This window comes from Pinus tabuliformis, chromosome 4_2, assembly GCF_031772625.1.
Source record: "Pinus tabuliformis cultivar Carrire ecotype Pingquan chromosome 4_2, CPIR1, whole genome shotgun sequence".
In the NCBI taxonomy this organism is placed as follows: Eukaryota; Viridiplantae; Streptophyta; class Pinopsida; order Pinales; family Pinaceae; genus Pinus; species Pinus tabuliformis.
The window spans coordinates 198,619,670-198,691,758 of record NC_142304.1 but is presented as its reverse complement, the minus strand read 5'-3'; positions in this window follow the sequence as shown (position 1 = coordinate 198,691,758).

Here is a 72,089-nt window from a genome sequence, read left to right as displayed (position 1 = left end):
CCGGTTTCACTGGTAATGCTTCCTCCTGGATAAAAAAAACTCGTGCCAAGTCCTTCGTTGGTTGAAAATACAGCTGGCCCGCTCAAGTGGTCAGCTGAAGCGTCAGTCATTGAAAATGAACCTACTGAATCCAGACCAGACGAAAGTCTAAAGGTCGATACGGCAGTTGACCCGGTTCTTCCTTCAGAGGTTTCATCCTCGAATGACACCGTCACTGAAGATTCATCTTCAAGTGACACCCTCACTGAAGAGAATAAGGATGACACCATCCAGATTCTTTTCATCAACACAGACTCTGATGAGCATCAGGGCAATGCGCCCATTCCTTTATCGCAGGAAGGAACATCGTCAGGATCGTATCCGGCCGTGTATTCGGTCCCACCACCAAGCAACCTGGTTGTGTCCTTTGATTGGAACCAACTAGGCAGACCCCGGTTACCAGCCAGTATACCATTCAGAATCATAGTCCAAATCTACAGAATGGTAATGGCTGGAACTATCATTGATGAAGGGGCATCTGTGAGTATCCTTTCCTCTATTGCTTGGAAAGCATTGGGTTCCCCGACGCTTTTTCCTGAGATGAGAAATCTCTCGGGTTTTGATAAAGGAACCAGTCGACCGTTAGGGATCCTCCCCAATGTGCCTGTTACATTGAAAGGGAAGATTGTTCAAATGAACGTGATGGTCGTTCAAGGACCCTTGGATTATAACCTACTCCTTGGACGAGACTATATATATTGCATGGGAGCTATAGTCTCCTCACTCTTTAGAGTAATGTGTTTTCCACACGAAGGAAGAATGGTCAAGCTCGTAGACCAACTTTCATTTCCGGGATCACGCATCGCAAATAGTCAAATACCAACCCTCAATGGTCTATTCACCCAAGAAATGTCTCCCCCCCCAGTCCTCCTTCCCGATGAGTGCGAGTGATTCGGAAAGATGGGACTGGAACCTAGGGGGCATGCATCCTGGTCTGCTTCGGGCAGAGGAAACCTTGGGTATAAAGTAGAATTTCCGCGAAGGAATATGACTAGTCCGTACCCCGTCCGTGGAAGGAAGAGGGGTTGTTCTAGAACAGGATTCTTTTGATAAGGTTACTTGTTTGACAAAGGTCATTCACCATTGTCTACTTCGGTAGACAGTTCCGAGGAAGTGTTTTCGTTTGATGGTGTTAACAAAACAATCTTTGGGTAACCAGGAAGAGGCAAGCCTCACCCTTTAAAACAAATGTTTTATCGGATAAGTAGGGGCAGCCTTGAAATTCTACTTTATACCTGGGGGCATGCAAACCTTTTGGAGTGCAAGCTAGGAGTGGTTATTTATCTGTTTTTGGGATTAGCTGTTTCCGAACTTGCATAAAGAAAGGATGAGAGGGAGCATAGCTTATGTGAGGTGCAAGCTCTATAAAAATTGGAATCTTGCAGGAGACATTTCTTATCTTATGACTGGTATATCAAGCAGTTTTAGCATAAAGTTCATGCTCGTTAAAAAATAAACGCAAGATCCGAGCAGTTTTAGTACATAGTTCATGCTCGTTAAAAAATAAACATAAGATCGAGCAGTTTTACCATGGAATTTATGCTCGTTAAAAAATAGAAAAGCGTGAGCAAGAGTTTCCTCCAAAGTTTAAGCTCATTAAAAAATGAACCTATTCCGGTAAATAACCATTGTGATCGTAAATTTATTAGCCGTAAAAAGCCTTGGTCGTGTTTGCACCTGCCACCTCCATTCCATTTGGCCAATCGTTCACCTCCATATGATTTTTTACCTATTTTGAGGAACAGCTGCGAAGAGTGATTTCACTTAGCCATTCTTGTGACACTGCCGTGATTGGAAAATTCCAACCTGTACCTGGAATCTGCTGCTATCCCTATTTATCACTCGTTCCTCAAAAGACGAGTCTTCTTTGAGCTCTTTTCTCCTGACTCGTAAAATATGAAAAGTTTGCCGAGTTTTGGCCTTCCAACTCGTTAAAAGGACCGGAAGAGCTATCCCTCCTCTAGATTTTAATCTTTTTGGACCTGAGGGATTATTACACAAAAAGGTCGAGCGCTTGTTTTATTCGGCTCGTTAAAGTAATCGAAAACTCATCCCTTCTGTATTGTTTTATACTTTTTCGGACTTAAGGGATTAGATGACGAAAAAGGAATTTTGGAGTTAACTTTCTGTACCTTTTTAGACTCTCTAAAAATGAAAAGGACCGAGTTTTCCTTGTCGTTAGACTCGTTAAAATGATTAAATAGCGACAAACTTGTCTTTAGACGAGAACGAGTTTCCCTATCGCTAGGCTCGCTAAAACATAGCGATGGGCTTGCCCGAAGGGCAGGTTATAGAACAAGCATATGTTATCCTCCTCAATCTTGACAAAAATAAAGAAGTACTGGTCAGAAATGACTGGGGAAAAATTGGGAGAACCTCAAAGCTTTAATGGTAGCAAGTCGCTCTTGAACACGACACTTTGTCCTCCGTATCACATCGGGTTGGGTTGTTTCATTCACCGGTCTCATCACCATGGTCCTCGCCAAACCATCCACATTTGGGGTAATGCTACCAATTCATCACATCAGTGTCGTTATATGTTCAAGAGATGTTGTTCAGAGAGAGTCAACCGTGTCCCATCCACTGCCATACATTATCCTTCATTCACCCATGATCGCCACCCTGAATCATATTTCACAGATTGTTTTCACCTCCACTAAAATCATTAGCTCTGTTCCGTGTCACTGATGTGGGATTCATTATGGCCCTCCTTTGACGGATCGCTTCTTGTCGACTTCAGCTCATTATCCAAGAAGTTGATCTAGGAACAACCCCTTGAGTACTTTGAAGCTTGCATGCCTCAATGGCAAGTTTCTCACTTCCGGCGACAGGTATACATCAATGACCTTCGACCAGAAGATTTTGCGTGGTGTTCGATGCCAAGTCCTTTATTCACACCACGTGAATTGTACTGCAGTACCTTGAGGGTCATTGTCATTATTGGTGATTCCTCTCGCGCTTGTTAACGGTTTACATTATTGACCGGTAATCAAGCGATGTCTTTCCATGTTCGACTTCAGCGTAATTCTCACATGGATCGACTTGTACTTAGAGTGAAGATCGAACGAGTTTTGAAGACCCCGGATCTAGTTTCATCCATCCGGGCTGCGATATATATTCAGGAAATATAAAGACATTTGATATGTACATCATTGCAGCAGATGATCATACTACTCAAAGGATGATAATTTCAGCAGAGAATTATCAGTCTACCATCAGACGATCGTCTGTTCTATGTACCAAAATGAATTTATAAAGCTGAGCATGGGAATGCCCGCCTCAGCTAGATCATGAAAGCAGAATGAAAAATAATGTATTGTATTGTATTTTATTTCAGGGCGCCTCTCAGCGATTGAATGAACTTCGGATCCTCCTGATAAAGCATTTCACCCGATAAACGACCTCATACTTTAGGGGGCAACTGTTATAGACATTTTTGTGCCTAACAACATGAAGCATGAAATGTCAATAATCTGAGGGATCCAAAGTCCCTAAACATGTTGTTCCTACTCCTAGAGGAACAAGGTCAGCAAACCACAGCACTAAATATCAGTTCTCCACCTGAAAACACTCAAAAACAAGCTAATTCTGGATCATGTCAACTGCTCCACTGAGCATCTGCGCTGAATGTCAACTGCTCCACTCTGTACCTGCGCTGAATGTCAAATCTAATGAAGGCTACCTGCGCTGGGCGAGATTGGCCAAGTGGCACAGTCATTCTGCAAGGTGTCAAATGCCCAGGAAGCTTCCAAAATGACACTTGGATCAGGGAATTCGCCTTGTGATGAGTAAGAGGATCTAGATCTCCAAGTGGAAGCAAGAAACTCCAAGTGGACTCAAGAACTGAAGAATAACTGAAGTGGGAGAGGACACTAGTCAGCTTCGTGCCAGCCTCAAGCTGACTCATCCTTTCTCCAAAACTCCTATATATAGAGCTCTCTCATGAGGTCTAAGGAGGCTGGAATCTTGTGAACGTAAGGAAGTGTTGTTGGCTTGTGCATAGAACTATTGGGTCATTTGCTTGAAGGAGGTGAAGAGGAGATTTCTTTCTGCTGGGAGGTGTTGCTGGATTGGGCCTCTTATGGTTGTAACGCTATCAGAACTTTACTTCTTCCATTAATAAAGCATTTGAGGTTCTTCTATATGCATGTGTCTTTGTGGCGTATTGATGCTTGTATATTTGATTTATTCTAATCCTTGAATCAATTATGGATGTATGCTTCTTGTAGTTTCCTTTTCTTGTGCTTTTGCAGGATCTTTGTGTAGCTGGGCCAGTGAAAGAGCAAGGAGCTGGGAGCAAGCAGCAAAGAAGGAAGATTGGATCAATCATTAGCGGAAGATAACGATTAGTGGATCTCTTCCTCCTCTCTCTTACATCTCATAAAGAAGTAATCTTGAATAGCTTTGCATTCGGTTGTTGCTGAGGTACTATCACCCTTAGAGTGGGATAGGGTCATTCCGTATTGGATACTTTTCCCAACAACAGAGGGGTCTTCAGTATTGGATCGATAGCAGTTTCTTGGTACAGCAGGAAGCAAAGATCCGTGGCACTCAGTTCAGTGGAGGCCTAGTATATGGCAGCAAGTTTGGCTGCATGCGAGGCTATATGGATGAGGAAGATCCTGGTTGGTTTGTTCGGTTCTCATTTGGATCCTACTGTGATTTACTGTGATAACCATAGTTGCATTAAACTCTCAGCTAATCCTATATTTCATGATATATTTAAGCATATTGACATCAGGTACCATCATATCAGAGATTGTGTGCAGCGGAGGATCATGTTGCTTTCATACATTCCAACGGAGGATCAGGATGCTGATATTCTGACGAAGGCTCTCACGAGGAGCAAATTCGAATACCACCGAGGTAAGATAAGGGTTGCTGATAATCCATATCTTGTCGAGAGGGAGTGTTGAGATTGCAACAAGATGATGGAGCTTAGTGAAAAGAGTCGCCTTCACTAAGTGGGCCCGTAGGCAAATTATGGCGCAAGTTCTATTTTTGGATCCCAGCAGGGATGATCACAGCAGGAGTGACCACAATAAGGATGTTCACAGTAGGAGTGACCACAGCAGGAGTGATCACGGTAGGAGTGACCACAGCAAGAGTGATCACAGCAGGAGTGATCAAAGTCTATTTTTAGACTGGCTGTCCAAAATAGAAAAGTCATATATTATTGTCTCATAATAATATTTGGACTATAAACTTGATCTTATTCTCTTGGAGCACTTCAATTTGAGCTATAGATGTGGCCCATGCAGCTGTTAGAAGGAAGTACACTTTTCTTATGAGTCAGTTGAGTTGTTGCATGCATGACTTCAGTTAGAACTCAATCAGTTGAGTTTGGTGGAGTTGATTGTGGAGTTGATGGAGTTGTGTTTAGTTTGACTTGGTTAAACTATTTATAGTTAGTCTAATTGCAAATAGACTAATGATGAGTTGTTTAACTAAGTTTTAACTCATAATAAAACTATAGAATACATCAATTAACTCAGTTGCATGTCAGTGCATGTTCAGTTCAGCAGGGACAGGTGTTAGAGAATCAAATTGCTATCAATTGTGACTATAGTTGTGCATCAGATCTTGCACAATCAAGGGATTGAGTATGCCAATGAGTTTGCTCATGTATTTTCCCAGTATTATAGCCTCTGCTCATGTCTAACACAGTGTGAGTGATTCTTTGGAGGTGAAATACGAGTTTGGTAAACCATTCTCATTCATTCTTGAGCAGGTATTGAGCAGTGGAGACAGGCAAGCAGTGGAAAAGATTTGGAGATCAGATCTTAGTTGTATTGTGTGTAACAGGTGGAGCTGGTACTGGATTGCTTGTGATAAGCATTGTACTTTGTAATGTTACATGGTCTCAATCATTAATATACAGATAGTTGGGGTTTTTAGCGAGATGCTTTCCCCGGGTTACATATTGTGTTAATGTGTGAATGCTCTTGATGTTTTATTGTTATTGATGCTACTATATTGATGATCAACGTAGAGGAGCTTATGTATTGTGTATGTATTCCGTAATAGTACATGATCAGGCTAATCTCTGTTGAATATGTGTTAAATTATTCAAAATTTCTACACACTTATTAGTTTCCTTCAAATTAAGAGGACACTCTTTAGGAGGATGCCTATCTCTACATTTAGGACAGAAAATACATAATGAATCTTGTTCTTTTATAAGTTTTTTCTAAAACTTCAAAGAGTCTAACTGTTTTCTAACAGTATTCATAATATAAATTTTCATATTTTCCATTTTATTTTCTAGTCCAATAATCAAAGCATCAGTAGATTCAGTTTTTCTGTTTCTACTTTGAATTCCTCTACCAGATCTATACTGATTCCTTGAAAATTTCCTTTACAAATCAAAAATCTGATCAAAAGTTTTCTAAGAATATCACCTTGTCCTAATAGGTTCAAATTATTTCTAGCATCATCAGTAAGTCCACACAAGAAAAAAGGTCTAATAGTACTAGAATCAAACTTAAGCTTCGACCTTTGTAAAATATATAGAAATATTTCTAAGTAATCCTCAAGAGTTTCATCATCATTCTACACAATTGTAAAGATTTCATCTTGCATTTCCCGAGTTTTGAAATATTCTTGATATTTTGACAAAAACACTCTCTTCATCTGATCCCAAGAAGTTATGGTGTTCCCTCCTAACCCCATAAACTAGCACAAAGCTGAGTCTTTGAGAGTAGCAAGAAACAATCTCAACTTCTGAGTTTCAATTAAATAATCATAACTTCTACACAAAAGATCAAACTCGAAAAAAAAAAAAGAGCCAGGATCTTCATGAACTTTACCATGGAAATGAGGGAGAGCTGATGGTGGAATATTCTTCATCTGTGCAATAGTATCGGGATCCACAATTGGAAACTCAAAAGTGGATTGTTCCTCATTTACCTGGTTTTCACCAGTTCCTTCTGCATGATCTTCACGATCTGCCATTGTTTCCCCTTCACGTGAACCGCTCTCAATAGGCTGAGAAGATTGACTACTACTAGTCTCCTCCTTCCCCTCTTTGGGCTGAACCACACCTAAGCTGTTGTCACCAGAGTCCAGGTGGATTGTTCCTATGTGATGGGTTTGAATTCTGGACTTCCTGCCTGCAGGAGAAGACCCAATATGAAAATTGTTTTCAGATTTATCAGTATTTCCTTGGCCCTTCATGGGCTTAGGACCCCTACCTCTTCTAGGCATCCATATCAAAACAAGAATAACAAAGCAACTTCTAATAAAATGCTGCAAAGAATACTCAATACCAGTAAAATTCGTTTAAAAAACTTTCCCAAATAATAGAAGCACACTGCAGAAAAATATAAAAGCAAACTTAACCTTATTGCATCAAACAGAAAATTCTTACCAAATCTAATCGCCTCCCTGGAAATGGTGCCAAAATGTTGGGTGTAGGAATTGCACTTAAGAAAACTCCTCAACACTTAATTGTTAGCCCAGGGGATCCATAAAATTAGAGATGAATCATAGGCAATACCAGAGATGGTATGAACCTTTTTGATGTAAATTCCTACTTTCTTGAATGGGAACTTGAAAAATTGAATTGGAAAGAGTAAAATACAATTGAATCATCAAAGTAATCTAGTGTTGGAACAAGAAAGAATGCATTTTCAAAGGAATCAAAATAAAAAGAAAATCACTCCAACTAATCAATATTTAATCACTGAGTATATGCTTATATTCCTCTTTAGTAGAAACACTTTAGCAGTCTCGTAAAGTGGTCCCTTAAACCTGCTTTCTTAAAGGTTTCCTTCTTGCACTAGTCAGTCCTGCACTTATCGCAATCTTCTTGCACTAGTGCAGGCACAAAGATTTATGGAAGTGGTATAAGTTGTGTCTTACCAAAGATTCTTGACTTCATGCAAGGGCTCGAACCTCAAGGGTTCTAACCACTTGGATCCTATGACAAGAAACTAGTTCTTGCACTTGAGCAGAGTTCCTTGCACTTAGTTATCGATTCTAGAAATAAGCATTAACTATTGCAAATGAAACTTAATTGCATAAATAACTTGCACATGTAAAAATAAATGTTTCCAATCTTAACTACATGTAAAATGAAATTAAATAACCATAACTAGAAACAACCACTAAATAATTAACCTTCCATCTGCATATATATTACTTAGAAGAACGGAAAAGAAACATTGCATGAAAGAGACTAGAAATACTTGCTGCAACACACCAACATGCACTGGTGCAGGTTCATTTCTCCTGCTTTGACCAGGCGAGGAAAACCAATCAAAAGGAATTGCATGAAAATAAATTGTGGGAAAGGGAAAAGGATTAATCACACCAACGTGCACTGGTGCAAGTTCATTTCTCCTGCTTGGACCAGGCGGGGAAAACCAACTGAAATAAATTACATGAAAGGAAATTGCAGGAAAGTAAATCTAACTAATTCACACAACGGATCCGCTCACACTTTGACAGGAATATATGTGCATGGAAATAGAATTCAATTAAATCACACTTTAACAATAAGAACACATAAATAAATATGAAATCGAAAATAGGGTAAATAAGCAACGTTGGCTAGGCCCTAGCCAGCCAACTCGTTTCCCTTCTAAGAAACGACGCTACTCAGTAATTCAGATCAGACTCATTGGCTTAAAAGAACAGATAAGATTTGAAAGGCATGAGGCGGAGCTCCTTCTTTCTATTAATTTGCAAAGGCAAAGTACATCGTGGAATACAGAGTCCAGCCGAGATTTGGGCGATAACAAAATATACAATACGTTTGGAACACAGTGTTGTTATCTCCTCTATCTGTCATCTCCTTAATTCTATCTACATTTTGTGATTTATAGACCATCGGCCCAAGGCTGTAACTACTAAACTTAGTACAGGCCATTTGGTCAACCGTTTACATAACAAAATGTAGATTTTAGCCTCTTGGCTTTTAAATATAGACAATTGAACTTGCTGGCAGTGGGCCAAATATTCAGCTTCTATTCAAGAAATCTGCAACTTTAGTCTTGTCTTTGGCTGCCTTTGGCTGTTCTGGTCTTCGTGGCCAATGATGCACATAACGTGGTGGTGGTTAGGAAAGTCTGGATCTTTTGTGCAGATTCGTTGCGCTGGCAATAGTGCAAGATCCGATCCTGCACTTAAATCAACAGTCATGTTAAGTGGATTTATTTTCCAAGTATTTATTGGAGATAAGGATAAGTTACAAAAGTGCATTGAAAGTAAGAAATCTAAATTAAATAATTAAATAAATGCTGAATTTAAATAAAATATGAAAAATAAAGTACATGTGAAATATATCACCATGTTTGTACTAGTGTAGGATGAGGGTATGCGAAAAGGGTAAAACATAAGTAAATATCTATGGCTTATAAAGGAAAAAAAGGACAAGAATGTGGACAATTTAGGGGACTAACATTCTCCACCTTGGCCTTGGACAACTGGTGCTTGATTTTCATCTTCATGGGCTCTACCTAGTTGAATATCGTGGGAGCTGTGCAGTCAATAGCATAAATGAACTTCGACTTGTTAGTCTCATGTTCTACATGGGACCTCGCCACTCTGTTGATAGTCAACAGAAGCACCCTCAGTGTCAAATCTCGCACACTAGAAATCTCTATCTTCCCACTCTTGGATTTCAAGGCCTCAGGACAAAGTTCAGCACACAGAGAAGATATGCTTGCCCCGACCGGACGTGACCCATACAAGTTCACTGGCTCACCTCTGCAAGACAGTCCAGTGATGTCTGAAGTTGTCAACTCCAGCTCCTAGTCCCCAATGAAAAAAATCTCGTGATTTATGTCCCAAAGGCTTATCAAGTATCGAAGCAGCTCAGGCTGGGCCCGCATCCCTAGTGTAAGGAAAATTTTGAGGAGCCCGCAAGCCCTCAAATCCTCCAGGAAATTTGGATCGTTCAATGCTTAGCTGTCAACATCTTCGTGTTCTCTTTCCTTCCAATCCACCATTTTCGACAATTTCTCTCTTGCAAAATCCATTTATTTAAGTCAGTGATCAATTTTGACACATAAAATTCAAGTTTTAACGGTAAGTTTTTGAGGAAAAATGATTTTTCCCTATCCATGGCACCAGCGCGCCTGTTTTAGAAATAGTCGCACTGGTCAACGCAGATGGTTATGCAAGTCACCCTCGATCGGCGTGATCTGTGCCTAGAAATTGCGTCAACCGAGGGCGAAAAAATTTCTAAAAAACCTTCCTAAAAATCCTAAAAAATGGCTAAAAACAGAAATGAATAGCATGAAAATGGAGCTCAGGGCTTCGGCTATTACCTGGAACTGACGGCTCATCGATTGACCTCCCGGATCTCCCGTAATATGCTCCGAAAAGGCTAGGGAAAAAGTGGGTAAAATGTCTTCACTACAAAGGTAAAATGGTAAATGGTAAAAATATACTTACTTTTCCCCTTTTTACTCATTTTTTTAATGAAAATATCAGGTTTTGTAAATATTTTTGACCTATTTTTCCTCAAGGACTCGATAATACACTTTGCCTTACTTGTGCAACGACAGGTGATGGATGTTCGATGATGACGATGAGTCACATTTCAGTGCTTTTCTCGACTCATTAAACTCATATGAAAAGATTTCCGAGTATTTTTCCCTTTTTGACTCGTTAAAGAGAATAAAAATGGGGGTCCACTTTCAGCACTTTTCTGACCCTTTAAAAGTGAAAATATAGTCGAGCCCTTGTTGTTTCGAACTCGTTAATGGATGTGAAATGTCATGTTCCCAGTATAAGTTTACCCCTTTTTTGTGTTGGGAGTAACTATTGACAAAAAATGTACTCCTTGGCTGAAATGGTCAAGTGGTTCTCTCAAGTATTGTTTTCTACCTTTTCGGGCTCGAGAGACACAAACGTACGAAAAGGGACCATGTAGAGTTTTCTTTTACATGTCTTTTTCAAACTCTCTAAACATGGAAAACATATTGAGTTACACCTTTGTCAGACTCGTTAAACTATCAAACGACATTAGATTTGTCACTATGATGAACATGAGCTTCTCCTTCCTAAGGTTCGTTAAACTTACTAGGTTGGATTCACTCGAAGGATGAACTTACAGTGCAAGCATATGCTATCCCTTTCAAGCTTGTGATTTAAAAATAATTAGGGTATTTTCCAGAAATGGTGGGGGAAAATTTGGAAATCTATCAGTCGTGTCGGCAGCTCACTCTTGAACATAACACTCTTTGCTTCGTGTCGGTTTGGGACATCCTCCTTTGTATCGTTGACCTTCTTGGTTTTTGTTTGCTCATTTTTGTCTTCCATCTGATCTTCCATTTTTGTCTTCCAAACTTCTAGTTGTGTCACTCATATGTTCAAGAGTTGTCCTTCTGCAGTTACACTTACCTTTGATTCTTTGTATCATCCAAAATTATTTTGCATCCTCTCGTCTCACGTTGATAATGTGGGATTCATTATGGCCCTCCTTCGACACGATCGCTTTCTGTCAACTTCAGCTCATCATCTGGGAAGTTGACTAAGAGACTCCCTTCCAGTACCTTAGAGCTTGCATGACTTAATGGCAAGTTCTTGCACTCGATGACAAGTTCACATCATTGGCTTTCGATCGAGTGATTCCACAGGTGTTCAACTCCAGTTCTTGTATTCACATTCCATAAATTGTGTTGATAGTGCCTTGAAGGCCATTTTCATTATTGGTGGTTTCTCTCGCACTTATTAACAGTTTACATCATTAACTGGTAACCAAGTGACTTTCTAGCATGTTTGACGTCAACACATCTATTCGCATGCTAGAATCTATACTTTAATTGGGTCATGTTGGAGTGTAAGACCCTGGACTCAGATCACAAAGAGTCCAGGTTGTGAAGTGATGTGACATGGTTATGATTATATGCATGTCTCTTTCAGATGGTTGGTTGTGACCAGACCATGAGTTATCATATGTGATCCTTCTCATTATTAGATGGTTGCGGCCATACCTTGGTTTCGTTATGATCATCTTTGAAAGATGGTTGTGCCCATACCTGGATCCATTTACATGATCATTCTCTGGATGGCTGCGTCCATGCCACAATTTATGTATCATTTTATAGAGATCTCAGTTTATGTATATGTATCTGTACTTGCTTGCAAGTTTTCCAATGGCAGACCAGTTCCCTGCACTAACTTATAAAGCATTCCATCCGTTACTCTGGCTCAGTCTTCACACTTTAGGGGGCATCTGTTACATAGTACTCCCGATTCCTTGATCCTGGAGGACCTCTATAGTGAACCCCTCATGCTTTTCCTTCATGAAGAAATTCCCATTATGTCCATCTTCATGAGCAGATCATTTCCCTTTTGCACCATTTCTCCTGAAACTTCTGTTTTTCCCAGTTTACAAGGCTAGTGCTAATGACCTTTGTCTCCCCCACGCTGATGTGCAGAGATTATCACTATTCCCCGCACTGATCAGTGTGACTTAGCTGTGTTCTAGTTGTGTCGGTCCTTTTATGGAAAAAAATTTAAATTGGAGCTGAAGCTTCCAGCTCTAGAAGCTCCGTAACGGAAGTTTGGTAAATGGTTTGGTCGATAGGGTCGAGGATGAAAGTTTGGGCTCCTTTCCCCTATAATGATGGAACTACCTCAAAGGATAAGTCCTTCTCCCATGAGAAGATGATCCATCTCCCATACATATTCCTTATATAAACCTCCCTTCTTCCCAAGAACAAGCTAGTTAGAATTTTTGTTGTGTGTAAGTATACTATTTTGATTAGACAAGCAAGCTATTACTAGTTGTAGCCATCTAATTGTGTGATGGAGAAGTGTGTTTGGTTTGGAGTTAATTCTAAAGGGAAGAGCCTTTAAAATATTGTTGTTTGTAGCCATCATGGAATGCTAGCAGAAGTGTGTGGGAACCGGTCTTGTCAGAGGAAGACTACGGCATTAAGATGAATGGTTGCAATCTCTCTTTGATATTAATATATCAAACTATTGATTAATTTTATACATGTTTTGTAATATTACACATTCATGTATTAATGCTTCTTGACTCATTGAGTAGGTTGAATAGCAATTTGTCTATTATTATGTTTGTGTGTTGTTGTTGTTTACTTGTTTCAGGAGTTTGAAGAAGGAAGCAAGATATTGTTGGAGCGAAAAAGAGAGGACATCATCAAGCAAGATAAAACCAAGAGGTAGGCCCTCTTGATTGATTCTAACCTAAGGAAATCTTCCATAGAATGTATCTGTTGTGGATAGACCCATTATCGGGCTATAGGAATTCATTCGTGTCCGCACTTATAATTTTACTTCACCACACCCTTTGTCACCTCTGTGTTGTCTCTTCTACATCTTGGAGCTTCTGCATCAACCTCTCCCGGTTGCTCCAGTAGCTTCTCGAAAATTTATGGCTTTCTACATGAGGGACACCTCACTTCTGCGCTGGACATTCTAGCTCTGCGTCAAGCCTGCGTGGGCCCAAACTGGCCCAATGTCAGTCCCTCTAGATGATGTCCTGCATCCACTAGTGGCTCTCCACCACTCTTCCAAGTATTCTCGAACTATCCCTGCCCCTCTGCTGCAGAATGACCACTTAGTTCAAAATTCTCAGTTTCCTAGCCGCGTAATTTGAACTCTAGATCAATTCTTTCTCTCCATGTGTGTTTCTAAATGAACCCCAATTCTCCTTCTTGTACTTTTCTCGTTGAGACTTCAATGGCTTAGATTAAGTCTCTAATCAACAACTAAGATTAAAACTTGACTTGATCCGCTTTCTTGAACATTCACACCCATATTTTGATTAATACCCATTAATACTTTAATTTTCCTAAGTTTAGACTCAGGAACACCATTAAAAATATTAATTACTTTAATAAAATACAACCCAAGTGGAATTTCACCAAACAGTTTATGGGTTCTTTAGAACTCATGTGCTTTAGCCTCTCCACCAATTCTCATGTCTAGAGCACATCCGATGCTACCAAAATCTAACAACAACCCCAAAAAATTTGACATTGCCCACCATAAATTTTTCTATGATACCATGTTGATCTTTTAGTGCTAATTAGGCAAGCACAATTTTCGACATCTGATAATTACTTCCAATGATTTATGATATTACTTTAGCACACCCCACAAAATAATTAAACAATTACACTTAGAAAATTCATGATCAAACATTGAATGTCTCATAAACTTGACTCCTTATAAAATTCAACCTCTTCCTCATATTACTTCCCACATGTGAGAGACAGAGAGAGAACAGAGAGTGATGAGTGAGTGATTAAAAGAGAAGTTTAAGTGTCTTTTTATAGTGATATTAGGATTCCCAAGAGGCATGTCTCTTTGCAAATTAAATTAAATCTTCCTTATTTTATTTAAAAAAAAAAAAAAAAAAAAACTTTCTTTTAACTTGTGCAAATGGGGAATACCTCCTGTAGCTACCCAAAAATCAATAAATACAACATTGTTTTCCCTTTAGGATATTAGTCATTTGAGATAAGATTAACAAAAATAGTTAATTCTATAAATTTTGTGCCAATAATTTCTTATCAACTATATCAATTATAAAGAAGGGGAAAGTAATGACCATCTATTGTTTCACAAAAAGTTGAATTTGGTAAAACTTGACAACTGGCCATCATTTATTCTGCTAAAAAACATAACAGTTCATGTTATGTCCCATGTTCTTGTGTCTCATGCTTCCTCCCTTACATGGAACATGCTTATCCTCTCACTTCTCAAAATTTTTCTTTTATCTAATAATCCCAAAAATTATGCATTCTATATTTTCCATACAATACTCCCTATGGAGTCGCTAGAGGTTGAGTCAGTCATAAAGACCCATAATTGTGAGGTTAAGTGGAGCCTTCTCAACCACATTCTAGCTACCAAAATGTTTCTCATGGTATCAAGATCTCTAATTCCCAATCCTCTCGCTTACTTGGGATGGTGACTTTTCCTGCAAACTACCATTGCCAACTTCATATTAATGTTTTCTCTTCCCCAAATAAAATTTTGTTGAAGATACATATTATTTTTATTATTTCTTTAGAGTTGCTAGAACTAAGAATAAATAAAGGGTCATTGTTTGGAAAATAAATTTCTCAAGGATTAACCTACTTGTAAAGTTGAGAGATCTAAACATCCAACTTGATATCCTTTTCTAAATTTTGTGCAAAAGGTTTTCCCATATTACATAATGGAGGATGTTTTTAGTTTTTTTCTTTTTTTTGTGGGAGGGGGAGGTAGGTGGTTAGGGTTAGGTGTTTGGATAGAAGAGAAATCCTTTGAAACGCAAGAATATCAATGGTGTGGGTCTAGATCAAATGTAGAGTGTTGAAGAATATGATTTGGGATATTTTGAGATTGAGTATCATTATATAAGCAACCTATAAAGTCTCTAAAATTCTTTTAAAAGTGATAGCTTCTTTTGTCGTAGGAGTAGCCATGGGAAGAGTTTCATCAACAAATTTCTGTGAGTAAGAGGGGAGTCTAGAGTTGGAAAAAGAGTGATCTTTTATTCTATTGGAGTCAAAAATGTCTTTGATGTATTGACCCAATATTTAAACTATTATAAGAAAGATAAAGGGTGAAAAAGCGTTCCCTTGCATAATTCCTCTTGATGGGCAGAGGTTTTGGGGTATTGTTAAGGATAGAGAAAAATGAATTGGATATTAGGGCCATGACCAAATGAATCCATCTTTTAGTGAACCCAAAAGAAGTGAGCATATGGAATATATATTTCCAGGTAATTCTATCAAAGGCTTTGGAAAGATCAAGTTTGATAAGCATTCAACGTTCTTTGTGGCTTTCAAGGAGTGTGTTATCTCATTGGAAATGTGGATACCATCAAGGATCTTATGACCCATTATATATCCATTTCGCTTGGGTGAAGTGAGACTAGGAAGAATAAGTTTAATCCTATTCAAAATGACCTTAAAGATAATCTTATAAATGAAATTACAAAGGGTTATAGGTCAAAATGAGGAGGGATTTCATCTTTGATTTCTTTAAGGATGAAGGCTATGAAGGTTGCATCCATGGCTGAGGATACAGAAGCAATTCTTCTCTAGTTTTCCATAATACTTAACACATCATTATCTATAATAGACCAACAATCTTAAAAGATCTCAACAGTGAATCCATCTACACGAGGGGACTTACCTTTAGGCATCTCCATGATTTCTTTCTCAACATTCAACAAAGAAATTTCATGGAGAAGAGAATTGTTTTTCTCTGAAGAGTTGAGGGATGGAATGCTTCTATTGGCTTTCATTATAGCTATATTTCTACTTGACTGAGGTTCTAAAATCGTATCATTGGAGCATAGAAAATTTTAGGGGCGAATGTTTTCCCTTTGGCGAAATTAAGGGGTTTTAAATTTTTAGTGGGCGAATATTTTGTATCATAGTACATTTTTACAAATCACCTCAAATAGCCCACCTTATTTTAAGGGAGAGGGTAAAAAAGGTAAATTTAGCCCTTGAAATTAGGAGTTACAATCTTCCATTCGCCCATTTTCAAGAATAGGTTTTATTTAAGTGAATCCATTCGCCCATTTCCAAGAATAGGTTTTATTTAAGTGAATCCTATGGGCCAAAGGCCCAAATACCATATTTATAAAAGAGGTATGGTAAATTAATAAAAATATAAATAAATGGGAGGTATGGTAAATAAATAAAACATTTTTTATATTTACTCCATAAGTCACCTTATATACATGCAAGGGTGTAAACAAATAAAAATATAAGTAAAGTGGAGGTATGGTAAATAAATAAAACATCTTTTTATACTTACTCAAAAGGTATGGTAAATAAATAAAAATATAAATAAACTAGACGCATGGTAAATAAATAAAACTTCTTTTTATATTTAGTCCCTATTTATGAAGGCTCAAGAAAGATGTTTTATTTAAGTGAATCCTATGGGCCAAATACCATATTTGTAAAAGAGGTATGGTAAATTAATAAAAATATAAATAAACGAGATGTATGGTAAACAAATAAAACATTTTTTTATATTTACTCCATAAGTCACCCTATATTTACGAACACTCAAAATATTAGGTGAAACCTATGGGCAAAATACTATGGGACAAATACCATGGACTAGATTGTTATTAATAGCATGCAAAAAAATATTATTAACCCTAATATTAGTATTAATAACAATAAAATGGCACATGGTATTGAACCATGGTATTCACCAAAATGGCACATGGTATTGACCCATGGTATTCACATGGAATGTAGCCTATTTAAATGGGGGAATTAAACTAGCATAGATCCATCTTTACTCTAGATCTACTAACCCCCGAGAGGTATCAAATATCGTGATATGCAAACTAGCATAGAGTGAAAAAATATTTGATTCGATCAAGAGTAAAATTGGATGTTGTAATTTAATGTATGTTAAACATTTTAGCTTGGTTAAAATATAAAATAAAATAAAAATCAACTATTAATTTTATTAATTTTTATAAATTACTAATAGTAATTTTTAAGCTCCAGGTTTATGATAACCCATGGTATTGACCCATGGTAATACCATGGTATTCATGTGAGCATAGACTATTTAAAGGGGAAATTCTATCATCTTAGATCCATCTTAATTCTGGGTCTACACTGAAACAAATCCAAGGCTAAAAGGAATGGATTGATTGCACTAGTCATCTTTCTATAACTTTCCAACATATGCTGGAGTAAACAGATTGTAATTTGGGTAATTTTTCTAATTGCAAACAGGAACATACTTGTGTATTGGCACGGTGGTTACGAGGTCCCTAGAAGTGATGAATTTGAATTTTTCTTGGTTTTATATATATATTAGTTTTTTTCTCATGCTTTCTGTGAATGGCACAGGTGAATTTTATCCTACACCCACCAGGTTATTGATATGTAAGTTCGGTAATTTTGATTGCAAAAGATATTTTAAAGAAATGCAACGATTTCATTTGTGTATTCAATAAACACAAGATTTTATAATTGAGTAAAATATTCGCCATGCCTGGTGAGAGATTCGCCAAAAAATTATATATACATATCATATTATTGATAAAATCGCCTTCCATTTTTCCTATATACCATGGAGATTCACCAATTTATTATATATGTAAATTTAGGGGGGGTTCTTAAAATTTTCCCTGCATTGGAGTAAGATACTGACTCATTTTCCATATCTTTATTCTCCTCTACTTTTTCTCACTAAAGAGTTCAGATGCATGAAATTTTGTTTTGATGATGATGTTGAACCATTGATCAGTGAAATAATTCAGAGTTCCGTGCTCCTTCCTTGAGCTATAAATCTCTCAACTTCTACCTCCATAAGATTATCTCTTGAGCTTTTTCTCTATTAGCTTTGCTTGGATTTTTATTCCCTTTTTACTAGGTCCTCATTTTTTCCCTCATTAATTATTTGTTCTTGGGTTTGTTCAACTTCTAATTGGTTTTTTTCCCCTTGGATATGGGAAAATTCTTGTTTATTTTGGGTTTTCAATTGCTCTTTTATGAATTTTAATTTGTTTTGAAATGTATACATAAGAGATTCATCGATGAAAGGATATTCTCACCACCAACTTTCCAAGTTGGTTTTGAAGTAAGGATGTCTTAACCAAAATATTTCAAACCTAACTGGTTTATTCCTTGAACTCCTTTCGAACGGATATCCAATGCTATGGCCCAGTGCCAAAAGAATAACTTTCACTTCAATGGTAATTCATGAAGGAATTGATGATTCCAAGATTAAAAATATGTATAATCTTGAAGCCACATGTGTCTCCCCTCTTCTTTTGTTATTCCAAGTGTATCAATTTTCTTATCTATCAACTTGAGCTCCTCTAGCATGGACAAGAATTGGATTTAATCTTCTTCTACCCAGCATATTACCCCTTTCCTCCTGTTGACAATTGGACTAGATTGAAATCACCTCTTATTATCCATGGGGAATAACTTATTCGTGCCTTATTTTGGTTTAAGGATTGGAGAAAAGTGTGTCTCTCCCTGGGTATGATTGGGTCATCGGCATGGGTTATAAATACATGGACCATTGATCTTGTTCTCTAGAATTTTAATTTGAGAGATTAGTGGGTAGCCATAAATCCATGAGATTTATTTCTTATGGATTCCATAATATCACAAGTCCACCTAATGCCCCTATAACACTCATCGACATTAGTCTGCAATGCTTCTATATAATATTTGCAATTCTATCTAACTGTAATCCTAATCCATATTTATGCAGGAATGAAATGAAATACAGAATTAAATAGAAAGATGAAGCTACAACAAAAACTGAACTTCAATTCATTAATGATAAATACTCAAATTGTTTACATGTAGAATGTAAACATACTATCTCGGGCGATGGTAGCTTATCTTCGAGAAGAGATGTGACAGCTAAATGCCTTTTGAACTATGTTACAATGAAGCTCAGAGGCATTTTTATTATTGAGAAATAATGGAAGACCCTAAACATCCAAAAACCTAACCCTAGGAGATGAATCACCAAAAGTTTGTGAGCCCTATTGGAATTAGTTGGAACACCATCTTCCCGAGGTCGTAATTCGGCCATATGATCTTTGTTTGGCATGCACGATACCTCATTAGAAATACCTATCCAAGAACAACAAATTTTACTGTCAAACCCCTTCCCATGGACTATAATCTTGACACATTTTTCAAAAGAATGTCATTTAGGGCCTCAAAACGACTCCGGAAGTTCAAGACCCTAACAACTACCAAAAATAGAAAGTTGTGCTAGAATTAAGGAAACTGAAAGGAAACAGTGTTGGGGGTCCAAGTGGAATAAGAAGGTGGCCACTAATATCCACCTCGATCAAATCCCCCACATTTGTTTCATGTAACATGAATTGATGGTCTTTCCCAAGAATTTTTTACTTTGAGAAGTCTATGTTTGTATTTACCATTCAAGCCTCTCATGTTACATGATAGGACTTTCATTGATAAGATTGATTAAATTGTGTAAAGGACTTTTCCATCAGAGTTATCCTTTGAGAGCCGATAAAAGATTCCTCCATTTTCAATGGTTTATTGCCTTTTCTCCCTTTTTCTTCATATTCTAAGGGCTTACTTTTTTTTCCATATTTGTTGTTTTTTAACTCCAAGAAAAGAAGAGGGTTGATGATTTGTACCTTTTATCTAATGCTGCATGGTTTTTTGAACTTTGATATATGGATTGGAAATTAATTCTATTTTTTTTTTCCTAGTAATGCTAATGAGTTTTTACTTTCCTAGGCTACAACTATTGAGTGGAGATACATTACCTCCAATACCATCACCTCCAACTTCTCTGTTTCCATGTGTTCCACTTACTTCTATATCGTGCAATGGCTTTTGTACTTTGTTTTTCCACTTGCTTATGCTTTTTCATTTTTATGTGAGAGTTTTTCTTCACCCTATTTCCAACCATTCTTGAAAGTTCCCTTCTAAGTCTCCTAATTTGATAATATCACATAACGATCACCACCTCAGTGTTTGTCTCTTGATGAGCCCCTTGGTATTTCCCTATTTGTTCTTTTTATGTGGGTAACTTTTTCAAATCCTTCATGATCTTTCTCAGATTAGGGTCACTAACACTGCTGATGTTGATTGAGGGGACATTATTTGAATAAATTTCCATTCTCATGACATTTTTTGCAGCTAAATGGTACATGTTGATAGTCAATGGTTTGATGACATAAGTTGTCTTGATAGCTTAAACAGATGTTGGTTGGTAACAACTGTGACACATTCATGTATTCATATATTCATGCATAATATGATGTGTATCCTCCTTGGTTAGTGACTTCTGAGCACATAACAAACGATCTAAGAGCATTCCCTATGTCTTTTAAGATATCAGAATCCCAAAATCCCTATGGTAATGAATACATGTTGATCCATGTTGGAGTAGGAATGAAAAATTCTTTGTCTACCATAAATCTCTCTGTCAAAAATCTCATGCATAACCTGATTGAGTCAAAGAAATAACACACATTTTGAGAAATCGTCTTTCAATCTTCAAGATTGTTGAACCTTGAAAATGCCTTTGGATCCAAATTTTAGTTCCACTTCTCAGTTGGATAAAATTCCATGAATTTGCCAATTTCAGTTCCACTTATTAATTGGATAAAATTCTATGAATTTTCCAATTGACATATGGTCATGCATTTATTGTATTTTCTCTACAATCCATATTGAAGTTAAGTTATTTCATACTTGGGAATTTTTACTACATGTGGAGTGGATGTGCTATATTTTCTGTGGGTATCCAATTCTTATTCATTTGCCACTGGATTCGAAGTCCCAGAGGAGGAGCCCTCTTAAAATGGCAATTGATCTCTTTCCAAAGCTTGATTTCTAATCATTTTGTTGGGTTTGCGAGAATTGGAGCCATGGCTTCCGATGGCCACTGCATCCTTGCAGGAGGAGCGTGCAACTACTCCATGGAAGGGAGCCATGATCGATAAAAGCCTAAGGGTACGCGTGAAAAAGAGTTTCGAATCGTAAGGAAACCTCAATAGAACAATTCACACAATTTACTTTTTTATATTCACGTATATTGTTAAATTGAGAAATTATTAAAATTTAAATGAGCATTGAAAATGTTGTGGGTAATACACACAGGAAAACATCTTATGCTCGAATTTTTTAGAAGCTCCTAAGTTTTTGATGCTAAAAGTCCAATCGATTATTAAACTCTTATAAAAAAAGCTCCGTTGTTTTATGCGCTAAAAGTCCAAAGCATTATTAAAGTCTTATAATAAAAAAACTCATTAATTTTTGTTGCTCTTAAAGTCCAAATGATTATAGAACTCTTATAAAAAAAACTCCATGGTTTTTGATGCGCTAAAAGTCCAAAGGATTATTAAACTCTTATAAAAAAACCTCCATAGTTTTTGATGCGCTAAAAGTCCAAAGGATTGTTGAACTCTTATATAAAAACTGCATTGTTTTTGATGCTCTAAAAGTCCAAAGGATTATTAAACTCCTACCAAAAAAATCAATTTATTAAAGTTTTAAAAGTCCAAATAATTTTTTAACTCTTACTGAAAAAATGAATTCATTGAAATTTTAAAAAGTTTAATTAAATGCAATGAAAATCCAATAAACTCCTCTCCACTACAATATTTTAAAATTATGATTTGGTTCACTGACATATTGTAAAGGACAGGAGAAAGCCGACACCGACACCGACACGTGGATAGTATTTAGTTCACAATCACATTACCATATAATATTTTTCGGTTCCACGGAGTGACGAAAGAAAAGCATGGACAGTGATTTGAGTTTAGAGCGCCATGGGTGGACAGCATATACTCAGACTGTTTGACATATAAAGGGAATCTCGGGGAAGGGAATATTAGATTGATATATGGATGTATATAAAGGGAATCTCGGGAAGGGGAATATTAGAGGGGTTAAATTTTGATTATGTTTAAATGTATTAAATGTAAAATTAATAATTTATTTAAATGATGTAGTTTTTAAAGATGAAATGAAGGTATATAGTTATATATTATATATATAAAAGTAGGTTAAAATATTATTTTTAAATTTGTTAGGATTGTATTTTAATACATGGTACGTCATAGAAGGAAGTGTAGAGAGTAAAGTTAGAAGATATAATGGTCTTCAATTTAGAAAATAGCTAATTAGCATGTGATATAACAATTTAGCAATAATAATTGTTGTTTTTAGGAAAAAAAATAAATTTTTAATATTTTCATTTTTATTACTTTATGTAATGATTAATTGCAATATTTATATTTGTTAAGTTGATTTTGGAGCATCTTCTAATGTGATGATTAACTTTGTTTATAAAAATAAATAAATATTACGTCTATTAGATGTTCTACCTTTTAGTATTTAGCTAGAAGAAATACAAATAAGGGTTATTGTAGAGTTACAAAATGTTTTAATTAGGGCTGTTTTGAATTCCAAAATCCATCGAGTCATTAATATTGTAGTGGTAAACATTTTCAAGCCTTATAAATTGTTGCTTAATAGATATTGGCCCTAGAAATTAGAAGGGCATTTTGCTTAAGAGTGGTCTCACTTTTGGTTACCATGGAATGGAAAACCTAAATAAAATCAGAATTGACAGGGAAAATCAGGTGAAACACACGAGGAATAACTCAAATGCAACAAGTGAACCCTCATCATCTAAATGTCCAATCTAGGAACTATTCATTGATTTTGACTTTGGAAATTTCATGGCTTTGATACGTGAATTTTTTATCACATAGAGCTCTGATTTGAATTTATAAGAAGATGAAGATCTCTCAAAATACCTAAGCATCACTGGTGTAAATTACATAAATTATCCTTTAGTTGAAAAAAAGTAAAAATGGATAAAAAAAACTAAACTAAGTTTTACCCCTACCCATTATTTTTCTATGGTTCTAAGCCTCAAAAAGGGGTCAAAGTTGGGTGTTTATTCATAGGTGCAAGGGGTAAATGTAGTTTTTTGTCACATAGATTAGAATTTGATTATATAGATAATACAATTGAATATGAAGCTCTAGTTAAAGGTCTCAAGAATTTCATCCATTTGAAGGTAAAATAAGTTAGAATTTTTGGTGATTGTACAATCATAATTAGATAGATTAATAATGCAATCAATTATAATTCACCATATATTATAAATTACTAGCAAGAGGTTCATAGAATCATAGAAAATTTTTATTCTTTTAGTATCACTACTATCCCATGATCACAAAATCTATTGGCCAATTTTTTAGCTATAGTTGCCTTTAAATTGTTATTTTTAGAAGGTTTTGAGACCAATACGCTTGTCATTGAGCTGTTGTATAAACCCTCTAACCTCGATAATGTTACAAACTGAAGGGTATTTGAAGAAGATCAATAGATACTAGAGTTTCTCACCAATGGTAGAGATCTTGCCATTGATGATGAGGTATTTCAGGCCACAATAGAAAATGAAGAATCTTAGATATTAGGGAATGAAGATGTAGAGAAAGTGGTTAGTCCAAACCTACATATCATTTCCAAAGGGGTAATCAACATTGAGAACCTTTACAATTTACAAGATATGTTTAAAGGATCACAAAATGCTAAAATATGTAGCTCTAGTTCGTGCTTTCAAGTGATAAATTTAGAAATTGTCGAAAATCCCAAAAATATGATTTTGGGAAAATCACCATCTAAAAATGAAGAGAATTCTTATCTCAAGTTGTTTAAAAAACATCTATATGTATTTCTTGGTCTTATGAATATCTTAAAACCTACAACACATGAATCATCCAACTTATTGTACGATTAAGGGAGGATGTCAAACCTCTTCAATAGAAATTGTGTAAGTTCCACTGCTCACTTCAACATTTGATCCAAAATAGAAAGGAATCGGTAGATGCTAATATTATCTTTCAATTCATGTATTCATCTTTTTTGCAAATCAAGTGCTCGTGACAAAGAACATAGGGTAAATTCATCTATGTGTAAATTTTTATAATTTTAACAAGGCCTTTGAGAAAAATAAGTACCTCTTTCAAGCCATTAATAAATTTTACAAACAATTTTGGGATCCAAGATTTTCTTTCTTCTAGATGTCTTTTCAGGAGATAAACAAGTTCTAATGGTGGAGGAAGATCGACATTAGACCAATTTTCATACTAAGTGGGACAACATTTCCTATAAATGAATGCCTTTTAGGTTAATTAATGCATGTGTGATTTTTCAGTGAGAAATGGATGTTTCTTTCATAGGTTTGATAAATAAGAGTGTGATAGTGTATGTAGATGGTGTAGCTATGTATTCAATGGATAGAACTAATCATGTTTTGTACCTTATGAAAATATTTGAAAGATAAAAGAAGTATCGAATCTCCCTCAACCTAAAGAAAAGTACTTTTGATGTGATAGAATGAAATATCTTGGGTCACATCATATCAAAATAAGTGATAATAATTAACTTGAAGTGTGTGAAAGTTATTTCTCAATTGCCTCTTCCTAACAACATAAAGGAAATGTAATGTTTCTTTGGAAATATCAAATTTTTAAGAAAATTCATACTACATTTCATTGAAACTATTAACAAAAAATGTTTTGGAAATATATTGATTTTAGATGGAATAAGGAAGAAAAAGGATCCTTTGAAAAAGTTAATATTGCTAGTTATAATCACTTACAATTGTTATAACTCACTTGTACAATTTTTATAACTCAAAAGGATGATGATAATCACAAAGATCATATTTCCTTCACAAGTACCAACCTAGAGGGAGTAGAGAGGATCTAATCTACTATTGACAAACAAGCCTATGTTGTTTACGAAGCTATATCTTGAAGAACTATACTAAATTCAGAGCACCTAGTGGTGTTGTGCACACACTCTTTACTTGAAAAAATCTAGGAGAGTGAATGGCAAATTGGATCACTATTTTATGAGAATTTGACCTTGATATTAAAATTTCTCATATATTGATAGATCAAGGACTATGCAAGTCGGTTCCTTAGTCATAGGATTCTACCAATCAGGATGAAGTAGGGTGGGAGAATGGGTTATTGGTTTGTTCCAATGACATACATTTTTACTTTGTAAATTTTTGACTCTTGGAAATATAATATAGTTTGTTACTTAGTTCATGGTGTATGCCCCAATCACGTGACTTCCAAGGAAAGGAGAACATTATGATTTAGCTATTTTTAGTATTAGTAAATAAACTCTATTTTATTTTGGTAGAACTATAATGAAGTGCTATCAAGATGTTTGGAGAGAGATGATGTTGACAAAGTACTAAAAGATGTTCATGATGGCGTTGCAGGAGATACCACCACTCATAAAATTTGAGGGTAGGATATTTTTAGCCAACGTTATTCCAAGATGCCCATGCATATGTTAAGAAATCTAAGGTTTGGCATTAAGTGCTAGTAGGGAAAGGAAAACATCTACTTCATTACATCTTCTTAGCTTTGGTATACCATTGAGTAATAGGGGTTATGTATTATAGGGGAAATTAACCCTCATTCATCTAAAATACATGATTACATTTTAAAAATGATATATTATTCCATTCTAAAGCCATTCCCCTCACATGATTTAATGAAAAAGTGCTTATTCTGAGATATTATACTAAGTATGACCCTTATGAGAATCAAGTAGCTGAGTTTATTGACAAGTACTTAGCTTACATTTTGAAAAATAATATTGTTGAAAATCACAAAAGTTAATATAATGCTTTTCATAATGTGCTTTGGGATGATTGAATAATTCCTAAGGAAGCCTTGAGCATTCTCCATATTTTCTAGTGTATGGCTAGGAACTTTTTCTTCCAACAAACATCTACCTTCCTTCTCGACAATTATCTACTCCTCAAGAGGTCAACTTATCTCCACTATGTAGCAATGAATCGACACAATACTTATGTTGAAGGAAGAGGTAAAAGGCCAAGAATTTTTTTGCATTAGACTACTACTTAGTTGTAATAAATATTTCCTATTTATTGTTAAAGACAAGATTATTCTAGAGATATTTAAATACGTTGATTGAAGTAAAATAATTTATGAGAATGATTATGTTACAATGAGTGTTGTGATGGTATACTTATAGCATTGATTTTTCACAAGGTGAGGAGGAATGTTCCCTTTTAATATTCATTAACTAATTCACTTATTAATATTATGTTTATAATATTACCACCCTATTAAAGAATGCCTTGTCCTCAAAACATAATAAATAGGATTATCTCTAGCTGAGCATGTTTATATGGTGGAATTGAGTTTATCTATTTTTATGGGGTTGACTTCATTAGTTAGTTAGGTGTTGGTGAGGTTCCTTTGCATTTTTTGCAACATAGTATGAAGTGTTTTGACAGGATTGTTTAACATGAAATATTTATGTTTCTTGGTGATATATTTCTCTTGCTTCTATTGTATGTTTGATTTTGTTTCTTTCCCATTTTTGTTGATTGTAGTTGATTCTTCTTGAAAGTGGAACCTTTAACACTCCATCAATTATAGTATTGACCTAGTTAATCAAACTAAATTAATTGTTCTTCAATTTTTTTGGTATAACTTCCCAATCACATCAACTATTGCGCACATAGCACTATATCCATTTATTCAAGTGGTATTACATAGAATCCTGTTTGTAGTTTTAACTTTTGTATTTGAATTGAGACTTTATGACATCTTCTTACATCTCTAAAATTTTGTCCATTATTGACCATAACAATGAGGTCCTTGCTGGGGTACACAAAAATTTTTAGTTGTTTAGCAACAACAATGTTTATAAAATTACAAGTATTACTGAAAGCTCTGAGCATTCTGACATTTCTATGTTTTATGATTCATTTTACATTTAGGGCCTTAGGTTGAGGTTTCCTCATCATGGTTGACAACATAACTATACATTTGTCCTCTTCTTTTCTTGGTAACTAGATCTTAACTATTCTAAGGCATGGTGAAAAGTATTTTTGTAATCATTAGTTGTATTTTGTCCTTTGGAACAATTATATTTCTTTCAAGTTTGTTTTCTTCATTCCTAGATTTTTGGATATGTGATATAGTGAAAATATTAAGGTGGAAATTTAACTTAAAGTTTAGAAACCCCAACAAATCTTACTAGTCCCTAATATGTAGATTATGAAATATTTGGTGTTTTTAATTATTTTATATATTCTAAATAAAATTTTGGTAATTTTAAGGTAAAATAATTTTATACCATAAATTTTGGGTGAATCAATTTTAGAAAAAGCAGACATTGGTAAATCTGTTTTTGGAAAAAGTATGGAAAATTAGGACACCTATGAATATTAGACCCTAAAATTTTCCCTAACGTGATATGGAAGGTATTTTTGGTGCTTCATCTAAATTTAAGTGGTATGCTATAGTGATTTTATCATTTGGTTTTGTACTTCTACTTGATTCCCATCTACTATTCTATAGTATCATAATGAAATGTCTTAACATCTATGCCTTAGTGTCCAATTCTTTCCACAGTTACAACAATTATTTTCCTTCTTTTCTCTCTCTCTAATTCACTACTATATGTGCTTATTCACTCTTCGCTTCATATGCATATCATTTTTTATTTTTTAATTTCCGTTGTAGTAACCATTTGTCTCCTCAATATATACATTTGTCAATTCTCATCTTACCTAGTCAATGACGCCCTACTAAACTTTTTTTTTTGTTTAGTTAGTTTTTCTGCATGTCTAACATCCTCAACAATTTTAGGGCCCCAAAGTTTTATTTCACTAAATATGTAATCTTTCAACCCATAGGTATACATATTTAACAATTTCTCATCTCTGGATTTGCATTTTTTTTTTTTTTTTCAAAAACTTCTCATTCATGTATATAATCACTTACATTTACTTTTTTTTTAAGATGCACAAACATGTTATACAATACATGTCATCTTCTTTGTTATGGAACAATTTTAATAAGGTAGTGTTACACATCATTTTATCATTGTCCCTGTACTCCCTATTCCACAATCCTGGAGGACCTCTGCAGTGAACCCCACGTGCTTCCCCATCATTAAGAAACTCCCATTATGTCCCTCTTCATGAGCTGAAAAATTCCCTTTTGCATCATTTCCCAAGAATCTTCCTTTTACCCCAATATACAAGGCCGGTGATAATGACCCATTTCCTCCTCGCGTCGATTTGTAGAGATTAAAACCAAGACTAGTCACGTCAATCCTCTTTTGGCAAGTTTTTTAAATATGGATTTGAAACTTCGTAACAGAAGTCTGGTAAATGGTTGGGCTGGATGGAGTCGAGGAAGTCAGTTTGGGCTCCTTTCCCCTATTAAGATGGAACAAACCTAAGAGATAAGTCCTCTCCCATGATAAGAGGAACCATCTCCCTTCCATCCAAGCTATATAGACCCCTCATTTTACAAGCTAGACTAGTTTCAGTCTTAGTATTTTTGGAGCTTGAATAATCAGCAAGACATCTATAGCTTGTATCTCCCTAGTTTATGTTTGAGGGAGAATAGTGTGTTTGGTTTGGTTTGGGACTAAAGGGAAGAAGCCTTAAAACTTCCATTGTTGGGGATATCCATGAGATGCTAGCAGAAGTGTGGGAACCCAGATACATCGAAGGAGACCAACAATGTCAAGGCATTGGTTGTAATCTATTTCTGAACTTATATGAATACAACTATTAATTGATTTCATACATTAAAGTGTTATATTACATTTTATGGCTTAATGTTCCTTGACCTATTAAGTAGGATGAATGCAATTTGTATGATATCACATTTGTTGTTGTTGTTTGTTTGCTCATTTCAGGTATTTGAAGGAAGGAAATAGAAAGTAGCTGGAGTAAGGAAGCAGGATCATCACCAAGCAGAATAGCGTTCTAAGAGGTATGCCCTCTTATTTGATTCTAGCTTAAGGAATTTTTCCATAGATTGTTTGTTTGTGGCTAGACCCGCTCTCTCGGGCTAGAAGTATTGTTTGTTTCCACACTGAGAATTTACCTGCACCACAAATTGGCGACCATACTGGGGAACTAATCCTTCTGTTTGATTGATTGTCATTTTATGGTTTTTTGTGAACTTTTATAGTATCACCATTTGTTGGAAATAATACTGAGAGGGGGGGGGTGAATCAATATTATCACATCAATAGAGCTTTTTCATTTCCATATTCAGATTCATATATGCTACTTCCACAACTTCTTATGATTCATTTAGTTGATCCTTAATGAGTGCATTAGAACATTATCAACCATATTAACAGTAAACAGGTGCAGTAAAATAGAACAGATCATCACACATAAGCCACACACATGAACACCATGATATAAGGTGGAAACCCAATGTGGGAGAAAACCACCTGCTGCAAGTCATCTCAATCTTCTTCTTAATAAGAAAATCATTTTACAATATCTATGTACTGGTGCAGTCTTATACCAGTACGCAGGCTTCTACCTGCAGAGAGCTACAACCTCTCTCGTTCTCCAGTCTCTCCTGGAAGGGAGCTACAACCCCCATAGTTCTTGTACTAGCCGATCCATTTACTAGTACGCAGGCTGCTACCTGCTACAATGCTCCAAAGTTTTCAACTGCTACTGGAAGGGAGCTACTACCCCCTTAGCTCTTGTACTAGCTAAGATACTAGTACGTAGGCGCCGGCCTACAATCTTCTCTCCTCCAGATACCACGTTTCATACATTTTCAGACTGGATACTCCTGAAGCACAACACATGATCTGAAAGGCCACGTTTCATCCAATTTTCATACTGGACCCATTAATATCATTGAAGCACATAATCAATTAATCTTCTGAATCACCCAAACACCGGATCAATACATATACAAGGATAATATATGTGTTAGCACCCAGATCTAGTCCATCGGATCACATAAATATGAGTCATTATGATCCTGATACAATATTAGTTCTCATCCATCAATACTGAAGCTAAACACAATCAACCAAACAGGATATACAGAATAATGACACCTTTAAACTATCATCAGAACCCATCAACAACCAGAACCACCTGTGACTTCAAATATCATAGCTCAAATTGTATACGCTACTACAATGAACCAAACCTGCATATATACGTGCTTACACCAAAGCCAACCCACGTACAGATCTATAAATATTCAAACATGACTTGCAGCGATTTCAAACTTAAGTTATACCCAATTCAGATCATTTTTCAATATACAGATCTAGAATAAGCATAATCAAATATATAGAGATAGTTCATTTCAAACCATTTGATCCCAATCTATCCTTAGATCTTGTTCTCCATCAACCGGTGAGATCCCTCTTTAGCTCAGATCCAGATCTGCACCATAACCCAATCACAATATTCCAGATCTAGCACTTTATCAGATATTCAATAGTTCTTATGATGCTTTGTCAAATGATCTCCTTCCTCTTTTATAGCCTTAGTCCTTTTTCAATACCACAGTCCAAAACCATAGGATCAAAAAACTTTTGGACTAATACCATGAACCAACCATGAAAGTGCATGAGATCAACACTTTTGGATGCAATACCACGGACCAAAACCATAATAAACCAATACCACGAACCCAATACTTGGGATCAACACTTCTGACGAGGTACCATGGTCCAAAACCATAGGTTCAAATACCAAGGACTAACTACCATGGACCAAAGGTAAGTTCTCCAACATATACGCGCTTTTCCTTGCATGAAAGTGCGTGAACTTTTTTTCTACATGAAATAAACTTTTCACCACGAACCCAATACTTGGGATCAACACTTCTGACGAGGTACCATGGTCCAAAACCATAGGTTCAAATACCAAGGACAAACTACCATGGACCAAAGGTAAGTTCTCCAACATATACGCGCTTTTCCTTGCATGAAAGTGCGTGAACTTTTACTCTACATGAAATAAACTTTTCACCACGAACCCAATACTTGGGATCAACACTTCTGACGAGGTACCATGGTCCAAAACCATAGGTTCAAATACCAAGGACTAACTACCATGGACCAAAGGTAAGTTCTCCAACATATACGCGCTTTTCCTTGCATGAAAGTGCATGAACTTTTACTCTACATGAAATAAACTTTTCTCTGCATAAAAGTGCGTGATCTTTTCTCTACATGAAATAAACGTTTCTCTGCATAAAAGTGCGTGAACTTTTCTCTACATGAAATAAAATTTTCTCTGCATAAAAGTGCGTGAACTTTTCTCTACATGAAATAAACTTTTCTCTGCATATAAGTGCGTGAACTTTTCTCTACATGGAATAAACGTTTCTCTGCATAAAAGTGCGTGAACTTTTCTCTACATGGAATAAACTTTTCTCTGCATAAAAGTGCGTGAACTTTTCTCTGCATAAAAGTGCGTGAACTTTTCTCTACATGAAGGAAACTTTGTTGCACTATAATTTATCAAATAAATTTGCTGCACTATAATTTATCATTTGTGTGATTTGCCGTCAAGGACAACACTTGTCTCATAATGCCAACAATCTCCCCCTTTGGACTTGTCATACTGAGAATTGTCATATGATATCTCTTCCGTAGATTCATCTAGATATATATAAGTGAGTTGATCTTCTATGATTTGTTTGCCATCAAGTACAACACATGCATCATAATGCCAACACCATTTCCCTTTAGTTTTATCTTCTTTTCCTGGTTTACTGCTCTGAGTCTGAAATTTATAGTGGCAAGCTTGGTTTTAGCCTTTGAAATTTTTTATTTTTTTCCTTGAATTCTCAATCAACACATTTATTTTTCTGATAGTCGTGTCGATAAACGCGAGTTTCTCTAAAGTAGTCGCATCGACCCCCTTCTGGATCTTGTCGTCAGTTAGGCAGTCACACTGATTCCTGTAGGTGAAGATCAGGGTTTCCCCTAAATCATAATCAGTGTGTCTTGTCCTCTTGATTTCTGCCTCTTTGCTTGTTCTAACTGTGTTCTCCCTAACTAGAAAGCTCCATTAGCTTGGTTTATATTCTTGTTTGGTTTGCCTTTTCTTCACTTTATTTGTTGAGTTCTTTGATGGTTTGTAGCCCTCGGGCATCTAGGTCATCATCCATTCAATTGTTTGTGTTCTCAACAAGTCAAGTTGTTGGTTAAGTTGCTCTTTGCATTTCGTTTTAGTCCTTTTGTTGCTTTAATTTCCATTTAACAAGTTTGAAAAGTTTTGTTTGTTGATTAAGCATCTCTTTTCGGGCATAGATCACATTGCTCATCTTGTTTTTGGTTAAGTCTTTGCATTATTAGCTTGGAAGGAATTCTCTTTTGTGCTTTTTATTTACTTGAGGTTGATTTGTTTTGAAAAAATTTCATTAAAGTGTTTGTGAAAGATTCATTTTATCATTTCAATGAAAAATACATAATTATAGTTTGTTGAATCAATATGTTACATTAGCTAGCATCGCTAAAGACTAGAGTTGCATCGTCATTTGCATTGGAAAAGAAATGAATTCTCTTTACTATTGAAAGGACTACTTGAATTGCGTTTGTTAGGAAAGATAGGAATTTGAAAGAGTTTTTCATTATTTTGTTTTCAAAAAGAGAAGCAGTGAAAAGGTCATTTTTCTTTCAATTGCTTGTTTGTTGCATTGATTGTGTTTTCCACTCTCATTAGTGTAAACAATTCATTGAATTGAATGGGTCTTGTCTCATTTAGCTACATATAGGAGTTTTTCGAGTCACATCGATAAGGCCTGAAAAATGAGACATAATTTCAAGATAAACTTTAAAATGTATTCAATTAACCTAAGGCACATTTGAAACCTAACGATCACATTTAGAAGGTATAGGATAGAGACATGTTCTGGCGTCTTTAAACCTAGCATCTATCGTTCGCTTCAACATTAGACAATGCTAGTACGAACTTGTGCTCCACGTACCATCGCGTATATAAAGGGAGACCCCACTAAGTTGTGATCCTTTAACCATAGGAAGCCAATTCTACTACCTTGTAAACATGATACACCAAACACAACATTCGGGGAGATTTCCTACCCAAACTTCTCGGTTCGCTGGTAGGTATTCTACAGTTCACGCTTAGCTAGTAATCCTTTTTGCCTAGATTATCTTGAGTAGTCTTTTTGATCTTTTTGACTCCCTAAATATAAAATATCATTTGAGTGCTTGTCCTTTCGAGCTCGTTTCAAATCAAAAGTGATAGAGTCACCTTTGCTTTTTTCTCAACTCTCAAAACATGAAAAAGCACCAGTTTGTTTTTGCGTCTTGAAAAATTATTGCCCACGATATATAACATTCCTGTTAGTCTTTTCTGGAGCACATCGTGAGTATACCTTTAAATAAATTTTAAAAACCTTGGAATCAATCTCTCTCTTCTTGTTAATTGAGACAAATTCATTGTGGCTAAACCATCAGGTTCACCTAGCTCCTCTTCCTCTCATCTATCTGAAAGATCATCTGAGGAGCCTTTTCCTGAATTGTCACAGTCACTTTAGGACCAAGGTGTTGAACTTTGAATTGTTCTGAGCAATCAACCTTTTTCATCTCATCCTCCTCCTCCCTTGGATGCTGGGTCACTTTTTGACATTGTCCCGGAATCTCTAGATAATCCTATCTAGACTCCTGAGATTCCATCGACTTCTGAAGGTCAGCTTGGATTGGTTGTTTATCCTCCGAATCCTTTTTTCGATCTTGTTGTGATATCACTGCAGCATCTGTATAGTCCATATGACCAGCCGAGTATTCCTTTGGAATTATCCCCTCAAAAATCTTTGGTCGTCCGTCATCATTTGTTTCCACCCATGGAATTAGAAGGCGAAATCCAAGTCTCCTCTCCGGGTCACTCAGAGGTTTCCGTTCCACACACTATCGATGATTAGGAATACCCTTTCCCTCCTGAAGGTTTCGATTACATGGGAACCATTATGAACAGTGTTCATCCTGAGTTACCTCGTAATTACGTGACTTTAGCTCAGCTGGTTTCAGGTACGCCTAGTGCCTCATCACTATATCACAACCCTATCTGGTCATCTGGTGCTATGCCTACCTGAGGTCTGTTCATTTAGAATCCAACCTCCCTATTGATGGTGCATTCTACAGTTACTTTAGTTCTGATGCAACCCACCATTCTAAATCCTCTTGTTTCATCGGTCTAAGTAACCCGTCAAGTTCAGCCGACAATATCGAGTCATGTCTCTGTTAGTTCTTTGATCCCTCTAGTAAGTGGACAGGATGTGCCATCGACTGGGGGAAAAAGTCCTAATATTTCTACGATGTCTAGCACAACCAATGTAAGTGGCTCACAAACTCACATGGTTGGGATGAACCAACCCTCTTCGCGTGCCATTCCAAACCCTATTGGCCCTGCTGGGTCGAGTAATGTCTAGTACCAACAGCCGAACCCTGTTGGTCCATTTGGGTCAAGTAACCTCCAATGCCAGCAACCCAATGTGGCTCAGGTTTAATACCAACCTCATTATGTTCCATATGGTTCACAAGCGATGGTTAATCTGCCTTACATACCTCAGCCTGGACCTTATGTTTAGCCTGGTCCATCCACTGCGCCTGGTGGATATGGCCAGATACAGTTTGGGAACATTAAAGGTGTTACTCCGGGAGCTGTTCAAGTACCCTTGCAGCAACAAGGACAACTTCTGCAGCAGTAAGGGTAACCTTTACTGCAGCAAGGGCCATCCATACAGCAACAAGGGCAGATAATGCCACATCAAGGAAAACTGCAAAAACCACAGGGGCAACCCTTGCAACCGTTGCAACAAACTGTGCAACCGCAAATGCAGTATGTTCAACAATCCTCCCAGCCTATGCCCTCACAAGGTCAAGCTTTGCAGCTGCAGGGACAACCTTTATAGGCGCAAGGCCAACACTTAATAAATAAGGTCAACCCAGGCAACAACAACCTTTATACTTATATCAATAGGGTCAACCTTTGCAAGGGTAGGGTCATGGTCAAGTCCTACAATCGCAGGCCCAAAATCCTTATGTCCAAGGGCAACAGGTTGAGAATGATTTTGTCCAAGGGCAGCAGGTCCAAAATCCTTATGCCTAAGGGTAGCAAGTGAAAAATCCTTATGTCCAAGGGCAGTAGGTCCAAAACGCTTTTGTCCAGGGGAAACAGGTTCAAGACCCTTACGCTCAGGGGCATCAGGTGCAAAATCCATATGTCCAAGGTTAATAGGCTCAACAACCTTTTAGCCCATATGTTGCTTATCAACATCCTATAGCTGGACAGTTTCAAGGCTTTCAAGGTCAAAATCCTCCCTACAGGCAAGGTAACCTACAGTGGAGGAAAAATCGAATTCCATATGGAAAAAACCCTCCACTATGGGGGTAGAATCCTTACTAGTAGTGATGGGTTCTGCTAGATGGGCCCGCTTATCAGCTTCAAAGTCCTTTCAATACCCAATTTTTGTTCTCAGCTACACTAGAGTTTCCAAATATGTCTAGGCTCATGAACGACTCGATTCTTCATTCGCCATACTAGACTCTTGTTCCATCCAAGATCCCGAGCGATTGTTCGAAGTTTGAAGGAAAGGCGAAAGAGGATCCACAAGCCCATGTGATGACATATCACCTCTAGTGCTCCTCGAATTCCTACATTTATGATTCCATTCATCTTCTACTTTTCCAACAAACTCTTACAGGTGTTGCAGCCAAGTGGTATCTTGAGATACCTCGAAATACCTCTCATTACTTTAACACTCTCGCCATGGCCTTTCTCACACATTTCCAGTTACCGGTTCACTATGAAACTAGCACCCATCTTCTAACACCACTCAAGAAAGACACTATGACCCACATCTCCGATCACATCCATGAATGGAGATGTGGGCGTCACCTGATTAAGTTTGATATTTTTGATCAGTTATTGACCAAGTTGTTCACCAAATCATTCGTCAGCAAAATTGGTAAGGACATTTCTATGGGTGGATGCGTCACTGAGGAACAAGCCATCGTACGTGCCCAGTATCAAGATCTCGTCTATTCAAAATCTGGAAAGTTATATGATATGTTTCCCGATGCACCTAGACCATCATCTGATCTGGTGACATCTAAGTCTCTAGCTACACCTCCTATCGATGGAGTAATTGGTTTAGTGACTCAGACCTCCGCAAAATCTTCTTCCAAACAGAAGTCGGTCTCTAATACTTGTAGAAATTCCCACTGTAGATCAAAAAATTATGCAATACTAAAACACAATACACTAACTACTTCTACAATCAAACTTTGCGGAAGCTTAATCGAATTGAGCAAGATCAAGAGAACATATATAACTAAGAATGAGAAAGCAATCACACATAACACAGAGGAAATATCATGGGGAAAGCCTCAGCCTAAAACTCCAACTCTGTATTATCATACAAGTGGAAACCTTGTTCAGGTTACAAAAAGAATAAGCTCTCAAGCAATCTTGCTCTCTTTGCAATCAAACAATACAACTCACAGACTGAATAGACATAGTATATGTCCTCCTCAAGCCCTCCAAGCCTCCTATTTCCTTGTGCAATTTTTCTTGGGGTCCAATGATGTCACATGTGTGAATTTGCCTCATCACACTCACTGTAACCTCTAATCTAACTGCGCAATCCTCAAGGAAAGAATTCCTTCTGCATGCAAGGAATATTCATAGTGGAATATTCTAGAAATTGATAGTACACTACCCCTCCATCTGATCTCAACTAGGTCTCTAACTGAACTGGCATGCATGAGTTATTTATGAGAGAATACTCAGTTATCTAAAGTGTAGTAGTTACATGCATACAAGCATTAACTAACTAAACTTACATTAATTCAACAAACTGTTTGAATTAATCTAACTGGACTTGACTCAGTTAACTAAGTCAACTAATTACAACTCAATATTACAACTCACTCTTATCTCTTTAACTGATGGATAAATTCCTCAATTAATGGAGAAACTGTTGCATGTCCCCACATAGACTTCAAGTTTGATTTTCCTTAACTAATTAACTCAAGATGAATTAATTAATTAATTTACAAATTGCTGCTAAGATCAAATTCGAATTTTACTTCACTATTTTAGTATAGGGACTGACTAAAATAGGAAGGTATCCCAAAATGCTATTTTTAGAATTCTATTTTTAGCACTTCCATATTTCCATCCATTGTTGCTAAGATCAACACTAGCTGAACTGTTATTTATAGCAGTCCTATTTTTAGCAATTCTATTTTTAACATTTCTTGTTGCTATTCTCAACACTCCCTCTCAACAAGAAAGGGATTATCAATAATCCCAATCTTGTCTCTGTGGAACTCAAACTTGTATTTTGAAAATTCATTTATCAAAATATCTGCATCTTGTTCCGCGATTGAAGCATATGGCAACAACATGATCCTCTTGACTAGACAGTCTCGAAGATGGTGATATTGGATATCTATGTGCTTGGACCTATCATGAAAAACTGGATTCTCAGAGAGCTTGATACATTGCAGTAGATCACTGTAGGATCCATCATCTGACCAAACAATCCCACTAGAATCTTTCACATCCAAATAACCTCACATGCAGCCTGACTAGCATCCATGTATTCAGCCTCTACTGAGCTAAGTGCAACTGATCTTTGTTTCCCGCTGTACCAGGAAACTATAGCTGAACCAAAGTTGAATATTCCTCTAGAAGTGCTCTTTTGGTTTGATGGACTGCTTGCCCAATTCGCATCTGTGAAGCCCTGAATCTTCACTCCCTCTGTCCGTCTGTACCACAATCCGAACTGAGATGTGCCTCTAAGGTATCTCAATACATGCTTCGCTACCTTCCAAAACAGCTTAGTAGGTTGAACCATAGCTTGACTTAGCTGGTTCACCGCAAAGAATAAGCCGGGTCGTGTGTTCACCAGATACATAAGTGAACCTACCAACTACCGATAAACAGTAGCAGCTACTACCTCACCTGAAGTAGCATCCTCCTTCTTCCAGTTCCTAGCTAGAGGAGTTTGCATGGGCTTGCACTTCTCCATGTGAAAGCGCCTTAGTATCTCATTGGAATACTTGCCTTGAGACACAAATAATTCCTCATATTTTTTCCACACCTCCATGCCTAGAAAGTAGTGCATAAGGCCCATGTCCTTCATCACCTGTAAAATCAGATCATCGACATAAAGAACAATGATTAATGGTTTACCTTCTACCATGATGTGGTAAAGGTTCGCATCTACTTCACTCTTGGTGAAGCCCAAACTAGTGAAATAGTTGTCGATCCTGGTGTATCAAGCATGGTGTGCTTTCTTCAGCCCATACAAATCCCTCTTGAGTCGGCACACATGCAACTCACGATCGAAGGTCTTGAAACCCTCTGGCTGCTCAATGTACACCTCCTCCTCAATCTTCCCATTGAGGAATGTTGTCTTCACATCCATCTGGTGGATCTTCCACCCCATCTAAGCTGATAGTGCCAACATCGATCTAATTGATGAGTACCTTTCTACTGGAGCAAAAGTCTCATCGTAGTCGATCCCCCCGACCTGTGAGAAACCCCGGGCAACAAACCTTGCCTTATGTTTCTCAACACTACCATCAGTTGTCTGCTTAACCTTGTAAAGCCATCTGGAACTCACCACTGACTTGCCCTAAGGCCTTGGGACAACATCCCACACATTATTCTGAATGATAGAGTCGTACTTCTCTACCATTGCATCAAACTAGACTGGTTGCTGCACTACCTCCTCGAATGAAGAAGGTTCGGTATCTACACACTCCCCAACCATGTACCCAGTGTATCGCTTAGGTGACCTCCTCTGTCTACGTTGAGAAGATGGCTGTCCCACATTCTCCTGCGCATCCAGCATCAACCTGTTAGCTTCCCTTGAGTGTTTTTACCCATCTCTGGAAGTATCAGTGTGAGTGGATGTCTCCACTCCCAGATCCTCTGCATGGGGCTGCTCCACATTAATCTGAGGCTCCTCCTCCTTAGGAACTAAAAGTTCCTCATCTGCATGCAACTCAAGCTCCCTCTCAAGTGATAAGCACATGGCTTTCTGCTCATCTGACTTTAGATCCTTGTGTACCACAGTCCTCTGAGTGGAAGGCAGGTGCACCTGATAGTTGTGGGGTGTATCCATGTACCCCACAAGTATTCCCAACTTAGATGTTGGGTCTAGCTTCTTCGTGGCATCTTTGGTCACATGACAGCAAACTAATGATCCAAAGATTCGGAAGTGACTTACATGCGGTTTCTTCCCAGAATAGGCCTCCATAGGTGTCTTCATCCCTAGTATATGGTGTGGGCTTTTGTTTTGCAAGTATATTGTTGTATTGCATGCCTCAGCCCACAAATGCAGTGGTAGGCTTTGGTCATGCAACATCGCTCGAGCTAATCCCACAATCAATCTATTCTTCCTTTCAGCCACTCCATTATGCTATGGGTTATGGGGTGCTGTCAATTCCCGTTTAATACCTTCTGTAGCACAAAATTCTTTAAACTGTTGGAGACATACTCTCCACCATTGTTGCTGCACAAGGCTTTTATTTTCTTTTCTAATTCTTTCTCTTCCAAGGCTTTAAAATCACAAAACCTCAAGAAGGTTTGATCCTTATTTTGCATAAAGTAGATCTAGCATCTATGAGAAAATCATCAATAAAAATAGCATAGTACCTTTGTTTAGTGGTGGAGGCTGTAGAGAAAGGTCGACAAACATCTGATGAATTCGCTCCAGGATTGCTCCAACTCTACTGTCTCGATCCAAAAAGGAAGATTTTGCATACTTACCCAAGGTACAACCTTTGCATGTAGCCGTCTTCTCAAGTTTTCCCTTGGGTAAACTGGTAGAAATCTGCTGCATGATCTTCAGGGCTCCATGGTGCAAGTGGCCTAGTCTTCTATGCCATAGCTCGCCAACATCTTGTCTCTGCGCCATCTCATCTTTGGAACTCAAAGCAGCACAGTCGTTTACCTCTAGCTTGTATAGATTCTTGACTTGAATCCTTATTCACTTTGTCTGTGCAGTACCGATATGCCTCCGGAATATTGATAAGCCCCATAAATGCGTAATTATATGAGCTCATTTTTCCTCCTAACATAGTTTAATCAACCATTCTCTTAGCTTATTGCATGTTTTTTTATTATATTTATGCTTATGGAGTGAGTTGGGTTGGTTATGATGCCATGGAGTCTAATATGTGTTTAATGCCGATTTTTGTTGAATTTTGAAGACAAAGTCAAAGATTTAACGGACAATTGACAACAATAATTTGAGGTGGACAAAGGAGAGGATTTATAGGAGGGAATCCCCCTCATACTTCCCACTTCGAATTCTCCTTCATGCAGCTTGGAGCACAAACAACCAAATCAATGCACTAGGAGGCAGCCAAGCAAGTGGAGGATAACTCATGTTTATTTGGAGTTTTGGGAGCCAAGCCTCCCAGAAACTATATATCCAGCTAAACCTAGGAAACTTCTGAAATCTCTCACCTTTTGAAGAGGTGGGACCCTTTGGTTGATGGCAACTTTGTTGGGGTCCACTTGCAATCCTTGTTGAGATATTGCATGACCTAGCACAGTCCCTTCAGTCATCAAAAATTTGCATTTTTCCACACTGAGGGATAGGTTCATTTCAATACACTTGTCCAAAACTTTTCCTAGGTTAGATAAAGCTTCCTGAAAGTTAGAACCATAAGGAGTAAAATCATCCATATATATTTCCCCTACATCATGAACCAGTTCAGAAAATATACTCAATACCGCTCTCTGGAAAGTGGCTGGAGCATTGCACAAACCAAAAGGAAGGACCCGGTATGCAAAGGTCCCCAAGGACAAGTGAAAGTGGTCTTATCTTTGTCTTCCGGGCTCCTCTTGTTTTTATTTATATGCTTTGTTTCAGTTTATGAATTAGTTTTTGTTAGATGAATTTCTTTCTTGGTTAAGAATAGGTTGCTTTTGGTGATTTAGAAGGTTGCTTTCATTTTTGTTTTCTATAGCAGGTAGAACAGTGATAGAAAGAAGATACAAAAGGCAAGCAATAGTGACTCGGCCTCCTTTCCTCCCTTTGGGAGCATGAACTGAGGTCAAGACCCTCTTGCTGCCACAAAAACACAGATTTTCCTTCTCCATAGGATTTCTAGTGTTGCAATTTGTTAGAAGGTTAATGCTTTGCTTTAGATCTCTTTCACCATGCTCATTTCTATCTTTGCAATAAGTCTTCTTCCATGATTTCTCTCATTATATCATTTTTCAACATTTCTTTCCATAGCTCATAATTTAGATTTTCTTGACGCAAAATTCTGTTTTTCATGTATTTAGTTTCCTTACTTTCTTGATTTCAGTGTTTGACTTTAAGTTATTTTGCAGCAAATATCTTCTCACGGTAGGTCATCCTATCAGCCATCACATTCTCTCCCTGATCTATGCCCTACAGGTCGCCCAAAGTTCACCTCAAATCTGCCTTAGTTTTCTGTGTTTTTCCATAGGATTTCTTCCTCTCTCCCAACCATCCTTCCCTCTCCTAAGTGATCCTTGGTGACCCCTAGGCACCTTAACACATGATCCCAGCCTTCAGCTACCCTTTCCACCCACTCTCACACCTTCAAAACCTTCAAAACTGCTCTCGGCATCCTCTTGTAGACCTCTTATAGATCCCCTGCAACCTCTTGTAGATTTTCTTGTAGGCTTCCTTTTGAAATCCGATTGTGGGAAAAGCCTCCAAAAGACCACCTGAGACCTCCTAAGACCCATCCACACCATCCTACATCTTCTCAAGTCCCAAAACTACCCTCCATCGCCACCTAATCGCTGCCACATTCACCAACAAATAAATTACATGCATGACAATTTCACATAAAAATACATAAAAATCCAGAAAGATGTTTTTTGCTCATTTACTTCTAGAAATAGCTTGGGTAGATGTTTTTTACTTCCTGAGTAGGTAATGGAATTCATTTCATGGTTTTCATCTTTCTTTTTGCAAAAGTAGGATTAGTTAGTTACGCAGGGTTTGTTAGGTTTACTTTACATTTTAGTCTTCTTTTCCTTTCTGCAAGTAGAGTAGCCTCTGTAGAGTAAGCTTTCCTTTCTTTCATCACATATAGAGCTTCTTCTGGAATCCATAGAAGTTGACTTGAGCTCCTAGTCATCTTGCGCCAGCTGACCAAGTGACAGCCTGTAATAAGAACTAGTACTTGTGCATACATCACCGTCGCTTCCAAGTTTGTTACGAACTACTAGGTTGATAAGAGTAAAGTAAGCAACCCAAGAGTTGCAACATTATTGCTGCAATACTGGTGCTCACCACTTTTTGGCGCCATTTCTGGGAAATGTCAGAGTATTTTGTGCTTACTGTGTTCTTCTATTTTCTCTTGCAACATTCTACTAAGTAGTTTGTTTCAGCAAAAGTAGAGTAGTTGTTTCTTTCAGTCTCTGCATTTCCTTGCTTTCCTTTTCAATTCTGCAATTTCCATTTCAGCAAAAGTAGAATATTTGTTTCTTTCAACTTCTGTATTTCCTTTTTTTCCTCTTCAGTTCTGAAATTTCCATTTTAGCAAAAGTAGATTAGTCATTTCCTTGCTTTCAGTTCTGCATTTCATTTGCTTTCCTTTTTAGTTCTGCATTTCATTTTAGCAAGTTCATTTTAGTTAGTTGCAATTTGTTTGTTCAATCAATTTCAGTTTTGCAGGTACAATCAGTGAAAAAACAAAAACCAACCAAAAAGATTTCCTTTGATGCCTCATAGGAGCAAAGATAATTCAGGAAAATTCTTGCCCAGCACCCCCACTACATCACATAGCCAACCTTCTCTCTTCTTCGGTGGCAGTGATTAAGAAGAACCTTTAGGTGAACAACCAGAGATATTTGAAGAACCTATAGGGGAAGAAAAATTAGAAAACATCCCTCCTGAGCCAATGGCTGAAAACAAAAATTCTAGGGGGAATGGAGAAAGAATAGAGGGTACATTTCCCATCCGGGAGACCAATGGGGACACCAAAATGAAGAATATAAGTCCTTCAGCCCTACCTCACTTCCATGGTTTGACTACAGAAGATCCTGACACCTTCTTGTTTGAGTTTGTTGTCATCTATCAAAACTATGACTATGCAGAAGATGAGCAAAAGTTGAAACTATTTCCTTCTACTCTCAAGGAAGCAGCATTGTGCTGGTTCATGGGGTTACCTAGCAATAGCATCACAACTTGGGCTCAGATGTGACAAGCCTTTAATAACAAATATCGAGACTATTGTAAGTCAAAAGATACCAAGGAAGAAATATTCCGAATGACCATGGGAAGTGATGAATCCTTGGAAGATTATGTAGAGAGGTTCTAGCTCAGTTACAAAAGGGCCAGGTGTACACTTGACCTTGGATCTCTGAAGTTGGTCCTGCACAGGGGAATTCTGGAAGACCTTCTGGACACCCTCCATCTATTGGCTGGGGAAGACATCTACCAACTACCTTATGAGGAAATAAATACTATTTTTAGAAACCATTCTAGAGCAGCCAGAAAGAGAGGTAGGGGGAGTCAACCCATAGCCAATACCTCCTCATTCAATTCATCCATCAAAGGTGAACTTGGAAACATGCTGGAAGACTTCAAGAGTGAGATGTTGCAGACTCTTGCCATGCAAATGGACACCTTTCATATCAACAAGAAACAAGAGGAAGCAGAGAGGGCTTTGGCCATTTTTTGCCCTAGGTGCACCAGGAGGCATCCTAGGAACAAATGTCCATTGAACTCTATAGAGGTTTATTCAGTCTGTGAAGAAGATCATTCTACAGATAAGTGCCCTTCCTTGCTCGAACTTAAAGCTGTACACCAGGGGGCCAAAGGAGCCATTGAACCACTCTATTTCATGAACCAAAGGAGACGGCATGGACCAAGACCATACTAGCAAGTGATGCAAGGGAAATCTCAAGCATAATACAACCCCAAACAAGTCACTTCCATACCTTCTTGGGGCCCTCCTACTCATCCTTCCTAGTCCCCACCTCCTCCTTGGTCCTTTCCATCTCAATATCATGCCCAACTAGCTGCTCATTCATTTCACTCCTATGCTCTGCTACAACCTCAATGGAATGCATCTCATCAGGGGTGGAGGCCCCAATACAACTCTCCTCTCGCTCTTTTGCCTCCACCACCTGCTCAATCACAACCATTACCTCCTCCTCCACCAATGCAACCCCAAATGCCTACCCAGCCGAACCCGAACCCAAACTGGAACAACAGACAGACTCAACAAGTATATAGTGGGGAACCATCACGCCCAACTTATGCTTTCGAGAGTCAGGAGATTAACCTGTGATCTGGGAAGGTTCTCCTAGATAGCCAGCCTCCACCTATGGAGGTTGAGGAAGATAAAGAGGAAAGTGAACCTAAAACAATTCCACCCTTTCCTGAGAGACTATCCGGGACAACATAACCTACCCGAGAAGAAACTGAACTTCTGGGAGAATTGAAATAGTTATGTGTGAAGATACCACTTCTCCAAGCCATAAAATATGTGCCTATATACAATAGGTTGATCAAAGAGAAGTGCTTTAGGCATCCAGGCAGGCATAAGAGAGATGCCCCAACCATCAATGTCATAGGACAACTATTCGACCTGATGTTGGGGTAGGTAATCTATTCGAAATATCTGGAGCGTGGAAGCCCAGTAGTTGATGTCCACATCAGTGGCACCATGATCCCACATACCTTGATTGATCTGGGAGCTGCCATTAATGTGATGACAAAGGACACCATGCTCAAACTTAACCTCCAGGGCTCCTTGAGGAAGACCACGACAATACTGTGGCTAGCAGACCACTCCACCGTGACCCCTGAAGGGATTGTGGAAGATGTGATGGTCTCCATTGATTCTTGGGAGTACCCTACTGATTTCCTAGTTCTCCAGCCGAAGACAAAGCTCACTGGGTATCCTCTCATCATGGGAAGACCTTGGTTGGCTACTGCCAATGTATACATCAGCTATCAGGCTGGGAACATAACCATCAAGAACGAGCATATGTCCAAACAGTTAATCCTATACCCTCCTGCCCAACCCTTGCTAGAACATGATTTACTTCTCTGGTTGAGGAGGAGGATGAGGATGAAGTATATTTTTCACCACTTTGTACATTAGAAACTGCCATGGGGGGGAACCGCAAGATGGGGATGGTATCATTGAAAATTTAATTCAGAATCCACCCCCAATACCTTGCCATTGGAAGATATAGTGAAAGACACCAAAAACAATCCCTTAACTGATCTTTGTGTGGTTGACCCGACCTCTCTCTGTGTTAAGAATATAGAGTTTGGCCTAGACAGAGCCTTGAAAATCAATCCATACCTATCCACTTCCCAGGAGAAGGAGTTGTGCAGCTTATTGAGAAAACATTTAGATTCCTTCGCTTGGAGTTATAAGGAGATGAAGGGAGTGCACCCTTCAGTATGTACTCATCATATATACATTAAGGAAGATTGCAAACCAGTCAGGCAGCCTCAAAGGAGGATGAATCCAACACTTAAAGACATTGTTAAGGAAGAGTTGCAAAAGTTACTTGATGCAGGATTCATCTACCCCATCTCTCATAGTGAATGGGTCTCTCCTTTGGTGCTTGTGCCAAAGAAAAATGGCAAGTGAAGAATCTGTGTCGACTATCGTGAGTTGAAAAAAGCTACTAAAAAGGACCATTTTCCTTTACCTTTCATAAATCAAGTATTAGAGTTTGGCAGGGAAAAAGTTTTTCTCCTTCCTAGATGGCTTTAGCAGGTACAGTCATATTCAAATAAGCCTGGAAGACAAAGATAAGACCACTTTCACTTGTCCTTGGGTACCTTTGCATACTGGGTCCTTCCTTTTGGTTTGTGCAATGCTCCAGCCACTTTCCAGAGAGTGGTATTGAGTATATTTTTTGAACTGGTTCATGATGTAGTGGAAATATATATGGATGATTTTACTCCTTATGGTTCTAACTTTCAGGAAGCTTTATCTAACCTAGGAAAAGTTTTGGACAAGTGTATTGAAATGAACCTGTCCCTCAGTGTGGAAAAATGCAAATTTTTTATGACTGAAGGGACTGTGCTAGGTCATGCAATATCTCAACAAGGATTGCAAGTGGACCCCAACAAAGTTGCCATTAGCCAAAGGGTCCCACCTCCTCAAAAGGTGAGAGATTTCAGAAGTTTCCTAGGTTTAGCCAGATATTATAGAAGATTCATTAAAGATTTCAATAAGCTAGCCTCTCCGTTGTTTGGTCTTTTAGGTAAAGATGTCGAATTTGTATGGTCGGGAAACTGTCAAGAAGCCCTAGATACCTTAAAAAAAAAACTTGTGACTGCTCAAATCCTTAGAGGCCCAAACTGGGCCCTACCTTTCCACATTCACACAGATGCCTCGAACAAAGAAATAGGAGCAGCCTAAGGACAAATTAATGAAAAGTTACCTTATGCCATATACTTTATAAGCAAAAATTTGTCAAAGGCAGAATTGAACTATATGGTAACCGAGAAGGAGCTCTTAGTTGTAGTGCATTCCTTAAACAAATTCAAACATTATACCACAGGCTATCAAACATTTGTGCACATTGATCATGCTGCAATTATATATTTAATGAACAAACCAGATGTAAATGCTCGCATTATTAGATGGTTGCTTTTACTGCAGCAGTTTTATTTGACCATTGTTGATAAGCTTGGTAAAGAAAATGTTGTTGCTGACTTTTTGTCTAGAGTAAATTTGCCTGCAGGTGAAGAAGGAATGGTGGATGATCAAATGCCAGATGAACACCTGTTTGCTATCTCAGTACTCTCTCCATGGTTTGCTGATATAGAAAACTACTTGGTTTCAGCACAGTTCCCACCACACCTGTCCTCAAAGGAGAAGAGCAAGATCATGAGGAAAAGCGCCCCTTTCACTTGGATTGGGGGCAATCTCTTCAAACTTGGCCCAGATCAGATCTTGAGAAGATGTGTCAGGGAGGAGGAAGTTTTTGACATTCTCTTGACCTGTCATGACGGGCCTTGTGGAGGTCATTTTGCAGCAAAGAGGACTACCTTCAAAATCTTGCAAGCAGGCTACTATTGGCCCACTCTTCATCAAGATGTGAGGAGATACACTAGCCAATGTGATCGATGTCAAATATGGGGAAACCTACTCCAAAGGATGAGATTCCAATGCAACCTCAAGCGACCCTTGAGCCATTTGAGAAGTGCGGCATGGACTTTGTGGGTCCTATCAACCCTCCTTCAAAATAGAAGCAATACATCATTGTCTGCACCAATTACCTGACAAAGTGGGAAGAAACAAAAGCAATCAAAGCAACATCAGAGGAAAAAGTATCTGAGTTCTTGAGAGAAAACATATTCTATAAGTTCGAGTATCCAAGAGAATTGGTCACAGATTAAGGTAGTCAATTCACTTCCAATTTGATTGAAGACCTGCTCACACATCATAAAATCAAGCACAGGATTTCCACCCCTTACCATCCACAAGCCAATGGATAGGTGGAAGTCACTAATAGAGCTTTGGAAGGAATTCTAACCAAGGTAGTGAGTAGCAACATTAAAGATTGGGTGGACAGATTAGTTGAGGCGACCTGGGCCTAGAACACAACATGGAAGACCACCACAGGGTTCACACCCTATGAACTGGTCTACGGGAAGAAGGCTTTACTGTCAATAGAATTTGAATTTAATACACTAAGGATGGTATCTCAGCTGGACCTAGACCTTAGCCATGCACAAAAGGAAAGACTACTCCAGCTCAATGGATTGGATGAACAAAGATTGCAAGCCCTTCTCAACACAGAGGTAGTTCAGCTTCAGAGGAAGATATGGCATGACAAAAATATCAAGGAGAAGAAATTCTAAGAGGGAGATTGGGCATTGCTCTAAGATTCAAGGTATAAATACTTCAAAGGCAAGGTGAGGACAAGATGGCTGGGAGCCTACACTATGGAAAAATGCAATGACAATGGTTCAGTTCTGATCAGAACCATTGATGAGGAAGCCATCCCCATGCTTGTCAATGGACATAGGTTGAAAATTTACAAGAAGCCCCTCTCCAAGCAAGAGTTCATTAAAGATCTGAATAAGACAGTGATGGTAGTGGAGTATGTCTTAGCCTCCACACACTGAAGAAAAAAAAAAGGAAAAAAAGGAGAAAATAATAAGAACTCACGTGAAAACCTCCATGAGGCACTTGAGTCCCATAATTGAGTTGAAAACCTCTTCTGAGGCGGCTCAGTGATGCCAAAAAAAAAAAAAAAAAAAAGAGAAAAGAAAAAGAGAATAAGATCCCTAGGTGAAAACCTCCCTTGGAGGCACCCAAGGTAGGTGATCAGGGTGAAAACCTCCTTGAGGCGCCCTAGTTGTCTTTCAAAAAAAAAATAAGAAAGAGAAAATTGAATTTTAATGTGCATTGTAGGTTACAGGAGGACCACAAGGAGCAAGAGAAGATGCCACATAGCCTATTTCATCTCCTCCACACTCTTCTCCATCATTTTTGACCTTTCTTCCACCCCACTATGTTTTTTTTCGGAAACTGTGTGTTCTACATGAGGCCCTGTGTTTTCTACAAGAGGGTCCTATATGAATCACAAAGAGCCAGAAATGGTTCCAAAAAGCAGTTTGAGGGGTTGGGAAGCTTCATGAAGAGCATGTAAACCCTCCTATAGCTATCAACACTCCTTTCCATCCATTCCACACCTGCATCTCATCATCATCATCATTTTTTCCTTCTTGTCACAGAAAAACACAGAAACCAATTTTTAGAAAAAAAACAAAAAAATAAAGGAAGAAGCACCTCAAATCTCACCTACAACTTACCTAGTACCTCTCCATCTCCATTAGCGTCTCTAGTATCATCCTTACAGCTCCTAGAAAAAAAAATCAACTAAAATTTTAAAGGGAGAAGTAGCTACAGGAACTCCTGTAGGAATTCCTGTAGCAGCTGATCCCATTAAAATCAAGCCACAACAGGGAAAGAAGAGCAACCATGGGATTGAAGAAGTCATCTGAAGCTAGATCTAGCTATAGGATACCTGCACAAGACAAATAGCCACATATTAGACAATAGAGAGCATGCAACAAAGGAAATACAAGCATGCAGCATCAAAAGGAGCCAAAATACCTCACAACACATACATTCGACTTATAGGTAAGTGACTAACCCGCTCCTTTGTTGCATTGTGTAATTGAAAGATATGCATAAGCGAATGAGATGGTTAGGGTTGAACAAGAAAAGGTGGCCAGTTAACTAGGCCACCTTCATCCAGTTGACTACACTCATCTGAAGATGCCACCACACGTGCACATAGTTAACTCAGAGAAAGATCTCAAGGATAGGTAGTCGAGGGTTTGCAAACTCCAGTGCAATGATGAGAGGTGATTGCAGGAAGAAACCGTGATGACAAGATAGGTGGGGACAAATGATCCAAACTCCTTCACCACCTTTTATTTCATTCCATCTTCGTGCACTTAGCTGCAGTAAGCTCCTTGTCATCCCACAGCCTCTAAACCATTGTTCTCCATCTCTCTCAACCATCCTCCTGCTATCGGTGTTCTACAGGAGCACTTACAGGTTCTACAGGAGCACCTACAAGTAGTTCTACATGAGGGGTAGTGGGTTGTTTTTAAGGAGAAAACATGGGTTTTTTGCTCGATTTCTAGCTTCAGGAGGTAGGTTCCATGCATACCCACCTTTATTATCAATATGTGTAAGGAATGATATAATTTTAAGGAGGAATTGAGTCCATAGAAGAAGAGGAATTACATAAAAAAAAAACTCCCTGTTTAAAAAAAAAAAAACACAGTTTTCCTCTGTTTTCTTGTTTTCTTCAAAATTCTTGTCTCCATCTCTATATTGAGTGTTCAAAATGGGTATAAACACAATGACAGGAGGATTCATGAGGAAGGAGCCCACCAATTCAACCAGGCTCCATGAAAATCCCCAAGTAGTGGCCATATTCACCATGGCAAATTGGATGTCATTTTTTGAGAAATTCCAAGGGTTTGATGAAGAAGTTGCTAAGGAATTTTCCTTTCTTTAGTCCCTCATTGAAGGACCCATGCCACTATCACTTTTAGAGGTCTTTCCATGGAAATCACCCCAGAATTTATCAGTAGGGTTACTACCCTTTCTCTTGGATTACCTTGGAGCAAAGATGAAAAACAAATTAGACAGGTTGCTAAGAAAAACTTCTTCCAAAACAATGAACATCCTGTAGAAGACAAAAATGGAATTAGAAGGACAAGCATACCCTACCCTTGGGATGAGGTTAGTTACCAAATCATCAAATATATTTCTTGTGAAGGGAGGTATAGCATAGTCCATGGCTACCATTTCAAAATCCTCCATGAGCTCAGATATGGCATGGACACTCCAACACCATAGAAACTCAGCATCCCCTATTTTCTCCTACAGTCCCTCATAGACTCCAGCATTAAGTTAAAGGTAGGAGGTCGAGATTAGCTGGCTCACCATGGGTTAATTAAAATTTTAGTGGAAGAAGCCCTCCATACCTTCACAATCCCCATAGCATGGGAGATTTTCCGGAACATGATAGTAGAAGATGACATAAAGGCCCTCACCTATGATATCAGTCCTTCTAATAGTGAGGAGGAAGAGCAGCAAGGGGGACAAGGGGAAGAAACTGAGGAACAAGAAACAAAGAAGGAAGAAACAAAAATAGAGAAGGAAGAAACCAAAACAGAGCAAGAAAAAACAAAACAAACAGAGACAGAGAAAAAGACAGAAGGAGGAGAAAGAGGGGAAGCAAAGACAGAGTGTCTCCTGAGACCTTAGAAAGAGAGGCAGTAGCTACTCTCACTGCCGTCAGCACCCCAATTAAACCAAAACAAAAGAGGAAGAGAGATACCTCAATGTATTTTAGGGCTAGGAAGAGCACAGGAATCAAACAAGGGAAACCCCAACCTTCTTCTAAAGTGCCTATTTTTATTGAAGATTGACCCTCTACCCAATGGAAGGAATCCCCTTCCAAGAAACCTATCACTTATGAAAGGGGGACTCCTAGATCTCCCACATGGAAGGAAAAAGTAGAACTACAGGACTCAAAAACAGTTCTACAGGAGGCATAGACTATTCTACAGGAGACCTTGTCAAGATTACAGGAGACCGAAAAAATTGAAAAAATGATAGAAGGACAGCTGCAGGGGAAGGAGCAAGCAACAAAGGCACAAGAACCTGACCCCTAGCCTAGTCTTGGCTCTTACTACAATCTTCTTGAGGGGCGAAGAGTCATTCCACAAAAATTTGCAATCCCACTTTTCTTTGAGTTGGAGAAAGAAAGAATAAGGGCCCACAGGTGGATGCAAATATCCAAATCCAAGGGAGTTGAGGATATTTACCATATGGAGAATCAAATCAGAGAAATGGATAGAGAATTAAGTGCTTCCAGACATAGAGAAGCAATCACAAGAACTCACCTTGAAACAAAAAATGAATTGCTAAGAAGATAGCTGCAACAAAAAGAGACACAATTAGCATGCATGGCCAACTAGTCCATGGAGGCATTGCAATGTAGAACACCAGAAAAATAATATGGATTATACCTCAAGGACCAATGGCTACAATTTCAAATAAAGACTTTGGCACCGAAAGGTACAATGCCTTTTCAAGATTACAGACAATTTATGGACCTGTGTGACCAAAGCTCATCAGAAGACAAGGAAAAAATAGCAGAATTCTATCTACATAACATGGCCCTCACAGAAACGAATTTGTAGGACCCCAATACTAGGCTAGGGGACCTGAAACTAATGGCCATGGCCTCATGGATGAATCATGATGAGTTAAGGGCAACAGAAATAAGGAAGTTGATGATAAAAGAGTAGAATGAGCCCTTAATGATCAGAGCTGAGCCATCAGATCCCATGGATCTCATCATTACACACCAGCTGCTTGCAAATAATCCTTAAATTGCCCCTAAATACATCAATGATCAGGCTCAAGCCATTGCACATTTTGAGGATATGGAAAGATTACTTGGGGATGACTATATTCATGCTTGTATGAGTAGGTGGAACACCTTACCACACAGTTTGCAGATCAGGGAGTATCACTACCCAACAAGGATGAAAGAGGCATTAAGGAGAGTGATAATGTATAAGCACTCCATGTAGAATTTGAAGGTCAATTGGATTGGTCTCAAATTGAGTCCCCCACTGCTGCTAGGCATGATAGAAGGCAGAAAAGAGGAAGAAGAGCAACAACGGTGGGAAGAGGTAGACAGAAAGGTAGGATTCCATGACAAAGAAGAGGAGATCACATAAGAAGCATGGGATGTTAGGGAGGCCACTAGGGCCATCAAAGATGAGGAGATGGACTAAGTTGCTCAGAGGATGAGCAACATCTTCAGTAGGGGGGTGACAATGAGCCCCATAAATGGGTAATTATATGGGCTCATTTTGCCTCCGAACATAGTTTAATCAACCATTCTCTTAGCTTAATACATGTTTTTTGATTATATTTATGCTTATGGAGTGAGTTGGGTTGGTTATGGTGCCATGGAGTCTAATATGTGTTTAATGCAGATTTTTGTTGAATTTTGAAGACAAAGTCAAATATTTGATGGAAAATTGGCAGCAATAATTCAAAGTGAACAAAGGAGAGGATTTATAGGAGGTAATACCCCTCATTTATTACTTCCCACTTCGAATTTTGCTTCATGCAGCTTGGAGCACAAACAGCCAAATCAATGCACTAGGAGGCAGCCGAGCAAGTGGAGGATAACTCATGTTTATTTAGAGTTTTAGGAGCCAAGCCTCCCAGATTTTGAGGAAGCTGTTGGAAGCTTCATTTGTATAAGTAGAGAGGCCTAAAGCCTCACTAGGGAGTTGGTCAATTTTTTGTTGAATTTTCATTGCAGCTTTGCTCTGCTCAACTTTGAGCTTACTTTTGTTGACAGTTTCATGTAATCCTATTATTATTTTGATAATAAAGATGAGATCCTTTTTGAGCTAGCACTGAGTTACCTCAGAGGGTTAAAGCTCTTGGGTTAGGGCCAGATCCAAGCAGCCAAGCTCCTCTTGTTTGTATTTTATATGCTTTGTTTCAGTTTATGAATTAGTTGCTGTTAGATGAATTTCTTTCTTAGTTAAGAATAGGTTGCTTTTGGTGATTTAGAAGGTTGTTTCCATTTGTGTTTTCTATAGCAGGTTGAACAGTGATAGAAAGAAGGTAAAAAAGGCCAACAACAATTCCTTGGCCTCCTTTCCTCCCTTTGGGACCATGAACTGAGGTCAAGACCCTCTTGCTGCCACAAAAACACAGCTTTTCCTTCTCCATAGGATTTCTAGTGTTGCAGTTTGTTAGAAGGTTAATGCTTTTCTTTAGATCTCTTTCACCATGCTCATTTTTGTCTTTGCAATAATTGTTCTTCCATGCTTTCTCTCATTATAGCATTTTTTGGCATTTCTTTCCATAGCTCATAATTTAGATTAGCTTGATGCAAAATTCTATTTTTGATGTATTCAGTTTCCTTTCTTGCTTGATTTTAGTGTTTGAATTTTAGTTCTTTTGCAACAAATATCTTCTCACAGTAGGTCAGCCTATCAACCATCACATTATCTCCCGATCTATGCCCTATTGGTCGCCCAAAGTTCAGCTCAAATCTGCCTTAGTTTTTTTACGTTTTTCCATAGGATTTCTTCCTCTTTCTCGACCATCCTTCCTTCTCCTAAGTGATCCTTGGTGACCCCTAGGCACCTTAACACATCATCCCAGCCTTCATCTACCATTTCCACCCACTCTCACACTTTCAAAACCTTCAAAATTGCTCTCGACATCCTCCTGTAGACCTCCTGTAGATCCCCTATAGCCTCCTGTAGATTTTACTGTAGGCTTCATTTTGATGTCCAATTGTGGGAAAAGCCTCCAGAAGGCCACCTGAGACCTCCTAAGACTCATCCAAACCATCCTACATCTTCTCAAGTCCCAAAACTACCCTCCATCGCCACTTAATTGCTGCCACATTCATCGACAAATAAATTACATGCATGACAATTTCACATAAAATTACATAAAAATCCAAAAAGATGTTTTTGCTCATTTACTTCTAGAAATAGCTTGAGTAGATGGTGTTTACTCCCTGAGTAGGTAATGGCATTCATTTCATGGTTTTCATCTTTCTTTCTACAAAAGTAGGATTAGTTGGTTAAGTAGGGTTTGCTAGGTTTACTTTACATTTCAGTGTTCTTTCCTTTCTGCAAGTAGAGTAGCCTCTGTAGAGTAAGCTTTCCTTTCTTTCATCACATATAGAGGTTCTTCTAGAATCCATAGAAGTTGGATTGAGCTCCTAGTAATCTTGCGCCAGCTGACCAAGTGACAGCCTGTAGTAAGAACTAGTACTTGTGCATACATCACCATCACTTCCAAGTTTGTTATGAACTACCGGGTTGATAAGAGTAAAGTAGGTAGCCTAGGATTTGCAGCATTATTGCTGCAATACTGGTGCTCACCAAATACCTTTCCTTTACTAAAGACTACATCATATCCTTTATCTTGAACTATCATAGTGACAGACACAAGATTCTTCTTCAGACCTGCTACATACTTGACATTAGTTAGGGTGAGGGGAGCTCCATGCTCCCTATGAACCACAACCTTTCTTCACCTGAAACATGGTACTTTCCATCATTGCCCATCTTGATCTGCATCTGGAGATCCTTCTCCTCCAAGGTACTGAAAAGATTCTTGTCACCTGACATGTGGAAAGAAACTCCACTATCCAGGTACTGCACACATCCCACCATGGATGAAACCATGCATGCAATAAGTGAGATATCCAACTCAAACTGTGAGGCCAGTGCCTCGCCATCAGATCCCTTTGAGGAACCCTTCTTGGATTTCTTCTGTGGACAATTCGTAGCATAATGGCCCACATCATGACAATGAAAGCATCACACTTTCGATTTGTCAATCTTCTTCCTACCATTAGAAGAATCGGATTTGGGGTGGGACGCCTTCCCTTTCCCTTTCCTCGCCTTACTTGCTAAGGCTATATTTTCCTCATCTTCTTGCTTCGATGAGGATCCATCTCTAGTGCTTCTTCTTATTTCCTCCTGCATCATATTCGACTAAAGTTGTTCCCAATATGGCAGTTTTTCTCTTCCATTAACCGAGTCTTGGTGGCTATGCAAGCTCTTAGGAAGACCGAGGAGTTCAAGACTCACCATGTCATCATCAACGGTAGTGATTCCTACACTTCCAAGCTCATCCCTGCAGGTGGCGAGCTTGTTCAGGTATGTAGAGATCATGTTGCCCTTTTCACAATTGATCTTACGACGCTTATCTTTCAACACTAGCTTCCTCTGATCGTTTCTATTCTGATATAAATCTTTCAATGTTCTCCACATCGAAAACGGTGTCTCCTTCCCATGGAGGCTCGAGACAATGTGGTCTCGAACTCCATCCAGGAGGATTCTCCTTACTCTAGCCACACATTTCTTCCATTCCACCAATTGAGTAGCATCAGTCGGCTTGGGGACTTCCTGATAAATGAAGTCCTTTAGACCGTTATCTTCTAACATTGCCTCCATGCAATCCTTCTAGGCTATATAATTCGAGCTGCCATCAAGGGCATACTCAAGTCTTAAACCAGTGAACGCCATAGGTGAAATTGAGATGTGGTAAGAACTCAATTTCTATAATCAGGAACCAAACTTTGAACTTCTCCTTCTTGCATACAGTTCTTCACCTTGATCACCTTTGCTCCGATACCATGTAGAAATTTTTGCTATAGATCAACAAGTTGTGCAATATACTAAAACACAATACAAGATCTACCTCTACAATCAAACTTTGCAGAAGCTTAATTGAATTGAGCAAGATCAAGAGAACACATATAACTGAGAATGAGAAAGCAGTCACACATAACACAGAAGAAATATCATGGGGAAAGCCTCAACCTAAAACACCAACTCTATATTATCATACAAGTGGAAATCTTGTTCAGGTTACAAAAATAATCAGCTCTCAAGCTATCCTGCTCTCTCTGCAATCAAACAATACATCTCACAGACTGAATAGACATAGTATATGTCCTCCCCAAGCCCTCCAAGCCTCTTTTTTCCTTGCAAAAGTTTTCTTGGGGTCCAATGATGTCACATGTGTGAATTGGCCTCATCACACTCACTATAACCTTTGATCTAATTGCGCAATCCTCAAGGAAATAATTCCTTCTGCATGCAAGGAATATTCATAATGGAATATTCTAGCAATTGATAGTACACTGCCCCTCATCTGATATCAACTGGGTCTTTGACTGAAATAACATGCATGAGTTATTTATGAGAGAATAATCATTTATCTAAAGTGCAATAGTTACACGCATGCAAGCATTAACTAACTAAACTTACATTAATTCAACAAACTATTTGAATTAATCTAACTAGACTTGACTTAGTTAACTAAGACAACTAATTACAACTCAATATTACAACTCACTCTTATCTCTTTAACTGATGGATAAATTCCTCAATTAATGGAGAAACTATTGCATGTCCCCACATAGACTTCAAGTTTGATTTTCCTTAACTAATTAACTCAAGTTGAATTAATTAATTAATTTACAAACTGCTGCTAAGATCAAATTCGAATTTGACCTCACTATTTTAGTATAGGGATTGAATAAAATAGGAAGGTATATCGAAATGATATTTTTAGAATGCTATTTTTAACGCTTCCATATTTCCATCCATTGTTGCTAAGATCAACACTCGCTGAACTGCTATTTATAACAATGCTATTTTTAGCAATTCTATTTTTAGCAATTCTATTTTTAGTATTTCTTTTTGCTATTTTCAATAACATTGCTTCCAATGATTCCTCTCGCAATTCACCAGGCCCTGGTAAAAGCTCAAAGGTTCACGCTATCCAGTCTACAGTAGCAGAAAAATCCTCGAAAGGTAAGAAGAAAGGCAAAGTCAAGGGTAAAGACGATGCCTCCAAACAGGGCCCTCCTAAGTCGTCTACTGATGATTCTTCCAAATGGAAGCCCAAATATCCATGCCTCATCTGTGAGGAGGATCACTATACTAAGGATTGTCCTAGATGATCCAAATTTAGTCGTTTACTCAAAGGGACCCCAGTTGTCCTGAGCGAGCCCTTTCCATCCCAGAAAAACCAAATGGTAGACCAACCTTAGTTGTCTGCTTCCTCAGGTTAACAAGTCTTCATGATGAATACACTGATTAACATGGGTACCAGGTTAAAATATTATCAGACTCCTACCCTGACAGTAGGGAAAGAGAAAGAAGGTATCCCTTCTTCTTCTAGCCCATTCAATTCTGGTCCTCTCCATATAGAGAGACCTAATCCTGATTCCGCCATTTGACCACCTTCTCGTGGTGTGCTACAATAGTCGTCGTACAATCCAAAGTGTCGAACTGCTCAATATTATAACATTGTTGAATATTTGGCTCAAGTGCCATTAGCTATGTCTACTCTTGAGGTCCTTCAAAGTTGTCCTTCTCAGCGGAAATCATTACTATCATATATTACGGGTATTGATCCAGCTGACTCTAATCTCATCTGTTTTGATCTAGAAAACCACATTCTGTGTTTATCTCATCAGATTGCCTTTCTCATTTAGGTGATCATAAATGAGAAAACCATTCATAGGACCATCATCGATGAAGGTGCTTCTATCTACATCATTTCTTTTGCTTGTTGGAAGGAAATTGGTTCTCCTACTCTAAATCAGTCCCCTAACACTTTGGAAGCTTTTTATGGACGCGATTCACGACCATTCGGTGTCCTTCCCAGCCTTGCCATTACTTTGGAGGGAAAGATAGTATACGTCAAAGTAGAGATTGTTGATGCCAATCTTAACTATAATCTTCTATTTGGATGGAGCTGGACCCATGCCATGCATGCCGTAGCCTCCTCCCTTTTTCGTGCGATTCATTTTCCTCATCAAGGGAAGATAGTCACAGTTGACCAACTGTCCTTCTTTGCCTCTTCCTCCTCAGATGGCAATGTTCCTTATGTAAAGCACACTGGTGCTCCTTATGAGAGTGTGGGGGCAGGACTCTTTAAAGATCTCACCTTGATGGGTATTTTTCCACTCCCACCTCGTCATGTTGCCTCTTTCAACATGATCTCAGTCAAGTCTGATCCTTGGGTCATTCCCTCATCGGATCTTGTTGATGCATGGGGCAAGGTTATGCCATTAAGCCCTGCTGAAATTAATTATGTGGAGATTGTTTTAGCTTCACCTTCGGTATCCTCCGATTTCTCTGTTTCGAGAACATCCATCGATGCATATTCTCAATCCCTCGGGCTTGGTTTTTCGGAATCCCATAATCCCTTAAAGAAGACTTTTCTTTCTGATGAGAGTATCATGGAAGTTATGTGTTTGGAGGAAGTACCTTAGAACGACACTCATCATCATTCCTCATTCTTTGCTGGCTTGGCAGTCATGTCTACTTGTCTTGAGAAGTTCTCTTCTCAGTTCTTGACCTTACCACTTTAAATGTTGATCATGACTCATGAAGTTTGGTCGGAAGGGAACATGGGTAAGATTACCCAAACGATGTCGATTGATATTTATATCAAGCCTGGTATTGTTGAAAATATCCATATCGGGGTAACTTGTTCTCCAGATGAGATCAAGCTCTATACTCGTCTATTCCAAGAGTTCTGGGATGTTTCTTGTAGTCATATGAAGAAATGCCTGGCATTAACCCAAGTGTAGTCGTGCACGAAATTCTGACTTACCCTCATGCGAAGCCCGTTCGCTAATGACTTTGTCCAGTCTAACCTAGAAAAGCAGTTTCCATTGAGGGTGAAGTTGAAAAACTTCTTAAAGATGGATTCATTTATCCGATCCCTCTTATAGATGGGTGTCGAATATTATACTGGTGATAAAGAAACAAGGCATTATTCGTGTTTACATCAATTATCGCAATCTCAATCGTGCTTATCCAAATGATAATTACCCCACTCCATTCATTGACAAGATCATTGATGAATGTGCTGGGAGTGAATTCTTTTCCTTTATGGATGGTTTTTCTGGTTACAACCAGATAAAAGATGCGCCGGCTAATCAAGATAAGACAACCTTTATTTGTTTGTGGGAAACCTTCACGTATAAAAAGCTCCCTTTTGGCCTTAAGAATGATGGGGCTATGTTTCAGAGAGTGATGTCTTATGTGTTCCATGACATTTGAAACATTGTTAAACCTTACTTGGATGATCTCCCCGCTCATTCTGATAAGTGTCATGATCATCCTCATCATCTCCAAAAAACATTTCTTCGCTATAGACACTACAAAATTTGGTTGAATCCACATAAATGTGTCTTTTGTGTTGAATCCAGACGAATCCTTGGCTTTATCATTTCGAAAGAAGGAATTCGCCTTGATCCCGTTAAATTCAAGGCCATTGTTAATTTACCCCCTCCATCTTCATTGCATCAATTGTAGAGTCTGTGGGGAAAAGAAATTTTCCTTCGTCATTTCGTACCAATCTATGTTGAGCTAGCTTCAGGATTCACCTAGTTTCTCAAGAAAGGAATCCCATTTGTTTGGGAAAAGGCTACCCAAAATTATTTCGATGACCTAAAAGTTTTCCTCATAAATGCTCCTTAGCTACACCCTCCAAATTATCATCGTGATTACTTCCTCTATTTAGTTTCAGCCTCTAGTACCATTGCTATGGTGCTAGTACAAGATGATGACGAAGGAAATGAACATGTTATTTACTACCTCAGTCACAATCTCCTCGACACTGAGACACATTATACTCACATCGATAAGTTGGCTTTGTCTATCGTATAGTCCATTCAACTCTTTTCGCATTACATTCTCCTCCACACTACCACTGTGATTTCTGAATGCAACCCCATGACCTACATCCTGACTCATCAGTTGCTGGGATGAAAGTATTCTAAGTGGATTGTTATTCTCCAAGAATTCTATTTGGTGTTCACTACTGCCAAATCTAAGAAATCATTGGTCTTTGCTGAGTTGATTTGCTCCCTTCCCTCTGCTTCTCTTCCTGTTGGTGTTAATGAGTAGCTCACGGATGAGACTCTTTTCTTGATTATCACTCTCGATCCTTGGTACATTGATATCATCATGTATCTCTAGACGTCCACCTTCCAGTCTGCGCTGACCAAGTATGATCGCTAATGCATTCGACATCAATCCAAACCTTACCGTATCATTGGAGATACTTTATACCACGTCGGTGTTGATTCAATTATTCACCGATGTATAACTCTCGAGGAGGTTGAGAGAGTCTTGAAAGACTACCATTCTAGTGCATGTGGTAGTCATCTATCTAGATATGCTATTACTCAAAAAATCCTTCATGCTAGTTATTTCTAGCCCTCCATATTCAAGGATTGCATCCTTGCTCTTCACAAATGCCATGAGTGCCAATTATATCAGTGTAAAATCCGCACCCCACCCGCTCACCTACACCCCATTATTATTTTTGGTCCTTTTGCCAAATAGGGCATCGACTATATGACATGTAACCCTTGTTTGGCTGGGGGACATGGTTATATCATTGTTGTTATGGATTATTTCACCGAATGGGACGAAGCGAAGCCTACATACTCTGTGGATGGTAAAACGACGACACAATTTCTATTCAATCACATTGCTTCTAGGTTTAGAGTGACTGAGGCCATTGTCACTAACCATAGCTCACATTTTTGAGATTACATGATGACTACGCTGACTTCTATGTTGGGCTTGTGCCATGATGGCTCAACCCCATATTACCCTCAGGCCAATGGCCAAGCTGAATTTTTGAACAAAGTCTTGGTTACGATGCTTCAACGCACCATTGGGATGCACAAGTCAAATTGGCATCTCATGCTCTTTTCAACTTTGTGGGCTTACCAAATCTCAACCAAGGACACAACTGGATTCACACCGTTCCAGCTAGTTTATGGTATGGAAGCAAATTTATCGATTGAGTGCAAAATTCCCTCACTCAAGCTGGCTGCCGAACTTCTCACCGAGACCTCACCTCAAGAAGAGCACCTCTTGTATTTAGAATGACTAGATGAGACTCACCGTCTTGCTTCTTTGGTCATCGAAGCACAAAAAAAGTGGGTCAAGTCCCATTTTTATTACTCTGTCTCTCCTCGAGCTTTTTCTGAGGGTGATTTGGTTCTTTTGTATGATCGGGCTAGTGACAAACTTGGGGCAGGTAAGTTTGAACCCATGTTGAATAGACCCTACATTGTTAAATGTGTGTTACAGAAAGGGGCTTCTAAGCTAATTGATTATGAGGGCAATCCCTTAGACAAGCCCTGTAATGGGATTGATCTCAAAAAGTATTATGCCTAGGTCATCTTTCATGGCTACTTTTGTACAATAGTGTGTTATTCATTTTTGTGTAGTGTGGTTTGGTGTGTTGTTTTTCAAGCAGCTTTCCTGCTTATTATGTTTTTACCTATTTTGCAGATGTCTGTGTCTCCTCACTTCAATTTTGCTTATGGTGTTTTCCGTAGTACCCAGAATCTATCATCTGTGGCATGGGCCATTTATGATCCCCAGGGTGAGTTGATTGATCTTCAAGGTATTTTTTTAGGTCGAACAACTAATAACATTTCTATGTATGGAACAGTTATCAAATTGTTGTCAGAAGCTATTACTCTTGACATCCAGGAATTGGTTGTAAACCTTGACTCACAACCTGTTTTTCTTCAACTCAATGGGCAATATTTTTTCAGAAACCCTCAGATATTGAGAATGTATTTTCATATTCATCTATTGGAAAGAAATTTTGATTACATTACATAGGATCATATTCCTAGGCATATGAATACATTGATAGATGCATTAGCTAATTAGGTGTTGGATAGATGTTTGCAAAACATGTGAAAAAAAAAAAAAAAAGCATTTGTACCATCGTAAGCAAGGAAATATAGCATATATATATATATATATATATATATATATATATATATATATGTCGATAATGTTTGTCATACATCAAAAACCCGAAAATTAATGTGCTTTCAGGTATATCCATGTCTCACAGGCGTAAAAAATGTAAAATTCTAGACCTATGAACTACTCGGCATGGTGCTCATGATAGCATGTACCTGATCGTACTACACGAGTCAGTAGTCAACGGATCCGATCTGATACCCCCACTATGTGCCTCTGATAATAGCGTGGGATGTCACCCACCTTGGCATACTCTGGGATACCTCTAGTCAATTCTTCGAGGTTTCGTGCGATCTCTTCCTCATTATCACCTCCTTCTTAATACGGAGCGATATCAAATTGCCAAGCAACATGCTTGACAATCGAGAACATCCCGGCAGGACACTCTGGTCCCACATCTGAATTTACAAAATCGAAAGTTGTGAATGCATGTATTCTAAAAACAATTAAAAAAAAAATTGTTTGTTTTTACCTCCATCGTCATAATCTTCCCCCTCTAGGAGCGCCATATCTAGATTGCCGTGGAAGTCGGTATTGCTATAGGGCCAATCCTCTACTATGATCAACTGCCACCGTAGCCACAAAAAGGTGGGCTTATATGACATATGTTGGCCCTTGGTGATTCTAGGCATCAATGCACTCCAACAGACCATCCGTGAGTCTCATGGCAATGGCGGATCCACCTCAACAAGTTGGTAGTGAAATAGCGGGACCCACTCCAAAAAGAAGTCCACTAGAATGGAACCATAGCAGAACTGCTTCAGGTTTCCTGCCTTAGCTTTGGATAGCTGGCGCTTCATGTTTACCTTCATGGCTTCCACCCAGTTGAAGATATTCAGCGTCGTATAGTCTATAGCATATTGAAACTTGGATTTATTAGACTCATGTTGTGCCTAAGCCCTAGCCACTCTGTTGATGGTCAATAACAGCTCTTTCAGCACAAGATCTCGAACCATCATGATCTCTATCTTGCCGCTATGTGATTTTAGTGTTTCCAGGTAGTGTTTGGCGATCAACATGTTCACACTTGCCCCAATAGGCCTAGACCCATGCAGATTGATTGGTTCCCCTCTTCGGGACAGTCATATGATTAAATAAATTTTATAAGTTTCCAACTCCAGTTCTTGGTCACAGATCATAAAAAATTCTTGATTGACATCCCAGAGATTGATCAAATACTACAACAACTCGGGTTGAGCCCGAAGACCTAGTGTGAGGAAGAATTTAAGGAGCCCATAGTTCCTCAGGGAATTCAAGTAGTTTGGGTCTACCATTTCTTGTGTATCAATGTCCTCATTCTCACATTCCCTCCAATCAACCCATTTTCACTGTGTTTTCCCTACAAAAACCATGCAATCAAGTCAACAATCATCCTTGGCTAAAGAAATTTGGATAAAATCAAAGGAATTGGGGCAAAAGCTTCAAAATTTTGTGTTCACAGCACCGGCATGACTGTTTTAAAAATAGTAGCATCGATGGCATGCTTGACAGTGTTAATAACCCCTAATCGACGCAATTTCATGCCCGAAAATTGCGTTGACCGAGGGCGAATTTGTTTTTCTAAATCTGCCTCAAGAAATCAAAAAAACTGTTGAAAACAGGAAAAATGAGCATTAAAATGAAGCCAAAGATCTCGGTTCTTACGTGTAACTAATAGATTGTCGAATGGCCTCCCGGATCTCCCATAATCTACTTCTAAAAATCTATGGCACAAATGGGTGAAAAGTTCTCCACACAAGGTAAAAAGGCAAATGGTAAAAATTATTTACTTTCTCCTCCTTTTGTTCATTTTTCATGAAATATTAGGGTTTTAAAAGTATTTTTAACCAATTTTTACCTTAGAAATAAGATAATGCATTTACCTTTTGTTCAGTGACAGGTGACAGATTATTGATGGTGGTACTAGAGTCATGTTTAAGCTCTTTTTTCGACTCGTAAAACTCAAATGAAAATATCACCGAGTATTTTTTCCTTTTTGACTCATTAAAGAGAATAAAAATGGGGGGTCTACTTCCAGCTCTTTTCCGACTCTTTAAACACGAAAAAATTGCCAATCTTTTGTCATTTTGAACTCGTTAAAGGCTGCGGAATGTTGTTTACCTAGTATACGTTTACCCCTTTTTCCGGATGGGATAAACTATTTACAAAAAAGGCACTCCTTGACTGAAATGGTCAAGCAGTTCTCTCAAGTATCATTTTCTACCTTATTGGGCTTGAGAGACACAAATGGATGAAAAGGGACCATGTGGATTTTTCTTTTACATGTCTTCTTCAAACTCTCTAAACATGAAAAAGATATCAAGTTACACCTTTGTCAGCCTCGTTAAAACATTAAATGACATCGGATTCGTCACCATGACGAACATGAGATTCTCCTTCCTAGGGCTCATTAAACTTACTAGGTTTGATTCATTCAAAATATGAACTTATAGTGCAAGCACATGCTATCCCCTTCAAGCTTGTGATTAAAAATAATTGGGGTACTTTCCAGGAATTGTGGGGGAAAATGGGAAATTCTATTAGTTGTTATGGAAACTCACTCTTGAACATGACACTTTCTTCTTCATGGTGGGTTGGGATATCCTCTTTTCATCATTGACCTTCCTGGGTTGGGTTGTTCATTTTGCCTTCCATTTGATCTCTACCATGCCATCATGACCACTAATCCTATGGATCTAAAAGCTACCAAAATCTGGAGTCATGTCACTGATATGTTCAAGAGTTAGTCCTTCTGCAATTATACTAACTCCTGATTCTTTGTATCATCTGAAATAATTGATCCCTTTGTCTCGTGTCGTTGATGTGGGATACATCATTGCCCTCCTTCGACATGGTCGCTTCCTATTGACTTCAGCTCATTATCCAGGAAGCTGGCCAAGAGACTCCCTTTTAGTACCTTAGATCTTGCATGCCCTAATGGCAAGTTCTTCACACTCAACGTCATGTTCACATCAATGGCTTTCGATCGGGTGATTTCACAGGTGTTTGACTTCAGTTCCTTTATTCACATTCTGTGGACTATTTTGTTGGTACCTTGAGAGCCATTTCAATTATTGGTGGTTTCTCTCGTGCTTGTTAATGGTTCACATCATTGGCCAGTAATCAAGCAACTTTCTAGCATGTTCGACTTCAACACATTCATTTACATGTTAGGATTTGTACTTCGATTGGGTCGTGTTGGAGTGCAAGACCCTAGGCTCAGATTACAAATGTCCAGGTTACAAGGCAATGTGACATGATCATGTTGATATTCATGTCTCTTCCAAATGGATGGCTACGACCATACCATGAGTTCTCATATGTGATCCTTCTCTTTATTGGATGGATGCGGCCATACCTTGGTTTCGATATGATCCTCCTTACTATGTGGCTACGCCCATGCCTTGGATCCATTTACATGATCATTCTCTAGATGGCTACATCCATACCATGATTCATGTATCATTTGTTAGAGTTTTCAATGATTTATGTGTACCTAATCTTTCTTGCAGGTTTTCCGATGACAGACTATGGTTTCCCACATCTACTTTTAAATCAGTTCACCCCTCAACCTAGTTCGGTCTTCACACTTTACAGGGCATCTGTTACATAGAATTTATCACTGTCCCTGTACTCCCCATTCCACGATCCTGTAGGAACTCTATAATGAACCCTACGTGCTTCCCCATCATGAAGAAACTCCCATTATGTCCCTCTTCATGAGCAGAACAATTCCCTTTAGCATCATTTCCCAAGAATCTTCCTTTTACCGCAGTTTACAAGACCGACGCTAATGACCTGTTTCCTCCTCATGCTGATTTATAGAGATTAAAACTAGGACTAGTACCATATGGTGCTATTGAGCCTTTTCTCAGTCGCGTCGATCCTCTTTTGGCAAGTTTTTTAAATATGGAGTCGAAGCTTCCAGGTCTAGAAGCTTTGTAATTGAAGTTTGGTAAATGGTTGGGATGGATGGAGCTGAGGAAGTCAGTTTCAGATCCTTTCGCCTATTAAGATGGAACAAACCCAAGAGATAAGGCCACTCCCATGATAAGAGGGACCATCTCCCTTCCATCCAAGCTATATAAACCCCTCCTTTTACAAGCCACACTACTTTCAGTCTTAGTATTTTTGGAGCTTGAATAATCAGAAAGACATCTATATCTTGTAACTCTCTAGTTTATGTTTGAGGGAGAATAGTGTGTTTGGTTTGGTTTGAGACTAAAGGGAACAAGCCTTAAAACTTCCATTGTTGGGGCTATCCATGAGATGCTAGCAGAAGTGTAGGAACACGGATACATTGGAGGAGACCAACAACGTCAAGGCATTGGTTGTGATCTCTTTCTAAACTTATATGAATACAATTATTGATTGATTTCCTACACTAAAGCGTTATCTTACATTTGATGGATTAATGTTCCTTGACCTATTAAGTAGGATGAATGCAATTTTTATGTTATCACGTTTATTGTTTTTGTTTGTTTTCTCATTTCAATTATTCAAAGGAAGGAAATGGAAAGTAGTTGGAGTAAGGAAGCATGATCATCACCAAGTGGAATAACGTTCTAAGAGGTAGGCCCTCTTATTTGATTCTAGCTTAAGGAAGTTTTCCATAGATTGTTTGTTTTGTGGTAGACCCGCTCTCTCAAGCTAGAGGAATTATTTGTGTTCGCACTGAGAATTTACCTGTACCATAGGTAGTTGTGAAACTTTCCCAACGAAAGGAATGAGCGTCACATTTTCTAGACGACCATAGAAACTCTTGGGAATGGGATCCCCCAAGGATAGTTTTGGGGCTAAAAGCCCATGTTTTGGGTCAATTTTGTAATAAAGTTGTAAAGTCTCAAATTGTGTGGTCATGGAGCACGAAGGTGTCACGAGTCATAAAGGGTAGTCCACCCTTATTTTTTAAAGTGTAAAGTCGGTTGTAAAGATCCACCCATGGTCCACGAACCATGGGATTGTATAAAAAGAGCTAAGTAAGTAAGCTCTAAGTAGTCATAAGTTTTTGAGAGGAGAAGAAAAGTCTCAGAGTCTTGGTAGAGAAGTCTAAGTTTCGGGTCTTAGCGTAGGTAGAGGCTCTGCAGCTGAGTGCATAGAGGCCTAGGGTAGAAGTCTGCAACTGAGTGCGCGGACCCCTGCAGCTGTGTGCGCAGGGTGGATAGAGTCTGTAATAATCTGGAGATATCAGTAAAGAGAAGTATTCCACAAATTATGTGTCTTTATTTCCTTTTAATGTAGCTTGCTATATTGTGATTTGGGTTTAATTTACAATGTTCATGTGATGCACGAATGTATGTAATTATGCCGGTTAATTGAATGCAAGTAAGAATATATGTTTACATGGCGCTAACTATGATTGTTCAGTAAGATAAGTAAATTCCTAAGATAACTTGGGAATCTATATAATATGTTTTCATAGTAGCATGAAAGTAGTTGGGCCACATGTTAAGGTTGTGCGAAGGTCAATCATGCACCTTCGTGGAGGTACTGAAGGGCAGAGTCAAGGGATAGACTGAAAGAGCCCTAGAACTTAGTGACCTGTGTGAAAGGAGGAACAGAGGGTATAAACCAACATCATAACCATCTCAGGGTGCGGAAATTTGGTTCCAGCATTGCCCCATACTGCTTTGAGTGAGACTTCGATCCGCGCTCCGCGGCTGATACTGAAAGGGCCAGCAGTGTAGAGATTTGTTTGGCTAACTAATGCTGAACTTGGGTTAGGCCCCACGCAACCAACAAATGGTTCTGTTTTCGAGACCATAATACATAAGAGATGTGTGATGTCATATCACTGGAATCCAACTAAGAAAGGGATCGAAGACTGGTTGGATAGGAAGATCCACGAATTTGCGGTGTAGGAGAACAAAAATCCACGACTGACAAAGGAACAATGGCTAGACAGGTACTTATATACAGAAATCCACGATATCTTTTTCTGTTCCTTTCCAGTTGAGTTATATGAGTGGATCGCGAAGCTAGCGGATAACCAAGGAAGGTGGAGACTTGACGGTCCTATTATTTGGACCCTAGAGCTAGTACAAAGACTGGAAGCCTCTGAGGATAAGATCACTCGCGCTGTCGATCATTGGCTCGAACGCATCATAGGAGGATTTCCAACTGAATTCGTGGTGGATACCTCAGTTAGTTACAATGAGGTGGAGTTTTTCTTTTCCAAAGGTTCACGAGGTAAGTACTCGAAGTCTTTGAATACCTAGATTAAGATGTTATTGTGTGAAAAACAGGTTATGCGGCTATCTTGATGTTTGGAGCTGCACGAAGTGGAAAGACTTACATTAACAAAGGAAGAAAGGGTCCTGAATATAGTCCATTGATTTCACCTCCATTGGGTGATGAAGAGGGAGTAGCGCAAGCTTCTCCACGAAGTGAAATTCAGTTAATAAAACAAGGATTCCCACAACTGCCACCTTTGCCCACACCACCTCCAATTTCATCACCATCACCTACGACTTCGCCCATACCACCACCACCTCCACCGCAGTTCAACATGGAAAATTCAGTGAATATTCCTTTGTTAAAAGGCTTGGGAGATGAGGACCCAGACTAGTTTTGGTTCATCATGAAAGTTGTATGGGAAGCTCATGGTGTTATAGATGATCACATGCAGAAGGCAACATTGGTTAGTGCTTTGTAGGATTTTGTGCTAACCTAGTACATCAAGTACTTTAATGATAACCCAAACTCTGGAGTGGCAGACATCCAAGCCGCACTGAATAAAGAATTGAGTAGGCCTAAATCTGAGGCACAGTCGACTGTGGGGTTCAAGGAACTCGCGATGAAACCAGTTGAGACCACTTGGGAATTGGATCAAAGCTTGAAGTGTAAAATCTGCGAAGCTAATATGAACTTGTCCTGACGATGAACCACACTAGTTGGTTCGAAACGCGTCGTCAAATGGTATTCCATGTGATTTTCGCCGAAGAATTTTTTTCTATCTAATATGAACTTAACAGATGGACAACACCACAAATGGTTTGTGGCTTCGCTCCTACCACACCTAAGGGTTGCACTGTCACAACAGAAGATTACAACTCAGGCAGATGCCTTGGAGATTGAATGATACTGCATGAAACACCGATGCAAGATCTGAATTTGGGGGTTTAGTAGATCCATGCATAGTTGAAAAATCTTTTCCTTCAAATGGAAGTTTGAAGCAGGACAGAACAGTTCGATCGAAGGTGTTCAAAAAGGTATGGTGCCTGAAATGTAAAGGTTAGGGGCATGATAAAGACCATTTCCCAGTCTTTGCGAACTATATTGTAGGAAGAGGACTGATGCCTTTGAGGCCAGAAGCTTATGCAGGACAAAGCGTGGGGCTGTGTTGTGGTTCGATATATGTTAGATAGTAGGGAAACATATGATGGATAACTGTCATTTGCTACAAAAGTTTGTACAAACACCACAACAACTGTTCTGCAACTTCTGCAGATCGGTAGGGCATGATGAGTGCAGCTATAGAAGTTATGAATTGATGATGGACAAAACTCCCCCCTATAGGGTGTAAGCAGAAATGTGATCCCCTTACCAAGGCATAGGGATGGCACGAACAGGCTTTCAGGGGCATGGATGAGGTCAAGGTGGAGAAGGACTTGGCAGAGGTCAGGGACAGTTAATCTTCTACAATTGCGGAAGACCAGGACACTATGCCCGCGATTGCACTAACCCTATGCATTCGTTGTGCAAATATTGCACTCTATTTGATCATGAAATGAAGGACTATCCTACACTGATAGCAAGGATACACAACAAAGGGGTGCTGCCACTGTAGCCGACTCAAAACCTACAGATGATGAGGCATGAGCCTTGCGAAGAGGATCCGAATGTGAATATAGTGCTTCGAAGTGGAATTGCAATAATGGATGATAAGGGAAAACAACCGAAGACAATGCATGGGTTCGCAAAGGTCTAGAGAAGGAGGCTGAATTTGATTTGGAGCGCACACGTGAAACATTCATGGAAGCAAAGCAGAGTTTCGCTGAGGCCTCCACCTCATGAAGCAAGGATAAGCCTGATCAGGAAATGGACCCTTCTATGCTTACGAACTTTCTAGAAACCTGCATGAAGATGCTGCGCAATAGCAAGGATGTGAAGGGATTACAGGAGCTTATAAATAAATGTGCCGGAAGCACTCCAAGTGAACTGTGTGTGATATGAAAGATTGGTAAGCATAAAACAAGGATAGGACGAGAGATGAGACTTACTGCATAGATAAAATAATATGAAATGGATCAGGTTATTTTGGATTTGGTGTCAGACGCGAACGTTCTACCAAGGCAGACTTGGGAGCGGATGGGAAGACTTACATTGTAGTGGTCTCTGATTTAGTGAAGGATGAAAAATTAGTAGAAGATCATCCCTTGGGGTGGCTACAAGCGGTGACTGTAGATATTGAAGGCGCGATTGCATTGGTGTACATTGAAGTAATAGAGATTATGGATGATAGAAAATTGTACCCTCCGCTCCTTGGCGTTGATTGGGCTATTGAAATGAATGGGGTAATCAACCTAAAGAAGTGGAAGATGATATTTGAAAAAGAAATCACTTTGCGTAATAATACCCCTAAAATCCTGCTGAAGGATCGAGCTATACTGAACCAATCCGCGATTATGAGAGCGATGACGATTTGGATTGTATATATAAGATAACAGTGCGAGACAAATATTGGGTGAATCTGACAGTTGATGGATGAATTACATGGGATCACGAGAGTTCTTGCACCTCGGACATTGATGAAGAATTAGAGCGCTGATAGAATCAATTATATGAAGTAACCACACTGAACTGTAACATAATGACTCGGTTGCTGCACTATGTGTCGTTAGAGGTAAGAAGCCTACCCAATTATGATGGCTTGAATGATGTAGATGTATTTTTGGATGCATTTGAGAGGGAAGTACCAGAGAAGTAGCACTTCTAGGCTTTGGACTGGGCACTGCGCGCTACACCTGTGAGATGGTGGGGTACACACAAGGGTAGCTTTGATGATTGGTGTGAGTGTAGGAGGATGATGCAAACACACTTTAGGAAGCTGAAGGTACATATGATAGACAAGTATGATGGGAAGGATGATCCACACACACACTTGGCCAAATGGGCTCAGGCTTATGGAGTGAAGCTCCAATCGGAATGGGTGCACTTGTTCTGTCATAGCTTGGATGTCATCTTGATGAACTGGTACTTGGAAACAAAGCTCCACCATGGTATAGGTGAATGGGTTATTCTCCGTGAAGGATTCATAATGACATTCAACTTTGAAGATGGGTTTGACTATATTGACGAAGCACTACAAGAAGTTAAAGCAGAAATATTTAGGATACCGTAGGATCCTTTGGATATGATTCAACCCGATTGGACTACTCAGGTGAGCCCACACTAGAATTCTATAGCGTGACCGCTGAAGAAGAAGATGAGGATCTGCAAAAGATTAACATCCTTGAAATAGAGGGACACTGCAAGGTTGAGGGACAACAGATTGAGAATCCTGATATAACCATCCCACTAAAAATGAAACAGGTAAATATTGGTACGGAGGTGGAGCCCAAATTCGTGAAGGTTGGAGATTACTGAGATGATGCGACGGTAGATAAGGTTGCTGAATTGCTCCATGAATACCAGGATTTTTTCCCTACCAAGTTTATGGAGCTAAAAGGGATAATAGGAGACCTAGGCGTTATGAAGATCACATTAAAATCCGACGCGAAGCCGGTTAAGAAAATACCTTACTGTCTCAATCTGAGGTATAAGGAGAAGGTCCGTTTAGAGCTAGACAAGATGCTCACGGTAGGAATCATTGAACCTGTAGAAGAATCTGATTGGG